Source organism: Mus caroli, chromosome 13, assembly GCF_900094665.2.
Source record: "Mus caroli chromosome 13, CAROLI_EIJ_v1.1, whole genome shotgun sequence".
Classification (NCBI taxonomy): Eukaryota; Metazoa; Chordata; class Mammalia; order Rodentia; family Muridae; genus Mus; species Mus caroli.
The window spans coordinates 34,289,821-34,361,909 of record NC_034582.1 but is presented as its reverse complement, the minus strand read 5'-3'; the positions used below and the strand labels follow the sequence as shown (position 1 = coordinate 34,361,909).

The 72,089-nt window shown below is 42.2% G+C and overlaps 1 protein-coding gene and 1 long non-coding RNA gene across 2 annotated transcripts; one reads left to right on the top strand and one right to left on the bottom strand.

The window, feature by feature from the left end:
- Window positions 1-36,327: 36,327 nt before the first annotated feature.
- On the bottom strand, window positions 36,328-42,036 carry LOC110308404. Its single transcript, XR_002379558.1, has 3 exons — window positions 41,432-42,036; window positions 37,994-38,196; window positions 36,328-36,901 (listed from the first exon to the last, which is right to left on the bottom strand). It is a non-coding gene; the product is annotated as an uncharacterized LOC110308404 (long non-coding RNA).
- On the top strand, window positions 41,776-71,107 carry Slc35b3 (solute carrier family 35 member B3). Its single transcript, XM_021180884.2, has 10 exons — window positions 41,776-42,042; window positions 46,660-46,947; window positions 48,350-48,471; window positions 58,124-58,278; window positions 59,618-59,725; window positions 62,825-62,922; window positions 64,943-65,035; window positions 65,427-65,538; window positions 68,046-68,115; window positions 70,496-71,107. The coding sequence occupies exons 1-10, from the start codon at window positions 41,998-42,000 to the stop codon at window positions 70,644-70,646; spliced, it is 1,242 nt and encodes a 413-aa protein (XP_021036543.1). The 5' UTR covers window positions 41,776-41,997; the 3' UTR covers window positions 70,647-71,107.
- Window positions 71,108-72,089: the final 982 nt, after the last annotated feature.

The following is a 72,089-nucleotide window of genomic DNA, read 5'->3' as shown; positions in this document are numbered from 1 at the left end:
CACTCTTACCATTTGTCCTTGCTTTCTCTCTTCCTCTCATAAACTGCACTACCTGAGCATGAAAGTAATTGTCTTTGAGGAGGACCCTCTGATAAGAACGGTGCTCTAGACATAAGGAATTGTCCACAAAGGCAGAGTCATGGCTGGCTGTGACCTGGGCGATTGTAAGCATCTGATCTCACTTTTCAATTACTGCTGAGGGGACACCACTGATGGCTTTCTAAGTCCTGACACCGTCCCTGGTGGAGCAGCGTCTTGAGTCCTGACAATATTTAGACAACAGCTAAACCAGAAACACTGGTTCCTAATCCCAGACAGTCACTGCTTCTTTGACTTCTATCCTTAATGCTTGCCATCCCCCTTTAAGCATCTAGAGCAAGCTGTTCATAGTCAATTTCATGATTCCTTCAGTCTTGTTAGAGGAAGGACTTGTGAGCTCAGCAAGGAAAAGGAAAGGAAAGGAGAGGGGAGGGGAGGGAAATGGAAATTTGAAAGGAAGTTAGGAAGTAAAAGGAAGGAGGAAAGGAGAAAGGAAGGAGGAAATAAGACTTTGTGTGACATTACTTTTCCTCCAATGGATAAGTCGACTTTTTAATTACAGACATGTTCATGTGTGTACGTGTGTGTGACCTATATTTGTATGTGTGTGATATGAGCCTAGTGTGTGTGTGCATGCACACTTATGCAGAGGACAAAAGAGGATGTCCAGGCTCTTCCTCCTTGAGGCTTATCTCATTCTTTTGAGACTCATTCTCTCATTGAACTGAAGCTCCCCATTTCAGCTAGGCTGAACAGCCAGCTCCCAGGATGCACCTCTCTCCATTTCCCAGCTCCCAGGATGCAACTCTCTCCATTTCTCAACACTGGTGTTACAGGGACAGCCATGCCCAGCTTTTACATGGATGTTGGAGACTTGAACTCAGTGGTTTCTGATTTCACAGAAACTCTCTTGTCCACTGAGCCCTCTCCCTGAACCAATGATAGAATTGTCAGAAGGTGAGTTTTGCAGGCCTAGGTAATTTCCTTTACTACACAGACACAAAAACTTTACCCCAGTCACACAATTTATAGCAAAACTGAGGGTGCTTTCCCCACTGGCTCTGTATCTGTCTGTATTCTCAAGCACAAACCACCTGAGTTATGTCTACTCAAAATTTATGACACATAATTTTCAACAACTTAAGCCATATAAGATATATAAGCATGATTCTTAGAAAAGTATTTATTAAAATTGACTGAGTTTTAATTACAAAATAATCTAAAAAAAGAAATACTTCAAGATTGATCATCAGATGTGTGTGTGTGTGTGTGTGTGTGAGAGAGAGAGAGAGAGAGAGAGAGAGAGAGAGATCTCCAAAGAATACACTAATGAATTGACCAGGAGTTGATTGTCAAAAATGTACATGGGTTAGTCCCCGTTGACATTTGGGATCCATAAATTCTAAAATTCTAAGAGTCTACAATGCAGTAGGAAATTTTTTTTAAAAAATCAACATTGCTGAAAGAGTCAGATGCAGATATTTGAATCCAACCAATGGACAGAAGCAGCTGACCCCTGCTGTTGAATTGGGGAAGGCTGAAAGAAGCTGAGGAGAAGAGGACCTTGTAGGAGGGCCAGCAGTCTCAATTAATCTGGACCCCTGAGATCTCTCAATCACTGGACCACCAACCAGTCAGCATACACCAGCTGATATGAGGCCCCCAACACACATACAGTAGAGGACTGCGGATCTGTGCTCATTCAGAGATGATGCACCTAACCCTCAAGAGACTGGAGCCCCAGGGAATTTAGAGGTCAGGTAGGGTGGGGGGTGGGAACATCCATGTGGAGACGGGGGAGGGGGAAGGAAAGGGATGTGGAACAGTCGGACAGGGAAAGGGGGAATAAAATATGGAGTGTAAAAAAATAAATAAATAGTTTTTAAAAAAGAAGAAAAAGGAAAAAAAAGAATGTCCATTATATAAAATTTTTCACATTTCTGTTTGATTTATTTTACTTTTTATGAAACTATTTCTAGAAGTACAGAGAAGAGAAAGATCTTCACAGGATGCCAAACCTTAGAATGTAGGGGACATAAAGGGGTGTGGCCTTGCTTGCTGCTTACTTTGTAATTAAGTAAGGTAAACCCCAAACAGCAGCTTCAGAGCAACACACACGCAGGAGCGTACACACACACACCTGACATTCACTCTGCATCCCTCAGTCATCACTCACTTAAAGCTTGGCCTCAGGGCAGGTCGAATGAGCTCCACAGTTACTCATCTGGATGTCAGTAAGACGCCTTGACAGGTGCATACTCTTCAGTGCGCAAAACAGCTCCGCAAGTACAAACCAGTTCAAAGACGCCCTTTACCGAAAGTCAGTTCGCTCTCTTGACACACACATTACTTAAGCACAGGATTAACGTCTGCATTCCAGGATGATGTCACAGTGAAAGGCTTGTCCTTTCCTCTTCCAGGACTTCTTGGGGTTCTGAATTTGGATTAAATTGATTGTATGTAAAACAAAATAGTCGCCATGATTTTGGAGTATTATTATTCGAGCTTCATAGAACGGCAAACAGGGCAATAACGAAAAAAGTTAAGTCTGTCCCATCGCAATAAAAGGAAAGAGGCGCGTGGCTGTTCCTTGAGCCATGAACATCACAGACAGAGTTATGGTGTCTGTGTCAGCAATTTATAATAAAAGATATAAGTGGCTCCAACTGAAGCCATATGAAGACACAAAGGTCTTGCCCTTCCTGGTCGGGAGTTCTGCCCTGTTGAACGTTGAGAACAAAAGATGTTTAAGTACACGGAACCTGGCTTGAATACATTTTTTCCTGTTTATTAGGTTTTTATATTGTTTGAAATGCAGCTTTCTTTCTGAGCCATTTTCTGGCTTCCTGGGTTTAACGAAAAATTACTTTCTTCAAACACTGGATGACTTCACTATCAAAGATATCCATTTCCCATAGACTTTTTAAAATAGATACATGACATTTGTTTTCTCATGTCAGCCTGATGAGAGACTGATGTTAGCTCTAGTTGTCCCTTTGTGCTTCACATTCTCTGTTTTCACACCCTGTTTATCTGGTAGCCGAACCTGTTTTCAGTTCCTGCTAATTTACCTGTGGTATTTATATATATATATATATATATATATATATATATATATATATATATATATGTGTGTGTGTGTGTGTGTGTGTGTGTGTGTGTGTGTGTGTGTGTGTGTGTGTGTGTGTGTGTGTGTGCGTGTGTGTGTGCATCATGGGGTGGGGGTGGGGCTAAGAAGTTGATTTCCTAGAATGATCATTATACATGTTAAGTAGTCGGTTCTTTTGTAATGTTATCCTAGTACACAGATTTTAATGACATAAAAACATCAGCATATTCATTGACTGATGTGATTTGAGAGTTCTTGATACTTAAATTTTGTTGAGAAAAGACATTCTATTTGGCAGCGTGTAATAGGTGAGACAAAAAGGGACTTTTCTGAAACAACTGCATTTAGAAATGGTTTCAAAAGAACGGTAAGGCCGTATTGCTGGAGGTTTCGCTTATTTCTCTATTCTCTGTTTAATTGCTGTGGAGAAAACCTTTTGTAAATTACAATCAAGTATCAATGATGACTAAAAATAAGTCCTTATACACTCTTCATTAAAACCAGTATCTTCCTTCTTTTCTCAAATTTACTTGCTCAGAACCAAAACTAACAGCCTGTCTGCCTCTCTCTCTCTCTCTCTCTCTCTCTCTCTCTCTCTCTCTCTCTCTCTCTCTCTCTCTCTTTCTCCAGTTACTTTCCAGTAGAAACTGATGCCAGCCTTTTTCATGCCCATGGTGTCCTTTCTAATGCATAAAAGCTGAGCAGAAGTTCCGGAGGATTGGGAAGGTGGGAAGTGCTGATCAACAGCTTCACAATCGGACAGGAGGGATGAGTTCTGGCATCTCCTGTACAGTAGAAACACATAGTTAACAACGATGGACGTCCCGAGGTAACTGGAGTGTTCTGAATGCACTCAGCATGACAGCCTCCAAGGTGATAGGTATGCGGATTACATGCTTTCTTTATTATATTACATTGTACCAAATAAATATGTGTTGGTATTATATCCATAGGAAAATAAAAGCAATAAGGGGAAATGATCTCCAGCTTCTACTGAGCCAGCTGACTCTGTCATATCAGAACACGGCACAGCCCGGAGTCTCCTCCTACAGCAGAGCTCCCCTGAATCCCATGAGGAGGTGGTTGCTCTTCAACCAGATTAGTGCCTGACACGCAGGAGTCCATAAATGATTGCCTTTGAAATGTGTGCAAATCATTCTGAAGCTGATACTTTTGATAACAGTGATCAGTAATCTTCTATTTATATTTAAGTAATATTTTATTAATTCTTTAATAGTTTCATCCAATGTATCTTGATCATATTCATTTCTTCTTCCTAACTTCTTTAAACTCTATCCCACTTTCCTAGCCATCTAACTTATGTCCTATTTTTATTTAAACCCAATGTGTGCTTGCCATATACTCCTAGGTGTGAAATCACCTCTTGGAGCAATGGTTGACCTACCAGGTACACACCCTTTAAAATACTGAAACTCCTCCTGGCAGCTATTAATGGCTATATGTACTCTGCCCATGTTCTCTTGGGAATGGGAACACACCCAATGGTTGACCTACCAAGTGCTCACCCTTAAAGAATACTGACTCTCCTCCCAGCAGTTATCAACTGCCAGCTTTCCAGCTAGAAATGGGACTTCATGTCCACCTCCCCCACCTATGCTGGGATTTTTGTCTACCATGAACTTGCACTTGGTCTTGTGCAGTCATCCCATCACAACCACTATGAATTCTTGTGTGCAGCTGCCCTGTTGCTTACAGAAAAGTTTCTTGTAGTCATCCATCTCTGGCTCTTACAACCTTTCTCCCCACCCCCTCCACGGTGATCCCTGAGCCTTCCAGGCATAAAATGTGACATAGATGACCCTTAGGGCTAAGTACTCTGAGGTCTTTCATCTCTGTATGTTGACTGATTATGGGTCTGTGTGTTATTCTTCACAAAATGAAAAAAAAAGGGCTTCTCTGATTTAGTGAGGTGTGAGTGATGTCTCACTAAACACACATATTAGTGATGCAAACCTCCTCCCACCGTGTGTGTGTGTGTGTGTGTGTGTGTGTGTGTGTGTAGCAGCTTAGTCTGAACTTCTAGGCTTTGATGATCCTTTGGCCTGAGCTTCCCAAGTAATTGCAACTCCAGACACACACCATCATGCCGAACTTCAATTCTAAATGTCAGATACTACACCTTACATTTATTGGGCCTTATTTCTTTTTAACACAGTAGCTCTTGGTGTGCATCAGTGTTACCTGACAATTTGTTAGAAATGTAAATTCCTATTATATATTTCATAATCTACAGGATTGAACCTATGCAGTTTTTATTTTGAAGACTCTTGTTCATTTTTTTTATATGGGCACACCCCTGATTGGTGGATGTATGTCTACCAAAGGGATGCAGTGCCCCCTCAGGCCAGAAGAGGGCATCAGATCCCTGGAACTTGAGGTATAGATGGTAGTGAGCCACCTGATGTGGGTGCTGGGAACTGACCCCAGGTCTCCTGAAAGTGATCGTATCTACTGAGCCATCTCTTCAGTTCTGCAATCTGAATTTGGATAGGCCTTCAGGCGATTCTGAAGCCTGTTAAAGTCATAGAAAACATCCTTGTGCTCTCAAAGAGTTATTTTATAAGTATGTCCATGTGAATGTGAGAATGTGCCTTCTAAAAAAACCAGATTCCTGGGTCTTCTAGCTCAGTCTGAAGGCCCTTTCAGTGAACAACAGAAAAATACTGTTCAGCTCTCGACACACTTCCCTTTACCTGTTCTCTGCCAATTCAAGTCATTGAGAACAAGCTCTGAACACTATTATACAAAAAATAAGGAGGTTTTGTTGTTGTTCATTAGTGTTCCTAAAATGCCTTCCAAGCCTTTTGTCCACATAAAGTGTTGCTGATCTCACACATAAATGATGGCATGACACAATCTCATGCTTGGTATAGGGTACAAATTCTAAACATACTGGTTCTGTTCAATGGCAATAAAGCAATTAACACTGCAAGTCTGAAGTGTGCAAGACAAGGCTTAAAACTCATCAACGCCGTCTCCCTTCCCTAACACTGGTTTTTCATTTTCCTCCTGGGCTGGCAGAGGCATGTGAAGACCCATCAGATTAATGTCACATGTCTTAAAGCAGCATCTTTGAAATAAAATTGTGTTTTTGTTGAATAATTATATTCAGTGTGTAATGTTGTATATCAAACTCTCCCAAAATTTTAAGGCTAGAATCAAAAGTACATTATTTATATAAAAAAACTCCTTTGAGATTGAAATATTTGATCCTGCAAGAAGCTCCATAGGCCGGAAGATAAACAATTCAAGTTAGCTTCAGGAAGTCCCTGAAACTGAACAGATTCACTAGACCCCCTCCCTGCCAAAGCAAGCAATAAAAGTTAAGAGTTCCCCTCAGAAAAGGAAACTGAGCAGCCAAGAAGATTCAGTCAGGCTGAGTTGCAAAGAAGACTCTGAGACCAGACCAGCGACCTGGAAGAGATTTAGACCAACTCAGCCACCTGAAAAGGACACTCTCCAATCTGTTGCGGTACCTGCAGGCTGTGCAGCCTGCTCCAGGTTCCCAGCTTTGTAGGCTGATGCCCATGCTGGGGTAGTCTTTGGGGTAATTTCTGTTCCTCTAAATAACCCCTCACCCAAAATCCTGTAAGTAACCCCAATATCTTTGATGGTATCTGCTCTTTCATCTGTCATAAGTTCCCTAACTGGTATGAGTAGTCACGTGCATTGCATCTCCCCAGAAAAAGCTTTATCACACACCACCAATATCTGGCTCATTTCAGCAATTTGAGCAAGGATTAACAAGGGCAACCTATCTCTAGTGGTCCCAGAAGATGAAAGGAGCTGGCCTGAGAAAGTAAAAACACTTCTGAAAAGGATTGCTCCCATGACAGTCATGTAGGAAATCATCGAAATTGCTGCTCGGTTAGGACCTTTCATTTCTCCATCTGGTCCTCCCCACACTTCACATGGAGCTCGCTCACGGCGTGGCAGCTCCAGTCCAGTAGTCAATGCTCCAGGAGGCAACAAGCAAGAGTTTTCAAAACCTGAACGCCATAAATAGAAAGCCAATCCAGTACCACTTTTAACATATAGTATGTGTCAAGGACACCTAAGAACCCACATAAATTCCAGGAAAGAGAATACATGTCCCTTTTTTTTTTTTTTTTTGGAGAGTAATCTCGAAGAACTCATGACCATCTTTAATTGGCCAAAGACTATTTATTCACTTGGATATAGATTTTGAGCTAATGATATTGTTAGCTTTCTTTGGCCACATGTTATATGTTTCATGTAAGAATTTAGTGAAATGAAGACAAAACTTTTAAAAGCTGAATATATTTAAGGATTAAAGATTATAGTTGAAAACCAGGATTTACATTGCTCTGTTAAAACGAGATCTGTAACTAGAATCAAGAACAACTCACAACCCTGCTTCTATAAAGGCTGGGTGACCACAGAGCATCTTTTGGACCCTGGAAGGACTATCATACATTACTGGTTGGCTTCGACTCAACTTGACACAAGCCAGAGTCATCAGAGAGGAAAGAGCCTCAGTTGAGGAAATGCCTCCATAAGATCCAGCTGTAAGGCATTTTCTCAGGTAGTGATCACTGAGGGAGGGCCCAGCCCATTGGCATGGTGCTATCCCTGGGCTGATGATCCTGGGTTCTATAAGAAAGCAGGCTGAGCAAATCAGAGAAAGGAAGCCAGTTAGCAGCACCCCTCCATGACCTCTGCATCAGCTCCTGTCTCCAGGTCCCAGCCCTGCTTGAGCTCCTGTCGTGACCTTCTTTAGTGGTAAATGACAATGTGGGCAAGTAAGCCAAAGAAACCCTTTACTCCCCAGCATGCCTTTTGGCTGTGGTGTTTCATCATAGGACAGAAACATCATAAGACGGTCACAATAGTTAAATAGATCTAGCAGCACCCAAAATAAAAATGGCACATTATCAATCTAATGATACACCAACCTTTATGCTTAATAGCAGACACTGGTGTTTTTTTTTTTTTTTCTCCCCTCTTTCAATAGAATTTCCCAGGGAAAAAGTCTCCAGTGTTCAACTTCACTTGGCCTTTGAAGCACAAATTTGTTGAGGGAAAATCATTTTTTTGCAAACCTTAAGTATTGCTAAATCCATTAGAACAAATAATAAGAGAGCTATAGAGAGAGTCACTACATTCTGAGTGAGGTAAAGCAATTTAGCACATACTTTTAGTTTAAGTACACATTGAGGTCAAAATAGAGCAGTGGTTGTTGCTATGGGCTCGGATGTAGCCACCAATTAATTAAAAACCATTTCCTTATGTCAAAGCAAACATAACCAGCCAGAACAACATGGCTGGCTATGTGGTTGCTTTCTTGTTGATCTCCAGATCCACCAATAAAGCACCAATTCAAGGCAGAGGCCATCAGCATTGAGTTTCACACAGTCAGAGCCCGAGAGAAACCACATCATTTCAAAGGGTAAATGAACAACATGCCACATATCTAACTGCCACACGTATAGTCTTACAAAGTGACGTGGGATTGCTGTGTAGTGCTTCAACCCTTAACTTGGTGAATCCTAATTAATCTGAGGTGCCAAGTTTTTGCTAGAAACCCTGCACCAAGCCTCAGATACAGTCGGCTGCTTCCCCCTTCTGGCCAAAGGTGGAGAGCATTTTGAGCTTACTAGTTTGAGCAGGACTGTCTGCCCAGGCAGCCTTTGAAGTCAGGTCTGAAACAATGAAAATTTACTATACATTCTCTCAGCAAAATACAGACGGCATGGGTCTAAGATACAGGAATCTTCTCCTAGGGCAATTCTCACTGGAAAGAGCCTCCAAAACATAGAAATGAGATTTCCCTTCTGTTTGCCAAATGGCCTTCAGATGAGAAAAGGTGGACTTCGTTGCTCTGGGGTCACTTGGGGGCTAATGTATTTTGATTGTCAACTAAGATTATTCATACAGAGTCGACTAGGCATTGGTGGCTCTACAGAGAAGAGTAAGAAATTATACAGATAAAAGCTATACATATATTTTATTTCAAGGTCTAAATGGAGTCAATTCCTCCTCGTGGTCCTGCAAGAACGGTGAAGGAGTCATTATGTGCAGAGGCTCAAAACATTTCACTTAATTGGGATAATTTAAAGAATTTCAATCTCCTCATTGTCTGTCTATATTTGTCCACAGGGCTCAAAAACTAAGAATTCAAAATTATATTCTCACAATATCAAGAGAAAAGAGACATTCATAAAAAAAGAAAATAAAACTCTCATCCAACAATCTTTGCCTAATTTATATTATCATAAGTCTGCAGGCACAACAAGCATCTTTATAGGTAAAAAGTACTCTACCTCATTCAAAGGAATGAAGTTTAAGATAATAAATGCTGCTAAACCTATGTTTCTAGATGTGTGTATTTGTTTTGAAATACTGATAAGAATTATGAAAAATTTGTTGACTGGGGAATATCTGAAAGTAAAGAACAACTAGACTGAATCCTTCTGTTCCCTATTAATTTTTAGACATTGAATAGAAGGTTCCCAAGGAGTCAGAGAAAGTGAGTGATTCAAATCAATAGAATGGATAAGCGCCAGGGTCAACTATACACAAAAAAGAAATCAAATACATACAGGGCAGTGTGGCCTCTTCTAAATTTGTTTACGTTCTCCAAATAACATGAGCCTGCTTGTTTTTCTAAAGACTTTCAGGCAAATTAAGCCAAAATAAGCTGCCATTAGATGAGAGGGGACCATGTAAAATGGAGGGACATCACCATCTCTGTCTCGACCCACTGTGCTCAGAAGTGGAAGGCACACCCAGGGTTGTACAATGCTGGGCTCACTCAATCATTCCTAGCTCAGCCTCAACCACTTTCATTCTGTAAAACACAACAGTACATTGCTTGCTAATTGGAGCTTGGACATGTGGATAATAAATGTCTAAAGCATCCAAGAAGTGAGGTCTGCTGGGACCTGAGGGGTTCCCTTGGAGAGAGTCATGTGTCCCCACCCTGAGATGAAATATGAAACGTATTTGCTCTTTACTTTCCATGAGCAAAGGATATATTAGAACCATTTGTGAGGTTGGGGTACCAGGGTGGGCAATGTTTTCCTGTCTGACTTAAGCATTGGAATCAATATCAGAGTATTTGTCCTGATAGGAGACAGGGAAATGCCCTTCATAGAGAATAATCTGGCCTCTGTGGTCTGGCCCATGTGAGGTTCCCTTGAACCATGAAGGCACAAGATGAAATCCACCAAAGAAGGAACAAGTGGTGGTGTGCATGCCTTTCATCTAACATAGGTTGACCACTTTGCAGTGAGAGCCTACAGGAGAAATAAAATGGAGATTAATGCTGTGAACATGGACTCTCATGGACTCTTGGAGACACCCTGACCAGAGTAGCGACTCGATCAGAGGGACACCATGCAGAAGGTGACTATGTAGGGACATTGTATGAGCACACTGAAGAAAAGACACACTAGTGGTTTCCAATGAAGCAGGGTGAAGTACAATCACCCCCGTAAGTCAATAAGTTATAAGGAAATCAGTTTAAACCCCGCAGGCCTTTAGAAGGCAAAACCTACGTGAAGTAAGACATTGTATTGACCACTGAGAGGTTTGAAAACCACATTGAGATGTTTTGTAAAGCTCAGTTTGTGTTAGGAAGAAGTTCAGTTTTCAGTGAACTGGGGATGCTTAGATGGCTCACTGGGTAAAGCACTTGCCCTGTGATTTGAATGGCATGAGTTCAGTCCCAAGCTCCCTAGCATCCCTGGTGGAAGCAGAGAATAGTTTCCTGTAAGCTGTCTTCTGATGTCTGTATGCATACCATCACATGAGACACACACAGACACACAGACACAGACATACACACACACACAGATAGTCACATGCAAAGACACACAGATAGACAGATACACAGATACACAGACACACAGAGATAGACACACACACACACACACACACACTGTACACACACACACTCACACATACCCCACATTGAATTTTTTAAAAACTCCTTAGCAGACTCAAAGTGGTCCAATACCCAGCACCATTATCATCACATAGAACTGTTTATAGACTACTTTAGACTTCCTAATTCATGATCTCTATGATAACATGACCTATGTACACATTAAAGTTGAAGAATTGTCAACTTTAAAACGCCAGTTGAACAACCACCATAATGGTCTTTTGGCTTCTACTTCTTCCATCTTAACTTTCTCCCTCCTTCTCCCTCCTTGTATTTTTTCCTCTTCCCCTTGCTTTCAGGTATAAAACACACCTTACCCTCTAAGAGATGACACTAGCATACATGTACACCAAGGGGATAGCTCATCACTTACCTCTCCTTTGCCTGGAATGAAATTACCACATCCAGAGCCGCAGCAACTATCCTGTAACGATGATGTAGAGCGAATAAGGATGAGACCAAAGGAGATGGCAGGGGAAGAGACCAAAGGAACTCATCTTGTTAACTCACCTCCAACAAGAACTGGGCGCCATCTTTTTTGACCTGGTAGCTACACTGGCTCTCTCCACTAAATAATCCATTCACTCACACTGCTTTAATCAGGTGTTCTATCACTTTAGCTGCCATATTGTGGTGGGGTTCCAAAACAGCTGAATCCATAAACTCAGCTAGAATATGCTGGGTGAAGAGAGGGGAGTTTTACATTCTACTTCCTACAGGCTTTTATGTGGCATGGAGGGAGGGGTGTCAGCAGGTACAAGACTGAGGAATGATGACTTTGGAGAGGGAAAAGGGCTGAAGATCAAAACATCCTGGATGATAAGAATCAATGAAGGAAGGGCAAGAAATGAAATTTTAAATCATTGCAGAAAAGAAAAAACAAAAAATTTAAAAGCCCCACATTTGCACAGGAATAGAAAACAGCTGGAATATGATCTTAGTCATAGAATGCATTCCAAAAATGGATGCACTCCATCTTCCCATGATGCCCCAGTCGGTCGCTGGGCTGCAGCAACAGACCACTGGCCATCACGACTGTCCATGTGGAGAGGAGCAGCTGAAGCACTGCTGGGCAGAGTATAGCCTTCCCTGAACTACAAGACTATGAGCCAATGTACAAGCCAGCTGGAGGATGGGAGAGCAGAGTGTAGGGACCAGAAACTTGAGGCTTGACCATAAAGAGGGACTGACCTTGTGAAGTGTTGTCGCTCCTCAGATTAGAGGCAGACACTGCTGTGGTTTGAATGTGAAGGGGAGAAAGATCTGGAAGTTGTAGAGTCTGCCCTCACTTCCTGTTCATGCTCTGCTTCCTGACTGAGGATGTAATGTGACCAGTTAGCCATTAAGGAGAGAGGGTTAGCTCACAATTCAGAGGCCCGTGCCCTCTCTCACAAGTCCCTGCTGCTTTAGACCTGTGCAACACAGTGCACAGGGGACAAATGCTGGTTGAAAGTGGCTGCTCACCTTGCAGTGGCTAGGGAGTTTGGTTGTCTGTTTGCTTGCTTTGGCCTGATCAAGTTGAATTTCTATATCTTAAAAGGGGTTCATATTTGTGATCAACATTCACTGATTTTCCTCTTTGGACCCCTCCTCTGCTTGCTTGCTTTTGTGCATCTCTGCTATGTGTTTGCTATTGAGTTTTCTTACGAGGGCAGCATTTGCTCTTTTGTGTCTGTTTTTGCTTCAGAAAGTTCTTTTCTTATTTCACACCTACTGGGGATTGGCCTCCTCGTGTTTCCCACACACCCTAAGCTACGAATATCCAACAGTAACTGTGACAAGTAAAACCTCAAGCCAGTCGGTCTTATTTGGAAATATCCCCTCTCCCCCGTTCAATCCTTATGAAGCTGTGTCAGAGACCAGGTTCATATTGTCCTTACAACAATATCATTGTTGGTATTAGCACTGTTTCTGAAACATGTTTGCACAGGCACACACAATATTCTGTTTATATTATACATACACACACACATATACATAAATATGCATATAAATTCTTAAATAATATATATATACATACACACACATACACACACATACACACACACATACACACACACACAATGAATGAGTCTTCATACCACGACCAAGACTTCTTAGATGTTATCACCTCTGTGTGCCAAAAATAGAGTTGAAAAAAAAATTACTTGACACCTGAAATATTTGCAAAACATGTTGGCTTTCATTGATACTAAAAGGGTTGTGGCTGAGACATTTGAATTGGACCAGTTGTTTTTTTAAAATATTTATTGTTTTCTGGTTTGGTTTTTTGGTGTTTGTTTTCTTGTTTGTTTGTTTTGTTTGTTTCTCTGGCTGCCCTGAAAATTATTCTGTATACCAGATTGGCCTCAAACTCAGAGATGTACCTGCCCCTTCCTCCAGAGTGCTAGGATTAAAGGCATGTGCTACCACTTTCAACTTAAATATTTATTTTTAAGATGTAATTTATATACCACAGAAATTACCAACTGAAGTGCGTAATTAGCTGATCTTTATCTATTCTGGCTTTTATGAGACAAGAAGACTTTGCATTGACCTTGAGACTGTGACACTCACTTTGTGTCCAAGGATGACCTTGACCTCTCTCAAATACTGAGACTCTGGTGTGCACTGCCCCAGCCAGCTTCAGGGCTCATTATCACTCACAAGATATGCAACCATCCTCACCATCTAATCCCCAAGCCCACATGTCACCCCGCAGAGAAAACCTGCATCTATTACTGCTCACGCATCACTTGCTCTTCTCCCTTCCCTGGAAATCACTAACACCGTGCCTTCTGTCACTACGGACATGTTTTTGCTGACTATTTCATACAGGGGAATCACATAGCACAAGCTCCCACAGAGGTGTCTGGTGTGTTCTGTTAAGCAAACACCTCTGTCATAGGGTTTCTATTGATGTGAAAGCATCGTGGCTGTCTTAGGTTACTATCGCTGTGATCAAACATCACGGCCAAAAGCAAGTTGGAGGAGGAAATGGTTTAGTTCAGTCACAATTCCATCTACCAGTTCATTATCAAAAACAGTAAGGGTAGTAACTTGAGCAGGCAGGAACCTGGAGGCAGGAGCTGACTCAGAGGCCATGGAGGAGTGCTGCTGACTGGCTTGCTCCTCATTGCTTGCTTAGCATGCTTTTTTATGTCAGCACTAAGGACCAACAGCCCAGGGATGGTACCATCCACAATGGGCTAAACCCTCTTTCATTAATCACTAATTTAAAAAAAAAATGCCCTGCAGGCTTGCCTATGGCCTGGTCTTATGGAGACATTTTCTCAGTTGAGGTTCCCTCTTCTCAGATGACTCTACCTTGTGTCAAGTTGATATAAAACTAGCCAGCCCAGTGGTCAAAAGCAAGAAAGTTTACCCCAGCTGATAACTCTCAGGTCACACATAGGGAATTAAGAACAGGAACTCAGGGCAGGAACCTGATGCAGAGCTGTGGTAATAATGCTGCTTACTGGCTTGCTCCCCATGACTTGCTCAATCTGCTTTCTTCCAGCATCCAGGACCACTGGCTGCCCAGAGATGGCACCAGCCAATCGAGTAACCCTCTCACATCAATCATTAATGAAAATATTCAACTCCTTGCCTACAGGCAAATCTTAGAGAGTTCCTTGAAGAATTCCCCTTGCCAACTATCTTTAACTTTTGTCAAGTTGGCAATAAACTAGACAGGACAGACTCTAAGGCTCATAAGTCATCACTTAGAGCATGTTATCAGTTCTTCATTTCTTTTCATTGATAGGTAATATTCCCTTATATCATTATATTGATATACTATATTTGATTTATCCATAGGCCAATGAATCACCACCACATGTATGCTGGGAACCAAACTTTTATCCCATGTGAGAGCAGTAAGTGTTCTTAACCACTGAGCCATCTCTCCAGCCTTCAGCTCATTCTCAATTTGTCTTTAAAGTCCTGCCTTCTGATCCCTGCTCAGCAAAAAAAATGTTTTATTTGTAACATATTTTTGCCTGTTTAGTTTCATGTGGATTTTATGGAACTGACATACAGTCCTTCTCACTTTACAAACAGACAGCATGTCACACGTTAGCAGTAAGGCGAGTTGCTATGAGGCAAAGCTAAGTCTTCTTCATGTTTAAATCATCCTTTCCTTTCTGAGTGAACTTTCCACCTTTTGAATTCATCACAAGTTCCTCTTAGAGTCACAACACTGTGACATTAGAGTAACTGGACTGTTTGGCCATCCTGAAATACTTCATTGAGGATATGGTGAACAAAAACACTAACCTGTTCAAAGGCAATAAATACGTAAAGAGTGCCTTAAAATGTCAATATTTAATCACCATGTAGAAAATAGGAATTACAATTTAACTCCAAATAAAATGAAAACAGATAGATCATGGTGGAAAGAGAGACATCTTGGGAAACAGATATTTGAAATCTCTCAGGTTATGACAATCACAACCCAGGGAGTATTCATGACACAAGGTCAGTGAAGAGTAGAAAAGGACACGAGGGACCAATGGTAACTCATATTCTGCAGGCTGAAACACATCCTTAACCAGCTGACATTTTATCATTAGTTTCAGTTTTAAGTACCAATGTGCTCTGTCTCCTAATCTACACACCAAGCTATGCATGAACTCTTTTCCATAGCCAAAAGTTAATGCTATTGAGACTTATGTTTTTGGCTTTTAATCATAGAGTTATACATCTTCCAAACATTTTATTTTCTACTAAATCAATAACAACATGTAGTCCCACAAAACTTTATGCTCAACAGCTCATTCTGGACACCTCTCCAAAGGAACACATAGGCAGATATATTAAGTCTCAACAGAGCAGACAAGTCTTGCTAAAAATAGGAAAACCACACAGAAGAGGGTCTGAAATGGCTCAGAAAGAGGTAGTCTCTTTTTACCTGGATTAAGGAATAAAAGAAGTAACAGAATCATAACAAAGGGGACAGAAATTGGGAGGAAGAAGAGGCAGCCTGAGATGAAGGATAGAAATAACCACCATGCTATAATTTAAAGTTCCCTTGGGCCTGTGATTCCACTGAAGTTGGAGGAAGCAAAGTAGAGCCAAGATGGAAGCAGAGATGAAGGTGGGACTTGACATGGGGAGTGGTATGTGGGAAAATTGTCTCTCTCTTTCCCTTCCTGGCTACCATGAGGTGAGCATCTTTGCTCCATACCCATATTCCAGTAGGTCGTGTGCCGCAGATCTTTGAGGCAGAACGTTTCCCTTCCTCTTTATAGTTGGTTTGCTTAGATATCTTGTGCATTTCTTCTAATGAAAATCATAGTCTCCAAAGGTTTGGGTTTTTTTGTTGTTGTTGTTGTTGTTGTTGTTGTTGTTTTTTAAGTCAATCCCCATGCTAACAAGCAGCATCCATCAAAGCCTGCAAAGCCAGGCCTGGTGGCACCTGCCTGTTCCCCAGCATTACAGAAGTGGAGGTAGGAAGACAGAGAGTTCAATGACAGCGTTCCAGATGAAGTAGCAATAGATTCTGCAGGTTTCTTTAGAACATTGACTTGGGATTCCAGAGCATTATTATGCAGTAGTAGTAGAGCTCTGTTCCCTGTGATGTTTACACAGTGTATGGGGTATGTGTGCTAAGTGTCCAGTCATTTATAATTTATAATCATTACCTTTCTCTTAAGATGCCATTAGGATTTATGATTTGAAAATATAGAAGTGAAATAATTCAATATGAAAAAGTATGATTCAATGTATTAATATCAGTTCAGCTCAATTCAGTGAGTTCTCTGTTTTTCATAGATGGAACACTGATCTGTCCTTTGAAATTTTCTTAATATTTAAAAAAAATTAAATTATGTTCAAACATTGTACTCAAGGGGCTTAAATTATCATGCATTCTTTGAAAGACCTTATCTTTCAACCTTGCCATCCTTGCGTCTTTTCTTCAGCCTGAGTGCTACGCTCTCTGGTCGAGTCAACTGGACAAGCCAAAAGGCTTAAAAGTCACTCATGAGGCAAAAGAGCTTCAAGGAAGCTCTCCTCCTGGAGTCTAGCATTCCCTACCCATACAGTAATTTTTCATTCCCGCATTCCATTCCCGTGTTAGTCTAATGTATGGATCCACGTGCTCTCTTTCAATATTTTCCTATCATAAGTGTCTTTTAAGATTGAATTCTGACATAGCTAAAGCCGTCCACCAGTGTTCCAACAGTCCTAGTTCGTCCTTAGCAAGACCTTGGGTTTGGAATTCAGTACTGCCCCTGGTATTACACTATCTCTTTGAGTAAAAGTTAGGTCACTGCCCTTCACAGGAATCTACCATCACCTAGGAAGAAAGAAGTTTCTGACCATAGGGGAAACCAGAATAGATGCTTAGAATTATACCTGAGTTACACCTATTTACAGGAATTTACTATGGTTTAGGAAGCAGATCGGGCTGTGGTTTTAGAGTATTGCATTATTCATGAGATAGTTAGCTAGAACGGAACTCCCTAGTTAGAACCATGACTTGGGTGTGAAAGCCCTTGACCTAGGAGTGAAAAGTTCTCACACCTGGCTTCTAAGACTATAGCTGACCTTAGATAGGGCTGACTTTGTCTCAGTTATTTTATTGCCCAGTTCCTTCTTTTTCATTCCTCTGTTCTGTGTAAGAATCATTAAGCATCCGGTTACCTCATTTGTACCTTGCGGGTATGTCACCCAACTTCTTTATTGTCTTCTGTATAAAAAGTCTGAAGCTCGAATTGTAAAATTACATTCAGGTTCTACACACGAACTCTCCTGTGTGTGTCTGTTTGCCCACCCACGTCGAGAGACCCTGTTCCACGCAGACACAGGGACCCAGAGGGTCTGCGGCACCTGAGGGTGGCCTTCAGCATTTGCCTGCCATCTTTGGATCCTCTCTCTTCAGACCTGAGTGATTCTGACGGTTGTTCCTTATCCTGGATGGACCTTAATTTATACTGTGACTGGCAAACCCTTCACGAAGTATTTGTACTATGAAAGGGCTTCTTTCTGTAGTTTCGGTTTTCACAAATTAGATTAGCTGATTTTCTTTATGTTTATCTTTCTGGGGTTTTTCATTTTCTTAAACATGTATAGATAGTTCAGTAAGTTTGGTCATTTTCTCACCATAATTTCTGCCAACATTTTATCTGAGCCATTCGGCTTCTGTTTTACCAGGAAACTCAATCACATAGAATATAGACATTCATACATTGTCTCTGCAGTAAACGTTCCAGCGTGTGTGTGTGTGTGTGTGTGTGTGTGTGTGTGTGTGTGTGTGTGTGTGTGTGGTGTACGTGTGGGATGTATGTATATGGTGTGTGTGGTGTGTTGGTATGTGTGGTGTGGTATGCGTGTATAAGCATGTGTGGTGTGTGTTTAACATGGGTATAGATACCTGTAAAGTCAGAAGAGGACATCAGATCCCTTGGAGCTGAAGGTACAGGTGGTTGTCAACTGACATGGACGGGTTCTAGGTACTGAATTTGGGTCCTCTGCAAGAGCAGTAGGAGCTCCTACTGCTAAGCCATCTCTCTGCAGCCCCCTGGTTAGTTGGTGGTAGATTTTTAGATTTCCTGTTCCCACTACTCTTTGTGCCTCGCATATGGACAAACTGGTAGGAAAACCTTTACTGTCCTTCTCTGTGTCCCAGGAGGAAACTCAGATTATTACCCCCTCTTTGCTCTTCAGGCCACACTGAGAACACCTATTTACTCTAAATAGACCCCTTTGTGAGTAATAAGTCTTTCATGCCTTCTTGGTGCTAAATACACCATAGAGACAGAGACTGCTTCAAAACTGGGAGAAATCTCCATTCACTAGAAAGCTGTAGAAAATCTGCCTCTGAATGAAGCCAAATAGCACATAGTCTAAGCATATCAAGTTAAAATGTTGTAAGCTGTACCCATCACGGGAGGTTTTAACACGACTTGCACAACTAAACATCAGTGAGTGTGTAGATGAAATTACAAGAGCCTGCAGACGACGCCATGACTGAGAAACACATCTCAGGCCGCGATTGCCCACCAAAACCTGTTAGAATGTTTAAACCACATTGAAAATGTTTTTATACAAATGGAATTACCTCAACACATAGGGTAAAGCTAACTAAGGAAACAATACACATTGGTGAAGCTTAAAATCCTCTAAGAAACCAAAGGGATGATTCAAAAGAAAATTATATTGTTTTAAATCTCCTGGTGGGGGGAGCTATACATGAATACAGTTGCTTGTGGGGAGGGTGGGGGTAGACATGAATACAGTCGCTTGTGGAATCCAGAAGACTTCACACCCCCTGCAGCTGGAGTTGCAAGAAGTTGTGAGTCACCTGATGTGGGTGGTAGGGTTTGAAATCCAGTCCTCCATAAGCGATGTCCGTGCTGTTAAATCTCTGATATCCAGCCCATGAAGATAAGATTTAGAACCAACCCATATATTACAAATACAAAAAATATGCAGTATCGTTATTAAAACAATAACATGTATGAAGCAGTTCTGGTATGAAACACTACAGCATGAAAACGAGCACAGTATGCAATGTCGGACTGTAGAAGGGAGACCAGCTATGATGCAAAGAACAAGCGTGGTTCATACAGAGCAGATGAACAAGAAAAGAGAGTTCTTGGCAAAAAAAAAAAAAAAGCTGGTTATCAAGCCATTGGCAAGAGTCATGACGATAAAGGACAGGTTTTTAGATAAAGCACTAAACCCTGAATAAAACTTGGAGCTAAGGCGATTGCTTAGTAGCTACGATCAATCCTCAATGATTTCCCTGAAGAGCCAGGTTAGTTCCCAGCACCCCAAACCACATGGCTAACGATTGCTTGTAACTCCAAGGTGTCAGACACCCTTCCTGGCTTTCACAGGCACCCTCCTGGCTTTCACAGGCACCCTCCTTTCCCCTTACATACAGACAGACACAGAGACACATAAATCCTTTTGTTAGTGGGCATAATTTGGGAAACTCAAGGACTGGATATATAGTAAAATTATGAACAATTTGATGCCACCCTATAATTTATTTTACTGTCTAATACAGCATTGACGACGTTAGATACACACTAAAAATCATGAAAATATCAGGCAAGCTTACTTGTGAACATCAATGCCAAATTCATACTGTGTTATTCAATTCAATTTAGTGATAAGACATAACTGTATTGTCATCTAGTGGATGATACAAGATAGCATCACAGCCATGGGGCTGAACACAACAGGAGGTTGTTTGGTTGTTTGGTTGTTTGGTTGGTTGGTTGGTTGTTTTTTTCTCTTAGAATTGTGGAGGTCAGAATCTGTGTTCCAAGTACTGAATCCGTAAAGGGAAGATCTAGCCTTCTCTCAAGTCACAAGTGATGTCATGATTCATTTGAAAAATGTCCTTCCCACCCCCCATAGTAGGCACCATCTTGCTAAGAGTCTTGAGTTCACAGGCTCATCTTACAAAACAATAAGTCTAAATATTGAAATTCTCATAAGTAGACTCATATCCCAGTAGTGGATGCCTTTAATCCCAGAACTTAGGAGGCAGAGACAGGCAGATTTCTGAGTTCGAGGCCAGCCTGGTCTACAGAGTGAGTTCCGGACAGCCAGAGCTATAGAGAGAAACCCTGTCTCGAAAAAAAATAATAATAATAAGTAGACTCAGGAAACAAAATACCCAGAGGAGGGGTAAGTGGGAAGTGGGATATCATGGAAAGGGGGGTGGGGGGTGGGGGGGGTGTTGGTGGAGAGGGTAACTGGGAAGTGGGATATCATTTGAGATGTAAACAAATGGAATGATTAATTAAAATAAAAACAGAATAGAAAGAGCAGAATAGGAAATAGTTTACAATGACATGCCGTGAGTCTGGAACTGTGAGTCGAATAAATATGTATTGTATCAGCAGTGATAAAACTAACTGGAATATCTAATGACACATGGGTTTACTCTCTGACTCCTGGTTTCAGTCTAAGTGTACAGTTGAAGAACTCCTGCAGAGGGCGTGAGAGTATATACCTGGGCATGCTGTTTAAAAAAAAAAAAAAAAGTTCCCAAATGCCTGGTTTTACCAATGAAAATTCAGGAGCCAGACATTGTGGTAAAAGCCTGCTAGCTCAACAAGGCATAGAAAGCACTCAGCTGACCTTCCTGCTCCGCCAGTGTCCCAGAGGAAAAACCCTTTCCTCCTCCAGGCTGTCTTAAATACCCTTCAGCCCAATGTCCCCCTTTCTACTTCCTTATGTTCACCCACTGCCAACTGGTTGCTTGCTCTGTTTCTTGACCTATCATTGACTTTATTTAATCCTGTTTACAGAAAGCTCTGAGTGTCTGTGTGTGTGTGTGTGCGTGTGTGTGTGCATGTGTGTGTGTGTTAAGGATGAGCCTCACAACAACCTGTTTACACTAAACGAAAAGCTCTTGGATTGAACGTGTGTGCTGGGGCTGAGACACACCACAACAAGAAATAGATTTTTCCACTTCACAGTCTTGGAGTTTGCAATGTGATGATCAAATACCCTGCAACAGCAGCATTGCCCCAAATTGAAAATTCTGAAATGAATGCAACATCATTGTACTACAATGGAAAAAATAATGAGCTATGTTGCTCCTAATAGAACATATTACAAAGCAGTGAAAATAAACTATATCTTCTTACATAAATGAATTCCCAAAATGTAACATTGAACAAAATAAGTTATAGGAAAAAAATGCAACAGGTAAAGCTAGTTCATATGTCACTTGCGTAATTAAGAAAATCAAGAGAAAGCGGTCATCAAGCCGTAAGCCCATTATCACCGAGAAGAAGAGAGCGTTAGGGGGAATTACTAACCCCAAGACTGTTTTAGCAGGAATTAGTCCAATGCAATACTTTATGTTAGCCCAGGTAGTAGGTTTATGGAGGCTTTTTAAAGTTATTACTTTCTACATGGATCGTGAATTTTCATGAGTTCTTTTACATACAAAATTAATTCTACAGCTAAAAAAAATAAGCAAAGATGGGGCCAAGAACAGAAAAGGCAATCTGAATATGAAAGCCAGAGTGTGTTTGCATGAAAACCCTGGTTTTTACACAACCATCCTGAGTCATTATGCTTATATAATAATGCTATCTTCCTTCAAGGTACCAAGAGCCACAGACTTGGATTCCTGACAGGTAATAGCTCAGTCGTGCTGTGGCTCTTGGTAGCTGAAGGGTTTCCTGGAAACGGGAATCCCTGGGTATATTGTGGGAATAATGTTGTTCATCTCAGGTATTAATAGAAACCCTACCCAAGGGATGGATTCTCAATAAGTGGCTAGCCTTCCAAACATCCCGGGTTCCAGTTTCCCAGATTAAGGGCTCAGTGGGATATAGCTGAAAAATCGTTAAAAATCATTTGTTTGTGATTTTACATTTATTTACTGTGTGTGAGAGAGAGCTGTGTGCACATGCATGTATGTGCATGTGTGAGTGTGTATGAATATCAGAGAACAATTTTCAGGACTGGGGTCCTTCTTTCCACCATATGAGTTCCAGGGATTGAACTCTGCTCCTCGGGCTTCTTTGCAAGCTCCTTTTCCTGCTGAGCCATCTTGCCAGCCCATTGTTTATTATATTTATGTCTAAAGTAGCGGGCTTTGATGTTTGAACGGCTTTGAGAGATGAACACATACCCTCGACTTCATATATCCAGTACCTAGTCTAAAACTTTGCAGATAATGACTTCTTAGGAAGTAAATACTGTTGCTCTGATGTAAATCAAAGGAAGAGAAAGCCACATTACTATACAGAGGGAAAGAGGCGACACAGGTGTTGGAAAATGCCACAGCTTTTCACTGCTGTGTGGGGAAAAAAAAAACAAAGCAATGTTTTAAAGGCCAAATGTAATGGATTCTCAAGGTTGTGCCACTGTGAAATTATGCTACTGTGGAAGAGGAATTCAAATCAGACCTTCCAAAATGTAAAATACCACGGAAGAGAAAGTAATAAAACGTAGTATACTTTAAGTGAATAGTCCAATTAGCCAAACACCAGGGAGAACTTGAGAAGGAACATAACTTTATGTGGGCAGAGAAAGGAGCAGCCCTTAATGTTCACCGCAATGACAGCCAGCATGGGCTCGTTCGACATCTCAGCAAACCCTCATCGCTGAGCAGGATGGCTCTCCGCTGTGGCCCCATAATTCCCTGTGTCCACAGCTAAAATCATGCAAATCCAGAAAAATCAAACGAAGCTTAAACTGTGCTTTGTCCATCTTTGAAGAATAAGATATGTGCCTAAAGAACTCGTGTTACAGCAGAGGAACGTTCAGAGTCACCTCATTGGGTTTTGTCTTTTTAGACACTGACTTGAACATTTGTCAAAATGAAGTGTCATTGAAGAAGCACACGAGCTCATTGCTGCAATTCACTGCTGAATCATTGAAGAAAATATTTCTTTTGAAATCCATATCATAAACACTTTCAGGGTACCTAAAATTACATTTTCCCATTAGTCCTGTTGGCTTTTTAATTAATTGTTTTTTTACAAAATTGTCAAGTTAGTTTGTCTTTTTTAAGAAAAAAATTGTGGTCAAACTATTTAACTGTCAGAATTATAATATCATTATACTCTAACAAAGGTGTGGTTTTGGGGGGTTTTGGGGTTTTTTTGTTTTGTTTTGTTTTTTTGTTTTTCTAATTTCTCGTCTTGGAATCTCAGAAGCTTTTTCCTCCTGCATTTTCGTTATCATTCTGGAGCGATCAGCTGTCGTATATCAAAGCAAGGTCTCCCAAGCTATTACATCTCCCTGTCTGGTTAACCTTATCAGGAAAGCACAGGAAAACCAACCCCACACATTAGAATTCATCTGTTCCGTGAGTTATCCTGGCCATAAAGTGCCGCACCAAACTGAGATAAATTATGATGGAGACCAGAAATGGGTTACATTAACTCTGGCTGATTGAATTGGACTGGAGAGCTGAGCGTGTGTCAAGCCAGGAAGTGCCGGGGTGGGGACAGTGGCACATAGATAAAGCAGTGCAGACTCAGACATGCCTGCCATTCAGCTTTCTCTGACCCAGCCCTGAAGAAGCATGCTGAAAATACCCAGCTACAAACACATCTAGACTTTGAGGTCTTTACCAATAAGAGTGTAGGACAGGCTGGAGCGTCTCAGAGCTCTGTGAATCTTTATACAGCCACACTCCGCTCCAATATTTTGAATCAACACAGACCTGATGCAGATACTAGTAGGATCCTAGAAAAGTGCTGAAACTAACACCCTCGTGAGAAATAAGAACTCACGAAAATGTGTGAGTAAATTTCCATTAGGACCCATGGCCCTAGGACCACTCCAAAGCATGGTCTTAGAAAACACGCGTCTCAGCCTAAAGAGTATTCTGAGTGATCCCAGCGGGGATCACCAGTGCTCACAGAAGACACACAGATATCCTCTTCTCTGCTGGCACTAAGTTCAGGTCGGCTTTGCTCGTAAAATGATAGCACAAAAAAAAAAAATTGTGAGTGCTCTACAATGTTATGGAGCTAAAGAGTTTCTAACTTTTAACAGCGGTGAATGTGCCTGCCAGAAGACACAGCTTGTGGTTGCCTCCTCATTTCTTGCCACACAGTGAGAAATCTGTTTCACGTGCTGAGAAACCCATCCCAACCCTTCCTGCTCCGTTCCTGCATTCCCACAGAAAGTGCAGAACTTCCCAAAAAATGCATTACCATGCAAATGTCTGGGGTGCTTTTTACCGCACATTTATATTGCAAGGTAATCAATAAATTATTATTTCAATATTTATTGGAATCTCAGAATAAGAAAGGAGATGGATTACACAAATTCGTCTTCTGTGATTAATGGATGTTCCAGCAGAAGGCAGCGCTGATGGAGGAGGTCAGTATGCAGACTATATTACTGAATATTTCAGCCCAGGCTGTAAATACAGTGTCTGTTTCTCTTAGGGACTGTCACACTGAGTGCAGTATAAAAGGTAATAAATTTCAACAGATTAATTAACTCTTTGGTTACTGGGGCCGTGGATCACCTACCCTGGCACCTAATAAAAATTCCTTAATGCCAGGACATAAAGAAGGGCCTCTTTGGAAATGAGTTATTAACAGCGTTTCGTGAATAGATGGAGAAATTGTAGCCGAGCCATTTAAGTGTCATAAAGAGCGGCAAAGGCTGCTGGAGGCCTCTGAGGGACGCCAGGCAATACCATAACAATCAAATCTGAGATGGAAGAGGGATTGAGCTGTCCACTCAGAATTTTTATATTGTCAAAGAGCGGCGAGGAAATAATGTGATCAAGAAGTGAATTAACCTTGTGTGTGAAAGAAAGGGGATGATCTGGAAATGGCAGTAAAGGAAAAATCGCTCCATAATGCCGACCTTGCCAGAGCACCACACACACCGAGCAAAGGGGCACCCCCGATGTCTGGGCGCTGTCAACGAATGGATCCCACCCTCTACCTGTCATAACCCCATTACCTGCTTTCATCTGTTACAGGGATGCACGTCAGGATGGGATGTGACTTTTTCTAGCTCCATGTTGTATGCTCACTGAGCACTAACTCCTGCAGACACCATTTCCGTAGGCTCCCGCAGAGCCAGTCCTTGTCAGGGGCGAACACTCAGGAGATGTGGACCAGACTCATCGGCCCTCCACCTCACTCTGCATTACTCTGTTTAGCAGCTAGGCTATACCCCCTACACATCCTTCACATCCTTGATGGTTGTTTGGCCACCATATTTTAATATGTTTTTATTTCAGAGCAAGAGTTTCTAGCAAGCAGAAAGCAGTCAATTTCAAATGCTTATTCTACTAAGGTTCAGGTCTTTCGTATTCTCACTTGAGGTTAGACCTCAATATGGCACTTGTTAAAAAGTCTTATTCACTGCATTCCAAAGAGAATGTAAAAAATCGGAATAAAGATTAAGTCAATGATATTTTTCTGAAGGCAGCACCTGTAGCCTAAGTTATTTAAGAAAACCAAACCCAGCCATCTACTAGGAGCCAGGTGCTTGGCATACAAATCATCTACCACACAGCAGCCCCTGATGTGACCAAGTCCTGCAGATGAAGGCGGTTGCCTTAGATGAAGATCCTATAAAGGCTGTGCTACTTATTAACTAGGGAGCTGCAGCACAGCTCATTCCTCAAGCCACACAGCTAATGTGAATCCCACCCTACAGTATTTCTGTAGGAGCGTGGGCACTTAGGCATTTTGTAGTGTTTCCTCATCAAGCAATAGTTAATTAATGCAGGACCTGAGAGCTGCTCTTTGGGTAATGTGTTTGCTACAGGAGGGTGAGGACCTGGGTTTGGATCCCTGGATTTTTTTTCTCATGTGCTGCAGGAGGAACCTTCTTGGATGATAGCTGAGCAAGGCACTCATCTGTGAGTTTAGCATAACGTCATTAAGAGTCATGTTTTGTTTTGTTTTGAGAATTGTAGCATTTGGATTTGCCTTCATTCCCGTGGCCTATCATCTATCTAGTCTCAGGTTTTTGGTCACCCAAGCAGTGTTGGGTCTGGGTTCCATCTCATGGTGTGGGCCTTAAATCAAATGAATTATTGGTTACTCCCACAGGCCACCATTGTGCCTAGCATCTCTTGAAGGCAGGACACCTGCAGTGGTTTGAATAGGAATGGCTCCAAAAGACTCATGTGTTTGAAGGCTTAGCTATAGGGAGTGTCATTAAAAGCTGTGGCTTTGTTGGATTAGGTGTGGCCTTGTTGGAGAAAGTATGTCACTGTAGAGGTGGGCTTTGAGGTCATATGTGTCCAAGCTATGGGGCACAGTATCTCTTTCTCCTGACTGCGGATCAAGATGTAGAATTCTTACCTCCTTCTCCAGCACCATGTTTTCCTGCACACTGCCATGCTTCTTGTCATGATGACAATGGACTAAAACTCTGACACTGTAAGCCAGCCCCAGTTAAATGTTTTCCTTTATAAATGTTGCCTTGGTCATGGTGTCTCCTCACAGCAATAAAACCCTAAGAAGACAATACCACTGTAGATAAAGGATTTGTGGATGGCTTGGTGTTTGCATTTCTCTTTCGATAGTGTGCAGAGTACCTTCCTATACCAGCGACCCTGGGTATGGGTGAAGGCTCTATGTAGGCACCAGTACAACATCTCCATCGTCAATGAGTTGTGTAGGTGTCATCTTCAGCAATAGAAGCCTCGCTGTCAGTTTGCGGAGAGCAACCTACAGTCTTGGCAACAGCTGGGTTGCTTAGGAATTTCCATGGAATCTCTTCACCCAACAACTCGACTAGTTGCAACCAAACCCTGGGAACGGAAGCTCTGTTTAGTGACAAGAGATGTCCAGTTGGGACTCTGCCATCCCCATTATTTCGTGATTTTGTTTTGACTGCCTTCCTATATGTATATTTTAGGAAGTTCCTACTGCATTAACCTTACAACTAACCCGAAAATGCCTTTCAGTTTTAGCTGTTGCTCACCCTATCCTCCCACAAGCCTTCCTCTACCCCTTCCTCACATGACTATCCTATTCCAGTTCTCCATCCATCCATCCATCCATCCATCCAACTATCCTTTCCATTTCCCTTTCCTAATAAGATCCATCTGTCCCTCTAGTCCCTTTGTCTATACCCATCTACAGTCAGACATTATGCAGAACACTCAGCCCTAAATGAAATATCTCCAACAACTCCCTCGAGCTCAGGAAACCCTATTAAAAGAGGCAGAATGAGTGTCAGAGCCAGTCAGGATGGAGGACACCAAGAAAACAAGCCTCTCTCAATCAACTTAGACAACACTCACATGAACACACAGAGACTGAAGCAACAAGCACAGGCCCTGCACGGGTCTGCACCAGGTCTTCTTCATCTGTATTATGGCTTCAAGTTTAGTGTTTTTATGGGATTCCTGGGTGCATGAAAGGTGAGCCTCTGATTCGTGTGCCTTCTCTTGAGCAATTCTTCTTCTGTTGGTTCGTATTGTCCAGCCTGATATGGTAGCTTTTGTTTTATCTTGTTGTGTATTATTTTGTTATGCTTTAAAAAAAATGAATGAATGAATGAATGAATGCCTAGCCACCAGGGTAAAGATTAGCAACTGAACTGTCATTTGTACCTGCTGGGAGAGGGAAGAATCAGTTTTCTCCAATAGAGTGACACTGGGGATATCAACCACTACAGGGCAGGCCTCGTGTTCAGGAGCAGTTTATCAATATCGAATTAACTCCATAGGTTTCGCTTTTTGTTTTTGTTTTGTGTTTTACTTCTGATTTTCATGTGTGTGTGTGTGTGTGTGTGTGTGTGTGTGTGTGTGTGTGTGGCATGTGTGAATACTTTTATTTGGTTATACTTTGGTGCTTTTATTTTTTGTTCTTTTGGGATATGATATTATTTTATTTTCTTGGTTTGGGATTTTTTGTTGTTGTGTTGGTTTTTTGCTTTTTGGGAAAGTATTTAAAGTTCAGTGGGTAGGGAGGAGGAAGGGTTTGGAAGGACTTGGGGGAAAGGAAGAATATGATCAAAAGATATTTAAATTTAAAATGTTTTAAATAATGAAAATACAACTAAAAGTGGAAAAAAAAACCCAGAAAGGTAAAGATGGAGGTGGGTGTGGTATTGTAGGGCAGTCTTCCTGGAGCACAAGAAGATGGAAGGCCAAGGCTGGAGGCTCACAGGGAGCTCCAGGCCAGTGAGCCTGGTGTAAGCCCATGGTGAACTAGAGACCCTGTCTCATAAGAGGGGAGGGATAAGGACTGGCACCTGAGGTTGCCCTGTGACTGCAACAGGAGAGCTGTGACATGCATACACCTGTACTCACATACATGCACGTTGGAGCACACACACACACACACACACACTGTTAATGAACAGAAACATTCAATACCAACTTGAATAACCTCCTCATCAATATGTTTCTATACTAAGCACTCATCTTAAAATTACACATAAAATGATGCTGTGCATTTGGGGGGGGCAGATTTTATCTCTTTCAGCTGTCCCTTACTTGTCTACAAGATCAGTCATTCTTTCTGTGTGGGAGTATTGCCATTAGCCCACCTATCTTCTGGGCACTCATACCTTACCTGCCTTCTCCCCGACCGTCCCTCTCCATTCAGCCCTGCTCTCTCCTTCAGGCAACTGTTCTGAGTTGTTCTCACTAGCTGGCTCCACTTCTTCCCCCAATACCCCCACTCGAGAGGAACCGGTTCTTTCTACCCCCAGAAACATCTGCGCTAAATCCAAAGGTCACTTTTATGTCTTCATTTTGTTTAACTTTTGGCAGACAGGACACAATTACCCACCCACCTGCTGCTTCCTAGACAATCGATCCCTGGCTAGCTGCTTCCTCCTACCCTCCACCCTGCCTGGTTTTCCTTCCTGTTCCTTGCCCTCCCCTCCCCAGCTGCCAATTACTGAAGCTGTTTAAACCCTGCTGTCGGCTTCCCTCTGTTGTTATTATCCACTCCCATGGTCAAGTTATCAATTAAATAGATTCAAAACCCATCTTTTGCTGAACCTACATACTAACACAACAAGAAACTAAAAGAGAACTTCATATACACCAGGCTGGCTGCAAGCTCTTTGTATAGCTGAAGTTCTGTGAGTTCTGGGATAAAGGCATACAACCAATGCATATAAGATGGAACCCTGAGCTTTACACATGCAAGGCAAGCATTCTATAAGGTGAGCTGCATCCCAGTCCATGATTACTTACATTCTTATCTCTTCTCGGTCCATACAGGAATGTCAGCCTGCCACCTATGATATGCCAATTTAGAAGTCATTCAGACCTCTCAGATTGAACAAATACAAATTGGAACTCATGACTTCCACACATGACTCCTGGTCTTCCCCTCTCTAAACATGTGTATATATACACACACACACACACACACACAGAGAGAGAGAGAGAGAGAGAGAGAGAGAGAGAGAGTTTGTGAATGAACAAGAGAATGAGTGGAGAAAGCTGTAAGGTATGCATTCACAAAATGTTTTTAAAGAGCTACAAAGTAAAGCCACTCAGAGGAAAATGTCGAAGATGATAAGGTAGTTAATAAGCTTAATGTGCAAAGTGACATTACAGTTCTCTTTAAAATATTTAAGGGGCTACTGTGAGGGAAAAGATTAAGTTTATACTTTATAATTCATGTGACTGAATTAGAGCAGATGAGTAAAAATTATGGGAAAACAGAGCTTAGTTGAATAAAAGATGGAGACTTGTAATGACTAGAGCGATCTGAAAAAGAAGCCAGTTCACTTCCCAGAGCAATCATCTTGTCATTCAAAATGTTTAAAGATAAGTAAGCTATAACTAACCTGCCTGCAACACAAGAAAAAAATCTCAGATCCAGAGAATGGCTGACCAGTGGTTAGACCAGTGGTTCTCAACCTGTGGGTTACAACCCAATGTCCTCTTCAAAGGTGTCACACACCAGATATCCCACATATCCGATGTTTAATTACAATTCATAACATCATAACAAAGCAGAATTACAGTTATGAAGGAGCAACAAAAATGATTTCATGGTTTGGGGGTCATCACAACACGAGGAACTGTATTAAAAGGTGGCAGCATTAGGAAGGTTGTGAAACACTGATCTGACACTCTAGGCAACTTTTCCTGGGGAGACATAACACAACACACACACACAATCTACACACACACACAATCTACTCACCCAGATAGGGAGCCCACAATAGACAAAAGTATAGATGTCACTAATGTCCAATTTGGAGAGCCAGGGAGTTTTATTCAGGTTACTTACAGGAATGTAGGTGAGGGGTGACTCAGGGACCAGAAATGACTCAAAGGCAGCTGCGTCACCAAAGTCCACCCCAGCATGGGTGACAGCTCACAAAAGCTGGGAACCTGGAGCTCACTGCACGACTTGTAAGCAGCTCAACAAGTTGAAAAGTACCCATCTCAGCAGGCTGGAGATTGGCCTTTCTAGTCAACTCAGATGGCCTGGCCTCTTCCAGGAAGCACAGCTGGTCTTTCCTTCTTCTAGACAATTCTCCTGGTCTCTGTCTTTTCCGGCCTACCTGGCTCATATCAGAGTGGCTTGCACCCATCTTTTCTGCTTATGTACTCTTGAGGAGAGGAGCCTTAGTGAATCTGGTCTGTTTCAAGGACTTCCAAAAGCTATTTTGAGTTGTTCACTTCCAGTCTTAAAACTCCCCTGAGGGATGGAGGGAACACCTCCCCCTAGAACACTGTTCTTTTCACATCCTTGTAAACTACCTGTCATAAAACACCCTGGTGTTTCACTTTCCTTTCCATGGCCATGTCTTTAAGAAGCTTCCATCCAAGATGGAAAGTTTCATCCTAGGAGGAAACCCCTACAAAAGAGACAGCTTAACAAAATGTGTGTTTAAAACAGCTAATGTTTGAGTGAGGTAGAATAGAAAGAAAATTAAAAGCCAAAAGAAAAGATGTATTTCTACTTGTGGCTTAAGAGAATTTGTTTATGCGGAAAATTTTAGAAAAAATGTTTATTTCTGTGATTATAAAAACTATATTTATTTTAAGATCTAAATGCCTCAGGTTCCTTCAATATAGGTACCAGACTTGGGGCTCAAGAAGCTTCGAATAAATCCCTCACTATGAAGCACATCTTACAATCTTTCTGGAAGTAAACCAACTAACATTTACTTTTTATTCATGCATTGAATCAACCTTCTAGAGTTAAGTAAGAGGAAATTATTCCTTAAAATCTAGTAGTAGCATTCTTCATGGGTGAATAGACAAACTAGGATACAAATATGCACTAGAATATTATACAATTGTAAAAACAAATAAGGCACAGGCCTGGCAGCATAGAATTGCAACCCCAGCTGCTCAGGGGATGAGTATTAATCACAAGTTTAAGTCCAGCCTCATATACAGTAGTTCAAGGTCAGCCTGGGCAACTTTAGTGAAGCCTTCTCTTGAATCAAAAATAAAGGCGAGGGCTGAGAGATGCTCAGTGGTAGAGTGGTAAGCATGTGTGAGCTTTTATGCTTACTCCAAAGTACAAGGCATAAAGGACTGGGAAGTTTAGATGAGCATTTCTAAGAAGACGGAAAAAAAACCCAAATAATCAAACTAAGCTCTAGATTGCATGATTTTAATGACATGATCACCTAAGGGGGGAAAAAAAGTAAAACTGTCTATAGTTAGTTAAAAGTTCAGTTACTGCCTTGAGCTCACAGGCAAAGAAAGTTAGAGAAGGAGAAGACAGAGGGAACGTAGGGCAAGGAGGTTGTTCAGCACATACTCTCCTGGTGGGTTCACATCACTGTATATTTCTCCAGACCCATAATACAGAGCATCAAGTGCATTCCCCTAATGTAAACTATAGGTTTGAACCAATAACAATTCATCACACTGCCTCATCAATTGTAGCATCTGCAGCACGCTGTCGTAAGGTGTAAAAGCGCAGGAAACTGACAAGAACGGGGCAGGTCAGGGCTTTATTGTCTGCTCACCTTTGGCGAGCCACACAGATTTTATGCACTACATATAATAAAAAGCCCAGAAACTTAGAATACTCAAGATACAATTTGCAAAACACAAGAAAATCAAGAAGAACGAAGACCAAAGTGTGGATACTTCATTCCTCCTTAGAATAGGAAAGAAAACACCCATGGAAGGAGTTACAGAGACAAAATTTGGAGCTAAGACAAAAGGATGGACCATCCAGAGACTGCCATACCCGGGGATCCATCCCATAATCAGCCACCAAACCCAGACACTATTACATATGCCAGCAAGATTTTGCTGAAAGGACCCTGATATAGCTGTCTCAAGTGAGGCTATGCCAGTGCCTGGCAAATACAGAAGTGGATGCTCACAGTCATCTATAGGATGGAACACAAGGCCCCCAGTGGAGGAGCTAGAGAAAGTACCCAAGGAGCTGAAGGGGTCTGCAACCCTACAGGTGGAACAACAATACGAACTAACCAGAACCCCAGAGCTCGTGTCTCTAGCTGCATATGTAGCAGAAGATTGCCTAGTGGGCCATCATTGGGAAGAGAGGCCCCTTGGTCTTGCAAACTTTATATGCCCCAGTACAGGGGAATGCCAGGGCCAAGAAGTGGGAGTGAGTGGGTAGGGGAGCAGGGCAGGAGGAAGGTATAAGGAACTTTTGGGATAGCATTTGAAATGTAAATAACTAATAAAAAATGTAAAAATAGATACTTAAGTGTAAGCTGTTTGAATCGAGTATTTATACACTTGTATTAAAACTAGAAAGAAGGGCTAGTGAGATGGCTCAGTGGGTAAGAGCACCCGACTGCTCTTCCAAAGGTCCAGAGTTCAAATCCCAGCAACCACATGGTGGCTCACAACCATCCGTAACGAGATCTGGCGCCCTCTTCTGGAGTGTCTGAAGACAGCTACAGTGTACTTACATATAATAAATAAATAAATCTTTAAAAAAAAAAACTAGAAAGAAGCCATGATAAAGTATAAGAGACTAGAATTCCAAATTTGCAGGATTGCAGAACTTGGAGAGAAACTGAAGATCATAACTGAAGAAAATGAATGAAAACTTGAGAGAATAAATGTTATTGATGACGTCCTTCCTACTACCAATGATAAATATAATGATCACGTAGAACAATGCACTAGCTTTTCTATTGCTGTAACAAAACACCTGTGTGGAAATGCCACATAAAATATCTATTACCACTCACATTGGCCCCAGTGGAAGCTGCTGTGGGCCCGTGAAAGTATTCTTGTCTATTGGGAAAGGAGTACCAGAGAGACTCATAGCTATCAGGTGCCTTTAACAGCTTGGCATGGCTATATAAAGAGCAGTGGTCTGAACAAGAGCATCTTAAGGCCAGGAGCTCTGAGGGGATCTCCAATTGCGATCCAAAGTCCAGGCCCCACGTACAGTAGCATCCTAGAGGATTTTCACTCTTACCTGGCTATGACCTCATGACACAGCCCATTTCACTTGGGAAAGCTACCGTCCACCCAGAAGAACAATTTCATAACTCAGTTTAGGTGTAGCTCTACCTTTATAGTCACATAAACATATTTTCTTAATTATTAGAGGACAATACAGTACAGTGGCTGGACACATGTGTCCTTTGGTTCTTTCTCCAACACCTGTTTCCAAGGAACAGTTGATAAAACTGAATGTCACAATTAAATGCATAATGGCCATTTAGACCAAAATATATATGAAACTATAAATGTAAGAACAGCTCTAAATAGTATTCAAATGTGTGTGTGTGTGTGAATGTGTGTGTGTGTGTGTGTGTGTGTGTGTGTGTGTGTGTGTGTGTTGAACTTATTTGCCGGCCACCACACAACATGACAAGGAAAGACAATGACATTCAGAGAGCCATCTACCACTATGCCATTCTGAGCAGGCAGGGAAAGATGCCCAGAGGCCCACCTGCCAATGAGACAGACTGACTTCATGACAAGCTTTAAATTGGCAGTCCTAAATCTATGCTTTCAAGAACAAGAACTTGTCCAGGCAAATCAGGTACAGAAAAAAACCCAGGCCTAGGGAGCCAGTCAGAAACTTCTCTGCAGTCAGAAGCTGCCTTGCCACTTGGCTTGAGGCAAGGGGTCAGCAACAGTTTCTAGACTTCCCCAGCAACAGTTTCTAGCCTGCCACACCTCAGTAATGGTTCTAGAATGTCCCTAGAGATAGAGCCAATGGATTAAGAAAGAAGTCAAAATCTCTCCCTATAATTTCCCTAATGTGTTTTAAATTGGGCCCGTGAACTTACTGGGGCTCCTCCATCTTGGTAGATGGTAGACCCCAGCATGCTGGACTTCTACAGAATAAAATGCAATTTGTTTCTGCATACAATTTGAGTCTGCGGTATCATTCTTCAGCGAATCATGGAACCTTACACCGCCATATACATGGGCAGCCTGTAGATACCTAGAGGCAAAGGCAGAGCAGGTTACCCAGAGACCTGACAGCTATGAGGCCCACCCACAGTGGGAACCACTGCAATATGCAAGTATGTGGTGAATAGATAAGAGAGAAAGAGAAACAGAACAGTTTGAGCATTATGAAGAGAGAGGGAACAGAAGACTCAAGGCTGGAGAGGAATAGCCTATTATGTGTAGCCAGCCCTGCCAACTGAGACCATGGTGAAGCCCTAGCCTGTGCTGCTGAGGGCCATGCCTGGGTCCATGGTCATGCAGGGCAAGGGGTCAGAGTCAATGTCTGTGGCTCATATTACCAACAGAGATCATGTACACATCCCTGGTCTGGGAAGCTTCCTGGGACCATGTAGATGTCCAAGGACCTGGCCCCACACCTCACTGGCTACAGCACTCTGGAGAACTAGCTGCCCCTGTACCTCCTCAACTTGGCAGCACAGTAGAGTTGGCCCTAGTTTACAGGGGTGGAAGTGGGGAGGTGAGCTGGCTCAGAGGGCATGACCCTGAGAGCTGGCCTAGCTCCTCACTGACTGCAGCACTTGGGGAAGTGGCCCTTGTGCCTCAACTGGGCATCACAATGGAGCAGGCTCTGGTGGCATGTGAGTGCAGGTGAGCCTCTGGAGAGCTGACACTGCCCCCTACTGGTGACAGCATTGGGTGAGCTAGCCGGGCAGTGGGGAAAGTCCACCCTGTTGGTGGGGATACCAGAGAGCCACCAGGCTGAGCTACCATGCAGACTCAGATCTAGGGCTTTGAGTTGGCCTACCCCCAAATCTATATCATCTATGAACTGCTGGAGCATGTGAAAGGACCAGACCTGCTCATCCAAAGCTGCAGGATCGCCATGACACAGAGCAGAGTCCCAGCGAGGGTCCAATAGTGATGGTGTAGCAGAAGCTAGAGGTCTCAAATCAGACCAAGGACTCATTGCAATGAACATTTGCAAGTAAAAATGTGTGGGCAAAGGGGCATACTGTGGAATACACTATAGCTTCCAAGATGAGATGTTTTCTATGCTTTGTTTTGTCTTCTTCATTTTGTTTTTTGTTTGTTTGTTTGTTATCCTTTAGGGGGAGGTTGCAAAGGCAGAGAGCAGATATAAAGGGCCAGGGAGATGAGTGGGACTGGGGTGCACGATGTGAAACTCACAAAGAGTCAATAAAACGGTTTTCTTTTTCAAAGAAAGAACTTATTGCATGCTGTACAATCTAAACAGATTTTTCACCTATAACATAAAAACAATCTCAAAAATGTAACTTTAGATAAAGATGCAGAAGGTCATATACTGTATGACCACCTCAAGTTTTTAAAAAGTGGAAACCTTGGTGGCTGTTTCTCGTTCCTGGGCTATTGCGGGAAGAACCGGAAACTCCAAGTTCCATCAGCTGCCACGAGGTTAGGAAAATTCAAAGAGTTAAGTGTGTGATTAAATTTTTACCACTTATGCTTTGAATTATGTGAATGTATTTTATAATGTAATTTTACAACTATAAATATCAAGGTAAACAAAGAAGGTAGTAAACTATAAACTGAACTTAAATTCTCATCAGTAGATAGAGCATGGCTGTGGCACCCTCTTGGCCTTCAGTGTAATTTACAGCTTCTTCGTTGACCACAAGGAGATGTGGTCTCAACGAAATGATGTCGTGTAATTCAGTCCTTAAATTGTTCTCTTCCATAAGAGACAAACCAAGGCACCTAACTATACATGTACAGATCCTGTTTGTTTATATTTAATATCATTGTCTTTACATTTTCATTCCTTTGAAAATTTCATCCAGAATAACACCATATGTTATGTTCTGACTAGAGATTTCATGAAAATGTAAATCATTGGTCATTTTGGCAGTGATGGCGGACTTGCTCTGATAATCGCCCCATTAACTGTTGCACAAAAGTCTGAGCATGACAAGCATGAATCAGAAGAAGACCATCGCCTTTGTTACAGCGGGGTGAGGGGAGCACACCCGATGCTGCCATTCCTGTTTACTCCAAGCTATGTTGGTCCTAACAGCCTTTCTTTTCCCTAGAGGAATCCAACAGACTGATGTTATAAGAAGGCACATGAAGTAATATTTTCATGCAGTATCACAGAACCTAAGTGCCTAATGAGTACACACCATCCATAGCATTTCTAACATACACACTGGCTTGTGTTGTCACTAAGACCTAAAGCATATGAAAGTAATCACAACGTGGAGAGACAAATATACACATATACATACATATACATAAACTCATATATAGTTATACATACACATGCATACATGCACATAAACACACATATATATACACACACATAGATATACATAAACACATATACATACATATGCATAAACAAACATTCACACATATGCACATATACATAAACATATGTATACATATGCATATACATACACATAAACACACATATACATGCATACACATGTACATACACAAGTGTGTCTATATGCTTTCAGTGAGTGAGCTTTTGTTAAGGCGCTTAGCATTTCCCTTGCACTGAAGGTCTTGGCTTGACTAAGCATGGCTGGAGAGCCTTGTGTTGATTTGTGGATGGAGCAGCTGTAGCTGATCTTCTGGATTACTTGGGAGACAGGGCCTATGAACTCATAAGCCACAATCACTGCAGTGAGTGCACTGGTGCTGTGCATCTTCTAACCTCAAGGACTGAGGCTCATTAAGTGTTGGAGAAGCATTTGTAGAGGCCGGGATCATGTTTCCTCTAACGATGAGCCAGGGGGGTTGAAGAGTGTGGTGCAATGTGTGTCAAGTATGGGTGGGTTTTGTCTCTTCACTTGCTCAGTGGGGAGTGCACACAGTGGTAGGGATGTGCACTGGAGGAAAAAGAGGTGTTTCCCTAACTGGGGTGTAGGAAATGGTGGTTGGTGCTGGATACCCTGAAACCTCCAACATGCTTGTCCAGAATTAGTATATTGAGAAGCAGAAATGCATAGTAGAGAGGAGGGTTGGGAAACTTCAACCTATCCAGTCAGGACAAGTGCTGAGTGCCAAAAGTTTGCACAGGAGGAGGACGGACCACGGTCTTTTAACCTGTGTGTTGGGGGATGGGGGGTGGAGGGCACTGCACTTGTGCAGGAGAAGAATGAAGAACTCTAACCTGGCCAGCAGAGGTGAGCAGGGTTCAGCAGAACATGCAGCAGGGACTTGTCCAGGCAGGATGCTCATAGGGTGGAATATATGCTTGAGAGCTGGAGGGTCTGGAGACCTCTAACCTATCCAGGCGAGGGGCTTTGTGGGCAGCCTGATATGTTTCTGTTTCTCTGGTAGAACTGTTCTTCTCCAGAGTCCAGAACTTCCAATCTAGAGAAAGAGGCAACACAAATTCTGTTATTGTTGAGTTGCTGGAACTCACAATGCATGAGAAGGGCCATTCCTTTTCTAAGTTTTGAATCTCAGGCTGTGACTATTCTAGCTACTAGAGAGTACATGCTTCTGGCTCTCCAGGTATCTCAGACAACAGCATCTCCATCATGCTGAGATCTTTGTTCATGGTGAAGGGAGCATTGCTGGTGCTCTAAGAGGATGCTCATGAAGACCAATAACCTTCAGGTGTTACTGTATGGCAGAGCCAGTGCATCCCTCAGTCATATATGCCCCATTGTGTCATCTTCTTACCATGAATGTTTTCTGTGGTCAGTGGCGATCTGTCAGATAAGTGTGTAAGTCTATCAGATTGGAGCACAAGCAGAGGAACTGTGAACAGAGCAACTTCATTTCGAGAGTGCTAACAATTTCCTTTAAGGCAAACTACTGATCTTTATGGGAAATCCATTTGAGATTTCAGCCCTGATAAAATTGCACCCACTTCAAAGGGCAACAGCCTCTGTAATGAGATCTGGAATATCTTTCTTCCTATTGGTCTCGCCCTTATCTACCTTCTGTTAGCCTGCACACTTCTGTTTCAAGTCATTGGTTGAGATAAACCAAAGTAAGAATATGTCACAAGCACTCTCCACATCAGATGTCCACAATACTGGCAGACTCCAAACTCCAAGGTGGGTTTTCTTGCCCACCCTACTTCACATATACATCACATATACCTAGGCACATAGGTCTTGCCTCTTCTCTAGATCTAATTAGCATGTTGAGACTACAGAGAAACAAGGTGAGCTGCAACCCTTTATGTCAGGCAGGATTCCTGCAGGACTGGATCATACTCCAGTTATTTTCATGAAGGAGCCAACTGGTCTTGTTCTACCTCACCAATGGGGCATCTGCCAGACCAATAATCACATAAAAACATGCATTTTCATAAAAACTCACGTATTTGACAGTAGCTACCGTTGGAGTTACCTGGATAGGTTGACTAGAGCCCAGCAACTGCACATCGCGGTATGCCTGACTACTGCAGAGGACCAAACAACTCATGGCAACATCCCCTATATTTTTCAAGTCTTTGGTAGTAATGCTACCTCTGAAATTCTGAAGTGCAATTAGCATCTGATCTCAGAGTCTTATTTTGGGGACTTGGTAAAAGATTGACCAAAGGCGAACAATGCCTTCGGGAACTGTGAAAGAAGTTCCAGGGGAAAAAAGGCAGAAAGCCTTTTACAGCAGGTGAACTTTGACCCCTGGATTGTTACTGAACACAGTTTGGTGCCTCCTGTGACAAACATTTACATTCGATTTTTAAGACATGTTTATTCTTGTTGGATGTCAGATCATAGCTATAGAACCCAAGCTGGTCAGTGTACCCTGAATCTGGATATGGCTTCTGCCTTGCTTTCATGCTTTCCCAGATATAATCTATAATACATGCCAGGGAATTGTGTCTCAATTGCTCTCTGTCCTGAGAAAGGGCTGCTCTGTTAATATTTAGTATGTGCTTACTGGCATTGATTTACATGTTTTTCTGAACTGAAACAAACCTTACTTGGATTATTGCTTTCTTTGGTTACACTCATGTGCTTTTGTGCACTGAAACTGGTATATAAGATTGTCTGCAGCATTACACCATAGTCTGCCCCATCCTTTCAGGACCTCGGATCCCAGGTCCATCAGTCAAAATCTGCGCAGGTTGGTCAAAAAGTTGACAGGAGAAGAGAACACCTTCTGAACATTTTTCAAGTCTGTCTAGTAATGAAATCTCAGTTTCCTTGTATGTGCAATTAGTCTCTAATTTCCCACGTTGGACCCTAAAAGGTAGATTTTTTTTTTCAAGAGCTTCCATCAGCCCCTTCCTAGCATCAACAGCACAGATCAGAGAAGACCTTGTCTGTTGTTAAATACTCATTCTCTGAAGGACTTTACAGACTTCGGGGATGTCCTTGTGAGATAGATTATGGCCAGCATGCCTTTCACCACTAGGCCTCCATTTTGAGTCTTCAACATCAGTATCCACTCAGCATTTATGCGCAATGGCCCTTGGTGACTTGGTAATTTACTTTCCACGGAGTAAGTCCTTGTGCAAATGGCTTCAAGTGCTTTGGGAGATGGCCACTTAACTGAAACACAATGTTCTTCATCAAGAGTCAAGGGATCTGTTTCCCTCTCAAGGAAGGAGTTTGGGCATGAGGTTATCTTTTGTGGGAATAGTTCCTTGGTTCTTCTGTTTGTTCTGTGGTTAGTCAAAGCGATCAACATGCTGAGACTGCACTTGCGTCTTCACATTAAGAATATGCATTTCTCATGAGTCCACAGGCAATGGTAACCCTGTTTCTGCTCTAGCTTTGTGGCTGGCCATAACTGCAGTCTCCCTTGCTCCTATTGGCAAACAGGGCTGCTCTTACCTGCAACTCTCTCACTCACCTCATCCCTAATTCCATGGTAACAGTTGGTAAATGCTTCGTTTTCATTCCCAGTGGACATATCTGAGGGCAATGTGCCACACCAAAAGAATAGGAAAAGCAAAGCAAAGTGAGGCATGTCGTGCCTGATGGGGGTTAGATGAACTCTAAAATGCTGTCTGGATATGACCCATCAAGAACAAGTTGCAAACCACGGAGAGGGTTTTAGGTTTCAGTGAGATGGTAAAAGCCATTAAAGCATTATGAGCAAAACAGCATCAGATCCTGCTCTTGGGCAGAATTAGGCTGCAAGGAAGTAAAAGATAATAGAAGCTAGCTAGGCTACTGCGATTGCCTAGGCAAGAGTGGGTGGACCTTAACCCCTCTTGTATTCCAGATTTATATTACCATTTACCTTCTCACCTATGTCCTATAACTCCTTAAGGGCTGGAAGTCCATATAAGCTACTTATAAATTATGCATATGACCCTACACATATGCACATTCAACAGGTGTTTGATAAATAATGTTCCTTCTTGGCTAACAGTTGTTTTACTGCTACTATTTGCTATTGTTTAGCCATAGAATGACATCTCTAAAAGTCTAAATGGGCTTTGTTATTCTCTTTAGGATTTTTTTTCTTTCCTCCCCCCTTTTTTTAGGTTTCAACTTTCATACAAAACTGGCTTAGCAAGGCTGGTATTTTTAAAATGTCTAGCTGAACCTTTTCCCTCACCACTTCAAAGCTTCACTCCTAAGGCATAAATGCTTCCCTTTCTGCATAATTCTTGTGAAATTTTAAAACTTACACACAACTGATCGTATTGTAACGTTTCTGTTGACACTATTCACCCCTTTTCAAAGCAGACACTTGAATACTATTTCGGTTATGGTAATCGTAATAATCCTTATCGCCAAGCCCATCTTGGCATTTTCTTCATTGTATCTCAGTAACTGTAAGTGTAGTTCTCAATGTGGAATAGTTTATGATATTTGGTGATCAAATATCAGAGATTTTATAACATTTGTCAGACTCCAAGCCAGGGATTTACGTTTCAAGTAGTGAGTTGGCATGTCAACACAATCCTGGTTCATTTCTGGCCAATTACAAACCATCATCACTGTAAGGGCATGTGACGCAGGCTTCCTGTTTCTTCAGTCCACCTTGGCCAGAAGGGCAGGAGTGAGTCCGGAGAACTGGGACAGGAAAGTAGTTGAGAAGCAACTTCATCCCTTTGAATCAAAAGGCGGAGGCTGGGGAAAGGGAACCTCAGGCTGCTGAGATCCGGCTCAAGCATTCTAAACCTTGGCCTCCTTCACACGCCCCGGCTCACGATCGCAGATGTGAAGTCAACTGGGTCGTAGAAGCCACGAGATGGACAGGACCCATGCTCAGAGCACGCAGGAGCAGGGTAGAGAGGTAGAAACAGCCGAGGGGGTGGGGAAGGCGAAGGGGCGGGGCCGCGCGCCGGCGCACGCGCACAAAGACGCCTAGGCGGAAGTGGCGCGCAGGGTCCAGCGTGTGAAGACCTTCCGGGGAGGTGGCGGCCGAGGCGGCCGTCGCGGGAGCAGACCCGGAGGCGGAGACGGAGGAGGTGACAGCGGCGGAGCTGGGAGGTGGGGGGTCTTGCTGCGCGGCCAGGCGTTGTCAGGCAGGACTCAGGTGGGCGCCCACACCGTGTCGACAGAGAAGGTGGACGCAGCCGCCGTCGGGGTGGTCGGGGCGCGCGCTTCCGGGAAGAGCATCCTTCCCTGCTGGCCTGAGAACCTCCAGCCGGACCCCTCCTATACCCTGCTCTCTGTGCTCAGAGACTTGGTCTCTCGGATTCCCTTGGCTTGTTTTTGCAGTTCAGAGTCATTTCCGGGTCTGTGTCCGCTCTCTCCGTTACCCGGTGCCTGTTTGCCTTGCAGCGAGTTGGCTGTTCTTGCTGGGCTGCTAAGTTTATGTCAGCTGAAATCCCTGTACGTTCTTTCGGGCTTTACAGCTGAATTCTCTTCTCCTTTCTTTCTTCCTACCTTGTCTGCCTATCTTTTCGTGTCTTCCTTCTTTCCTCCTTCCTTTTCTCTTCTTTGGGAAAAACACTGAAAGATTTTGTTAGTTTCTATCACGAGTTGTTTGTTTTGAGTTTTTTTGTTTGGTTGTTTTTTTTGTGTTTGAATGAATTACATCTGAGTTACTTCTACAGTAGATTATCAGAATCCCGAATTTTAGTTAAACGTTTCTCTTACAAGTGAGTTGAGATAGTTTGAGACTTGGAGGGGAAAGACACTGACAACGTTTGAAAAATATTTTAGATAGCATTACTTCTGCTTAAAGTCTACTTTAAATTCTAATGTTAGCCCTTGAGGGGAATAGAGTTTCCGAAATCACCAGTCTCTCACCCTTTTGTGTGATAAGGTATGGGAGAAATCACAATCTTGTTTTTCTGCTCTTTAATCTTATCCCACACCTCGAACCCAGTTGTGAAGACATGGTTGTTACTAGAGCATTGCAAATTTCTGGCGAAGCTGGGACTTTTCCATGCTGTGCACATGATAAGTTTTCTTCGCATTCCAGCTTTGTAATAGAAAGCTTTCCTCCTTCACATTAAAAAAAGACTAGGTTAAGAGATAAGGTGAGGCCAGCAAGCTGGCGAGACAGGTAAGAGCACCTGAGGCCAAGCCTGTGGCCAAGCTCAGAACCAATAAGGTGAAATGACAGAGAACCAGTTCCCAGGAGTTGTCTTCTGACCCTCGATTGCCATCTGTGGCATAGACACACAGACTTGTATAAAGAAATAAGCTTTTATTTCAGTGTGTCATTGAAGGCAACATCACCTGTTTCTGATTGTGTGTGTGCACACACAGTGTGTGTTTACTCTAAGCACTTCTTTGACCTCCATTTTAGCGGTTATGTCTCCCTGCAATGTGCCAAGTGTCTGTTGAGCTTTAAGAAGAAACCCAAGGCAGCAGTCCACTTCCACAACTTCTTTCTGTTCTAGTTTCAGAGGGTATTGTGAATTTCTAAAGCAAAGCAAGATGTTGGCTATTTGATTTGAAAACTTTTAATCCTGTTCTTGAGCATTTGTTTGTTTGTTTGGAGACAAGATCTCTGTAGCCCAGCCTTGTGTTAAATTCTCTATGTAGTTCAGGCTTTCCCTCCCTGTACCATAAGGACTTTGTCCCTGTTTGTTTGTTCGTTTGTATAAGATTTATTTGCATTATTTGTGTGTGTGTGTGTGTGTACATGAATGTACTTGTGGATATATGCATGAGAGGGTTCTGATGGGAATCTGAGGGTAGAGTTATAGTCAATTGCAAACCTTCTAACACCAGTGCTGGGAACTAAACTTCGGTCTTCTGCAAGAGGAATAAACATTCTTAACCACCACGCCATCTCTGCAGTCCTGGCTCTGATTCTTTAGATAACAATATCAATTATTAACAATAGAAACAGAAGTGAGACTGCAAGCATCGGAGATCAGAGTTTGAGAGTAGCAGAGGCCTTCCTCAACCTTGCTTTCTGACCAGCGATACTCTGATCAGGAGTGTAGTGTAAAGCTGCACACTGAATGCCAGACTTTTACAGGGCAGGTTTGGTGGTAATGAGATGTCATGTTAGCAGTGACAGTGGCTCCATTTCCTTGTTAGCACAAGTGCTCTTGGGAGAGAACTCAGGAGAGCTGAGTGTTCTGTTGAGCTTTAAGCCAAGAGGGCTTTAAAGAGGGTAGTGCTGAAGGTCTTTACCTACACATGCAGCCTAGAGCTGCGTCTCATAAGGCTTCCAGGAAGTGTGTAGGAGAGTTAAAGTGGAGGAGAGTGGAGTGGAGTAATGTTGGTCACATGTTTAACAGAGCACAAGAGAATCTCTTTTTCTAATAGTGGATGACGGAAGGGACATTTGTAGTGAAGGCTAGGTGGGAAATCCAGATCCCGGTGTCCTACTCCATGTCAGGAGGATGAGTCAGCTAAAGCACACCAGTCCTCTTCAGCAGTGTTTCTGAAAAGCTGGATAATAAAAACTACCACACTTGGGATGCCATACTGTGTGCTGTGCTCTTTTGTCTCACAGATTCCGCAAAGATTCTTTAATCCTTACATTTTACTTTGCCCAGTAGAGATACAGAACCCGAGACTCGGAGAGATTACTTTGCCCAAGCTTCCTCAGGTGGTTCCATAGCTCAGACCTCAAAGTTCCAAGTCATGGGGTGCTTTCTTCCACTGTTGGCTGTAGTTAAGTTGGCATTTTATTTAACTCTAAACATCTCAGAAGAGAGCAACGTTAGGAAAGAGTTGCCTTCTGGATCAATACTCCGATGCCAGTAAAAGTGGGGAAGGGATTTTATGAGGCTCGCTCTGTGTGTGCGTTTGCCTACCTGGAGCATCAGTATCTCATTCTCCTCCCTGTTCGTATCTACTGTGCATTCTCATTCTTGCTAAACAAGTTTGCCAACATCATGGTCCTTTCAAAACCGTGTCCGAGCGACTGGTGCTGTGAGCTGGACTTTGAGAGTGGCTGTCATAGGTGTGCCAGTTTATTTGTTCTCTGGTATGGATAAAAAATATATGTCAGATACCAAGGAGCAGCAACTAGTAAGGTTTGCTCTTGGCTGTGTCTTCTTCTAACCAGAGGCATTAATGCTTGATGTCACAGCAGAGAGGGGGTGTCGACACTGAACTTAAATCTGACCCAAAGAAAGAAGACATCAAACAGAAGGGATAGCATGAGCAGGGGGCTTTTGGAAATCTGCTGTACTCAGGAGCAGATGAGTAATGTAGGCCTTTCATTGAAAGAACTCAGGGAAGAGCAGCTCAGAACCTGTGCTCTGTCGAGGTGGACGTAGAAAGCAGCCCAGAGCATTTCCCCCCCTCAGTATTGAAACACAGGACAATGGGAGGTGGGCAATTTAAAACATAGCTTATCATGAAAATTCTACTTCAGGGATGTCCTACAATATGACATATAAAAACAGTTACAGAAATACAAATGATTGAGACACAGCAAGGGAAGGCAGAATAAAGAATAAAAAGACATAGGAAATAAAAGTATTTATAAAGTTCAGACATAGGGCATGTGTCCCACAGATAAATGTTTTGGTGTTTATATATTACTAGTTTGATTGTACACAGAACCTTGCCCCCATTGGTATGACTAATGAGTTCTCCTTAATGTCAGCAGCTCAGCTAACTAGAAGCAACCACCAAGAGGTGGCTCTAGTTCTTGTCACTTCAAACTATCACATGACAGTTTCTTTTATATTTTTTAAGTGAAGCCTCCTGCCAAAATTGTTCTCTCCTCCCCTCAGATTTGTGCTCCTGAAATGCCAGCAGTGAGTCCTTCCTTCCAGTGTGTGCTCTATGATTCCGCACTTCCCTTAGTGTTTACATAGAAGTCATTATTTTTCCACTTATATAAATGCAGAGAGAACTGACAGTCATCGGTGGTGCCTTCACAATTTTTTTTGTGTGTGTGACAAAAAAAGTGACACATTTTCTGTCTTTTACATTCCAAAGGTGTTATAGTAGAATAAATTCCTTCATAGGGTAAGACTTCTTAGTCATGATGATGGCTCGTGCTTTTAATCATAGTGCTCAAGACACTAAGACAGGAGGACTGTCACTCTCTCACCAGCCTGGGCTATGCACATTTTTTTTTCTTTCAGCCTAAGGAATGTTGTTGCTGAATCTCACACTTTATTTTAAAACTTCAATAGCAAATATACTGTAAGTCAGCCCTTAAACATCACTCTTTATTCTCTTACAAGGTTGGCTATAATTTAAAAGTATGTTACATTTTATTAGAATTAGATATATACTAGATGATATAGGCATGCTACCACATATGCTAGTCCCAGTTTTGGTTGCTATGGAGATGAATGTGATGCTGTCCAGTGCTGCATGAGTGTATGGAATGGGGTCTTGTATTCGTTTGTTTGGGAGCTGGGGTGTGGGTGGTAACAGTAGATACCAGAAAGTAAATTTTAAATCCGTAAATTTTAAAGTGTGCTTTGGATTATTGTTTGAATCTTCTTACCATAACTGCTATTCCCTTCTCTAGGCCCAGCCAGCAGAGGAAAGACAGGACGAAGCATTGGAAAAGAGCAGAGACCAGGTTGCAGGCCTTGAATGTGGCAGAGCAGAAACAATGGACCTCAAGTTCAACAACTCCAGGAAGTATGTCTCCATCTCTGTGCCCTCCAAAACGCAGGCCATGTCGCCGCACATCAAGTCAGTTGAGGACGTCGTGGTGCTGGGCGTGAACCTCAGCAAGTTTAGCAAGCTCACACAGTTTCTCATCTGTGTGGCTGGAGTTTTTGTATTTTACCTAATTTATGGATACTTACAGGTAAAAAGTAGTCATTTGTTAATGGAAATGTTCGCAATTTTAGCACTTAATGTGCATGTTGGTTTTGAGTACTTCACCGTGATATGGTTATTTACGAGCTACCGGGTGACCCTTGGCTTGAGATGTTTACAGAACAACAGCCTCCTAAGAGGAAAGATCAGAATCTGCAAATTAAATATCTTAAGTAGGAAAGAAATTTTATGAAGTTAAAATTAGGAAAGTAAACTTGTAAATATTTAAGGAAACATGCATAATTGTAGCTGTGTGTTCATATCTTTAAAAACGTATTCATTTACTTTATGTGTCTGAGTATTTTACTTGCGTATATGTAAGTGTACCACAGTTGTGTTTGTTGCCCTAGGAACCCAGAGGAGGGCCTTGCATGCTCTGGAATTGGGATGAAAGGAGGTTTTGAGCTGCATAGGTGATAGGAAGTGCACCTGGACAGCTGCAGGAGCAGCAGGCACTTTTAACCTCTGAGCCACCTCTCTCCGTCTCTGTGTGTGTGTGTGTGTGTGTGTGTGTGTGTGTGTATCTGTCTCTGTGTCTGTGTCTGTCTCTCTCTCTCTCTCTCTCACACACACATACGCACACACACACATTGATTTTTAAAAAGACAATGAGTTAGGCATTGGTTAATGACTGCTTATTGACTTGGTCAAATGGCCAATTAGTAACTAACATGCATGTTTTTTCACAATATGATATTGTATTTAAGAGCTGGGAATTTAGCTCTTTTCATAGAGTGTTTGCCTAGTGTTCACTAAGCCCTGAGCTCATTTCTCAACTCTTCATAAACAGAATGGTGGCGCACACTTAGAATCTTAATGCTGTGGACATAGAGGCAGGCAGATCAGAAGGTCAGGACCATTGTAGGTTAAGTAGTGAGTTTGAGGTTAGCCTGCGTACATGAGCCCCTGCCTCAAAAAAGAAAAGGAAAGGAAAGAAAGAAATGCACACACATTGTTTAGGGAAATTAAACATCTCCTATGCAAGGAAGATTTTTATAAAATCTGATACATAATTTTGAAAATGCTAAAGTGTGAGCCGTGTTCCTATAGAAAAGCAGCGCGTAGATCCCTGGCTTTAGGGAAATGAGCTTTCCTGTGGGTTCTTGAATTGGCCCAGTTTTGTTTGAGGGAACTTTAATTTTGTTTTATTTATTTTTTTTTATTTATTTTAAACATTTATTTTTATTTAAAAACACTTTTTAATGTAGAGGCATGAGGAAATGTTACGTTGTAGTTACTTCTCTGTTGTTTTTTATGCACGTGCTATCTTATGAAGCCTTGTGATTTGGTGGGAGTTGGGAGTATGGCTTAGTTTCTTTTAAATTGAGCTTCTAATAATTGATTGGAAGTCCTCTCGGCCTCAGACCTAACAAACGCATTGTCTTCAACAGGAGCTGATCTTTTCAGTGGAAGGCTTTAAGCCTTATGGCTGGTACCTTACCTTAGTGCAGTTTGCCTTTTACTCCGTATTTGGCCTAATCGAGCTGCAGCTCACTCAGGACAGAAGGAGAAGGTATGCGGTGGGCTTGGCACTCTGGGGAGTGAGCAGTACTCTCATCAGTTGAATCTGGAAAAACTAAGTCAGCTTGCTAAACGTGCATGAACTCTGTTTTCTGCTAACATCTAATCCAGAGTCTTTATCACTATCAACTACTACTGACTTAAAATCATAAATCTGTTTATTTTGTGCACTGGATAAAAAGTTTGAAGTGCAGTGTCACATTAGCGCTCAGGTCAATTCATGGTTGAGCACACTCCCTCAGACACAGTGCTCAGATCCAGATTGTCATAACTTGACCAAAGAAGGTGTATGCTTAGTGAAAGGTTTAAAATGTCCTAGCATCACAGTGGTTAATGAAAGCCAGGACTGAGTTTTCCAGTAGTTTTTGAAGTGTGAAGGTAATGTTTTATGGGCTGTGTCCTGCTGACATTGTGGTGAAGTGCCTAGTCATTGAAATCTGTGTTCTTCTTTTCATTTTTTAATTAGCTAATAGTAAGGGTTTCATTCTGGCTTTCTCATGTACATGTGTCCTCATGTGTTGTTCTCGTCCATCCCATCCCCCACTGCGTCCCACATCTTCCTGTCCCGCTCTTGCCCCTCCCTCCCTTCCTCTCCTTCCTTTCTGTCACGGGTGTTTGATGACCCTGTCAGTGTCCTCCTCGCCCCACCTAAGATCTCTTCCTCCATCCTCATTGTCCCTGTCTACTCTCAGGTGCCCCCTTCCCCTGTACATCAACTCAGGTACCTGTGTGGGGGAGAGCATATGGCTGTGTCCTCGTGAGTCCCCTACATGAATTCTAGCTCCATCCATTCTAGCAGATGTCACTCTGTAGACACACCTGACTTGTTTTCTGGTCTTGTAGGGTGGTCGGTGTCTAGGCTAGCTCTCCTAGCTGGCTGTGAGGTTAGCCAGGATGACATGGGTGTGCACATGACATGGAGACCAAGGACTTGTGTAGCATGGCATCCTTTGAGTACATTAGGAGCGGCAGAGCTGGGTGGGATATTATTCTTAGGTTTTCTGTTTTTAGAAAACCCTTTACTGATTACCATCGTGGTGGCCCCAGTTCATATTCCCATCAACAGTGTATAAACATTCCTCTTTCCCCGCATCTTCTCCAGCACTTAGTGCCCTGTGTTTTCTTTCCCATTCTGACTGGGTTGAGGGTGACTCTCAGAGCAGATTGAATTTTCATTTCTTTGATGGCTAAGGATAGTGACCTGTTTTCAGATATCTCCTGGCCATTTGCATTGTCTTGAGGATCGTGTATGCAGTGTCTTAGCCCACTTCCTGACTGTGTGATTTGTCTCACGGTGCTTAGGGTTTATGGTGCTTAACTGAGGGGGAGGAAAGAGTAATGTGTTCTCAGTATTAATCCCCTATCTGGTACATAGTTAACACAGATTCCCCCCCCCCCCCCCACCCCTCTCCTCTCTTTCTCTGTAGGCTGTCTCTTTACTCTGGTGGCTGTTGTCTTTGCTGGGCAAAAAGGTTTTTAATTTTATGTGATACAGTTTATCTGCTCGTGAGAGTCTGTCCTGCATGGCTAATGTCACTGCCCACACTTGTATCTTGAAGTGCTTTCCCTTAACAGTTCTTATATTAATATAAGCACCAGGTCTTAGGTCTTCGATCTACTTTTAATTCATTTGTATGCACTGTGAGTGTATGGTTAAGGGGTCCAAGTCTGCCCCGGCTCAGCTGCTCAGGGAGGCAAGACTTGAGAGTTTTGAGCACGCTTACCCCACGCTGTCGCTGGGCGGGTGTCTGGCTGTAGGGCAGCCCCTGGACAACGCTCGGGGGTGGGGAAGCGCAATCTGAGGTGCAGGACCACTGGAGCTGGCTCTGGGGTCCCAGGGCTGCAAGGAGGCTGGGGCTGTCTGGTTCTCAGACTCTCAGACACCCCGGCTAGATGCCGCAGAAGAGCTGAGAATGGAGTGAGGGCCCATAGGCTGGATGTGACCCCGGGCATGGGGGCACGGGGGAGCTCCAGCTAGTCCCATAGGGAGAATCTTTGGCTTGTCTGCAGTAGGCTTGAGCTTGGCTTGGTGGCTGCCATGGCTGGAAGCACAGAGAGGCCTTCTACAGGATTGTGACTCTGTAGGTGAAGGCCTTCTCTGTGACTCCCCACCGCGGATCCTGATGAAAAGAGGCAGTCCATGCTTTTAAGACATTTATTGCCATGGCAGAAAGTGGATGTGAGTAAAACCATACCCCACTTCTCAGGGCGGGCCTGAGGGTAAATACCTTTTACAGGGAATAGTGTCTGAGAAGGAAAGCTAAAATATTGGCTAAGCCCTCCAGGCCTTTAAGTACCTCATTAAAATGGAGATCTGCTTTGAGCCTAGTGACCACAGGACATGTCCTCTACTTCTGGAGGGGTTTAGGGTGTTCCCCTTACATAACTGATGTCCACAAATCTATGGAGAGTTGCAGCTAGTAACGGGCCTGGTGCCCGGGAATCAGGCAAAGTGCCTACTATCACTTTCAGGGTCACCGAGGCCTTAGCTTATCCAGTTTCCTAGCACCATTTGTTGCAAGGGGTTGTCTTTTTCCCATTGTGTGTTTGACACCTTTGTCAAAAATGAGTTGGTGTAGTTGTGTGTTTCTTTTCATCTCTCCTGTTCTGTGTTCTATATCTGGTTGGGGATCTACTGTCATCCCTTTTTATCAATAAGGCCTTATAATACAACTTACTGTGATGCCTTCTGCATTGTATTTTCTGTTAGAAGGAGTGCTTTGAGGTCTGTTACACCGATGAATGATTTTTAGGATTATCTTAACTAATTGTGTAAAAAAATGCATTTGAATTATAATAGGACCATGTTGAATCTGTAGATCAGTTTTAATAATGCACTTATTTTCTCATTAATTTTGCCAATCCAGTGTCACCTTCAGTGTCTTTCTTTGGTGTCTACAAGTATCGTTGGAGCAGTCTTTCAGGAACTCCTTGGGTTATTACATTTATTCCTAGGCTAGTTGTTTCTTTTTGTTGTTTTCGTTTGTTTTTTCTAAACAGTTGTTAAGTAGGATTTTCTTCATTTCTTCCTTAGCATAGTTGGTTTGGGTTTATAAAATTCATATGAAGAATCATCTGGTGGAGTCTTTAAGTTCTTTAAATCTAGGATCATGTTTTATACAAATGAGGATGGTTTGACTTCTCTTCTTTGTGTTGTCAGCCCTTGCAGCAGGTGACTTTATCCACTCAGCCATCTTGCTGGCCCTCTAGCTAAGATTTTGAGAACTTTGAGTATAACATTGGCCATACGTTTGTCATATAGAGCCTTGGTTTTGTTGATGGGTCTTCTGTTCTTATCATCTTAAAGGGTTTTAATCAGGAAGGACTATTGAATTTTGTCCATGATCTTTTCTATTTTCTACATCTTTTGAAATAATCTTGTGATTTCTGTTCTTAAGGTTATTTATATGGTATATTACATTAATTTGTGTCTACTGAGCCGGCTTCATCTCTGAAATAAAGCTAATATATCTGCTAAATCCATTTGAGCAGTGGTATAGCTTAAAGTTTCCTTGTAGATTTTTAATTTGAATGACTTGTGTAGAGATGAAAACTGACAATAGAATCTCCCACTATGTTGCACTTACACCCATGTGACTTGTAAATGCCTGTTCATGTCTGTATGAAGTCATGAGCCACAGTGTTTGCTGCATGTTTATTCACAGTAGTTGCAGCTGCTCTTCAGTTGTTCCCTTTATTACAATATGCTGACCTTCTTTTTGTTTGTTCTAATTTAATTTCAGGTTATCAGCTATCAAAATACTATGCCTTGTATTTGGTTTCCATTTGTTTGGCATGCTGACTTCCATCTTTTGACTCTCAGTGTGGGTATCCTCTAGAGAGATGCTTCTTGGATACATTAGTTTGAGGTCATCTGTTCCTAGAAACTGTGTACTAACCACTATAATTCTGTTGCTTAGACTCTTGTTCTTTTCCCTCCTGCCAGGGGTTTTCTGGTGTATTGCATCAGACATGATGGATTCCTTCTGAGCTCACCTTTGTTTGCTACTCTGTGAAAGTCTTACTCCCTTATTCTCTCATGATTGAGAGTGTTTTTGCATCTTCCTCTGTGTATAATATTCCTTTAACTATCTTCTGTAATGCTAAGTTGGTGGTCATGAACTGCCTTAATTTGTGCTTATCTTCAAATATTCGTATTTCTTTATCAGTTTTGAAAGATAATACTGCTGAGTATAGCAACTGGGTCAGCACACTTGAGCTCTCTCGTTCCATGATTTCCCAACTGAAGTGACGGATGAGAGGCTGATGTTCCTCTGATGGTTATGTCTCTGTAGGTAAGCTGATGGGTTCCTCTCATGGCTTTTAACCTTGTTTCTTTGTATTCCTGTTGTCCTGGCTGTTATGTGCCATGGACACATTGTTATCTGCTCATGTCTGTTTGGCATTCTGTGCCATGGACACATTGTTATCCACTCTTGTCTGCTTGGCATTCTGTGCCATGGAGACATTGTTATCCGCTCATGTCTGTCTGGCATTCTGCATGAGCTTTTGTGTTTTGATGTCCATTTCATTCTCTAGATCTGTGAAATTTTCTGCTAAGGTTTTATGGGCTGCATGCCTGCCATTCTTACCTAAGTTTCTACCCACGGTTCTTAGGTTGGATTGCAGAGTTCTTGGGCTTTAAGGTAAAAACCCTTTATTGTTTTCTTTATGGGTATTGGAATGCAGGGTTTGTCTTTTGTGCTCTCCAGCCCTGAAACTCTTTCTTCCTCTTGGTCAGATTTCTTGGCAATTGGATTGCCAAAAAGTGGATTGCTTTCCACTGTTTCTTTATTTGATTCGTTGAGTTTATTTCTAAGTTTCTTTTTTTCAAAACCTCAATTTCCTTATTGATTTTCCCCCTTACCCATATTTTTCATCCATATTACTGAGAGTCAGTCTCTCTCTCTCACACACACACACATGCACACTTTTTTCAATTTTTTTTTACATTTCTGACTTCATTCCAAGTCCTGCTTTTTAATCCTACAGCTTGTTTGCATATTCTTTAAGGTCACTTATTATTTTGACTAATACACTCTTGAAGTCTCATCTGACACTTTACCATTTCAGTAATATCATTGAATTCAATAATTGAGTTGGGGTCTTTTGAAATCACACTGTGTGCTCACTCTTTCTCTCCCTCTGTCTCTGTCTCTGTCTCTGTGCGTGTGTGTGTGTGTGTTTTCTTTGAAGCAGTTTAACACGTCTCTTGGTTTGACTATTCCTTCACTCCTATCATCTTATTGAGCAGCCTTTTCTTGAAGGCTCCGTCCCTACCTAGTTCCACTCAGAAAGGGGAACAAGCAAACCGCATCACAGAGGATAGAACACACTTAAAATCAGTACAGCTCACACTTCACCAAGGACATAAAACAGAAAATGGCAAAACCCAGTGGCGGATTGCTGTCGTGTTAGGAAGGATTGTGCTAAATGTGGAAATAGTGAATGAATGAGATGAAAAGGAAGGACAATAGAAAGAAGCAAGGGTAAATAGAGGAAAGGCAAGAGGAGGAGAGGGTTACAGAACAAAAGAGAAAAAGGCAAAAGATTTCAAAACCAATAAACAAAAGATTTTCCAATAATGAGAAACTTCAAAAGCAAAATTAGATAAATGTTAGGAAAGAGACTTTTTAAAAAGGATAGGTTTATTTGTTTCCTAAAATAAGGGTAAAGTGTTGCTAAAAGGATTGGAAGAAAAACATAGGAAGTATAAAGAGAAAAAGAAAATAGAAATGCTTGCTTAGTAATGAAAAATGGCTAAATAGAATTAGATGAGTGTAAGAAAGAAAAACATGTAACTATTTTAAATACAGTAAAATAAAAATACTACTAAGTGTTCCCAAGAAAGAAAAGCTTGGGGGTCAGAAGGATGCAGCCATAGCCACCTCTCTGTAGGTCCTGCGGTTTCTTGTCGGCAAAGGCAGGTGGCCTTGTGGCCTTTTGTCTTTGCTGTGGTTTGTGTGGTGGTGAACAAGTGCCTATGTTCAGTTTAGATCTTGTCTTTGTAGCAGAATCCCTGTAGTTTGTGGAGTAGTCAGACCCTCACCCCCTGTGACTCCTTACCTAGAGCCTCTTGGTGTCACTGAAATTCTGCTTGGAAGGAGTCATCTCTTGTGTGTGCTGGGAGTGCGGCACACACAGAGCTTTGAGATCTGTGCAGACAAAGCAATCTGTTTATCCTTTGCAGCCCTCTTGAGTGTTGATCTCCCTCTTGGAGGAATACAGCTGTGAATGTCAAGCAGCAGGGTTCTCGGCTCCCACAGCAGGCTCTCTTACTTGTTCCCTGTTTTAAGGCCACCCCATATAGATAAGGTTTGAATAGTGGGCTTCCTCAGGGCAGTGCCAAGCCCCTGCCCTCTGGGTGGGATTCCTCTCCAACACTGACCTGTCTGCCTGAAACACCAATCTCATCAAAACCCACCACTGAATCAGAGTTTTTTTCCTGGCCTGTCTCCAGGATAGAGCTGCCTGCATCTTCACCAGGACTGACTTCCTTTTGGATGAGGCTCCTCTACCACCCCAACTCCCAACAGTAGTCAGAGCTGTTTGGCTTGGCCTCATGCTTGGTATACCCACTATGTTGAAATAGAAACTTTTTTATACTGCTGTTTCTTCACCAAGTCAGGAAGAGCTGGCAGCTAGGACTGAAAGTCCAAGATTTCTATCCTTTTCACTGCTGTTTGTCCTTTGGCACGTGTGTGTGTGTGTGTGTGTGTGTGTGTGTCCCTCCCTCTTTTCCCTCCCATCCCTATGAGCATCCCTTCTCCCTACAAGCCCATTTCCCACATTCTTGTCTTGGTTTAGAGACCTGTATTCCTAAATACTAAAGAGACACATTTCTTTTTGTTAAATCCAGAACTCTTATTTGAAAATATTTTCAATCAGTAATCATATAGATTTGAAAAACTACTTTGGTTTATCTTTAATGGCATATAAAACAAAGAACAGTAATCCTGTGACCATAAACAGAAGGTGGTTAGGAATGTGGGCATGCAATCTGGGAGGTAATGAAGCGTGTTCATCCTTTCATCGAGTCTAGGATGCGTATATTCATGTGTCTGTGGGACAGTTAAAAGATAATAAAGACAGTACTGACATCCCATCTTTTCTATAAATGTTTAGTGCCTTAAAAACATCGTAGCTTTTTTAATTTCCTACATGTAATTGTTTTGAAGTATATACTTAGGTAACTATTTAATTTTAGCATTTATTCAAGATTCTTACTGGAAGAATCTAACAAATTTCTTTATAGATTTTATTTCCCAAATTGTATTGCTGGTAAATTGTTACAGCAGCTGTAGTTAGGTCCTCAAGTGCGAGAATATCTGTACTGCTTTCATGCTCTAAAACTCCAAGATAACACTCGGTGATAGACTAGAAAGGAAATAAATAGAATTCCCAGAACTACTAGTGAGGGGCTGATGATGCATTAGCTCTTGGAAAGACGGCTCCTGCCTGCTGAGGGTGAGAAGGAAGTGCCTCCCTATAAAGCCAGCCAGATGAGATATGGTGAGGGCTAGATTTACCTCAGCTTTCTAGCCATGTGACCATAAAGTATCTGAAAATAGAATAACTTGCATTTGACTTGAACATAGACAGACTTTGTGGGATACATTTCTAGACTTGAAGCCAATACGGTTGTGAACTGAGGCTGTTTCTTCAGAGGCCTGTTGTCTTGTCTTGTCTCTTGTAAAGCAGAGGTGCTTTACAGCCTCTCTCTCAGCCTCAGGGCTCCTTGTCTTTGGTGTCCTTGTTTCTGCACTTCCTTGCCTGTTGCTCTTTAGCCTTTGACCCACACTCTGCTTGCTTGTTTCCTCTTCCTAGGTCTGTAAGGTCATGAATGAGACATTAGCAGAGAACAGGATCTAAAATGTAAGGATCGTGGGTTTGCCCACTGCCTCTCCTCAGCTCTGTCAAGGCCTGTGGAGTCTCTGAGCTCTGCGCCTGCCTGAGTGTTTTAGGAGGAGCATCACAGCTCCCCGTGTTTGAGACATGGTGCTGCCATTGCTTACCAAATAACTTTTTAGCCATTGCCTTTCCTCATCACCTGGAGCAGGGCTGACAGTTTTATAAGGTCATGTAGCAAGTTCATCTGGGGCTTAGAGCTTCTGCCTGAGCCCCTGAGCCTTAGGCAACCCCTTTCTACCTGTAGTCTACTTTTGTAACCTTTCCTCATAAGATTGCTGACTGGAATTTTTGCTTTCTGACCACCATTGTTCACAGTTTATCTTGGAGGAAATGTATGGGTTTTTTTTGTTTTGTTTTGTTTTGTTTTGTTTTCTGGTTTTTATCCTTAGCTGGGAGAGTGATGTTTCCTCCTTTGCTGATAAGGACAGCAATTGGCCAGACTCCAGGGTCTGAGGAAATACAGTTGTAGAAACCGAAGGTTACCCTATGGGTGGGCCAATTCTTTGCACTGGATTTTTAATGTTTACTCCTGCAGGAGTACTTAAATGTGAAAAAGTCAAAGTTCAAAGGGTAAATAATATGTTTCACTTGAATTTTTCTAATACACTATTTTAGTGTGTGTGTACCCATATAAAGATGAGTAGCGTTTGGGTCTGGCTCACTGGGTGCAGTTTTTGCTTGCCATGCTTAAAGCTCTGGGTTCAGTCACTGGCACCATAAAAGCCAGGCTGCGGGGCATACACCTGGTATCCCGGAGCACAGGCAGTCCATCAGAAGAAGCGAAGGTTCTCCTCTTACATAAGGAATTTGAGGCCAACCTGGGTTAGAGAACCTGTCTCAAAAAAGGAGGAAGAGAAAAAATGGAGGAAGTATGACTTTGTGTTTGATTTAAATGCCAGTGTAAATGCCTAAATATAGGTTACCTCACAGCATAAGCAAATTACGTGAATAATTCTTTTTTATGTTCACCACACCAGTATGCCAGATTATTATTTTAAACTATTAATAAGTATTCAGAGTGAGCATATGCCCATACCAATGACTTAAAGTTCTAAAGATGGCAAATTCAGATTCTCCTTCAGGAAACCCTGGTAGAGCCAACGCTAAAAAAAGTAGAGGTTACAAAAACAGCATCAGAAACTTTATCTGAAGCTGATTACTGTAATGCGGAAAATAGAAGAGTGATTTGTAAGACACTGGAGCAGCCTCGTGCATGGAGCTGTCAGGCCAGGACCTTGTCCTTGAGAAGGCCTCTGACTTTCCTGGTGGTCAGGGTTTTCCTAATGCTGGATGGAAGAGTTAGGAAACAGCAGCAGTTTAAACGTTAGTTTACAACAGTAGTGACTGGTGACTTTCACCACTGTAGAGGCCTATATGTTTTAAATCATCTTTGTTTTTATGAATTGAATCAAGATAGTTTTTATCTATACCTAGAGCTACTATAAAAACAAAATCTTTGATCAACATTTATCCATGAGTTAGAATCTCAGGAAATATCTTACTATTACAACACATGGTTGAGATTCCTCAGTGATGATTCAATAAAAGTTTATCGTGATTTTTATCAATATCATGACAAATAAGCAGTGTTACAACTTGAAAAGAATGACATTTTAAACGTATACTTCCAGAAACATTAGCCAGAGATCAGGGAAGCGCATTGTAAGCCATCATCTTTAAAGTACTATGAAACTGGGTCCCACAATGAAGGTTTTAAAAATTGTCTCTTCCAGAATACCAGGAAAAACCTACATGATAATAGCTTTTCTAACTGTGGGTACTATGGGCTTATCAAACACTTCCTTGGGCTACCTGAATTATCCAACCCAAGTCATCTTCAAGTGCTGCAAACTGATTCCTGTTATGCTAGGAGGAGTTTTTATTCAAGGTACAGTAATAATGCATTTTATACTGTTTGAAGCACACAACAATGTTGTGGCATCTGGCATTAGGAAAAACAATTAAATGTCCACAGCTGAGTTCTTGAGCATTCTAGATATTGTAATAGTACAATATCTGGTAAAAATATGGTGTCATAAAAACATTGATATTTCTCTGAATATTGATTTGAGGTTCATAATTTGGATGTAAGAGAGAATAGCCAGCATTTTGTTTTTTTTTTTTATCTTGGAATTTAGTGCATCCACACAGTGCTATATTTGCATAGTGAGGCATGTCTGAATGGACCCACTTCTTCCCTGACTGACTGTACCAGCTCTCTGATGACTTAGAACCCATCTGGGTCAAGCTGGATAGAAAGAGGAGGCAGTTAGAGCAGCAAGCGTTGGGCCAAGTTGTTGCCTGGTCCCTGTCTTGAAGCTGTTCCCATCACTGAAGGGCTTAGGCAGCCTGCTCTCAGTTTGTGCATCAAGATGCCTTCCCAGAGACCACCTTTTACAGTGGAAATGTACCAGCCACCTCCCTGGACATTAAAGATAGTGGTTTGTTCATATGGAACAAATACCTCAGTCTCTACTAAAACTTCTGACTAGGCACATACATTTCCTTAGAATCTTTACCAAAGGTTAGAATACGTGTCATTTTGTAAAGAGAGGCAAAGGAAAATGAGTAAATTCTCCCCTGTCTAATGGTCTTCACATTGGTATTTATAAGCTGAAACAGTGTTTAAAATAGCCAGACCCATTACTTTCTTCCCTCAGTAGACTTAAGCTTACAAACTGCAAGAACATACACAGCCTTTTAATAAATAAAAGATATACTCATTTCTATCAATAGTTAAAATTGAGGGGTATCCTTTATTTTTTCCAGTCTTCCCAAATTGCAGTCATGCACTGTATAAGGAAACCTGTTCACCAGTAGACTGGGATTATGAAAGTACTCCCCTGAGATAAATTTGCCCAATGACATCACGTCCATCTCAGTCTGTGTGAGTGCCCTGACGATGTCACAACAAAATCCCCTCAGGTGCATTCTCAGGCCATATACTCTGAATAAGCGGTCGGTGCATGTGAGTGGTTTTGATTCTTGTTTTCCTGTCATAATAACTAAAATAGGATCCCATTTCTGTCTTACAAGAACACGCAGTGCCTGGTTGAAACTAAAACCTCCTAGGATTGTTGTACGCTCTATCTGAGTGTTCCTTATGCTTTGGGCATTAGGCATGAACAGCACAACGATCCATATTCTGCTTGGTGAGGCACTGTGAGTGGACGGCAGGCCAGGCAACTATTTGCATAATGAGCCCATCTTCCTCTTGTCTCACATAGGAAAGCGGTACAACCTTGCAGATGTGTCTGCCGCAGTGTGCATGAGCCTTGGCCTGATCTGGTTTACCCTCGCTGACAGCACAATTGTACCAAACTTTAATCTGACAGGTGAGGAATGGATTTGTATCCCTAAGTTGAATTTTATTTTGAATAAGAATTTGTAAGATTTCTTGAGGACTCTAAATGATGTTATAATGTCCGTGCGTCCCACACTTAACAAGGCTCTCACTCGGACTTTCCAATGATAGTAAAAGTATCACAGCTCTAGCGCTGTGACGTGGAGGTGCGTGACTAGCGGTTCCAGGTACATCAATAGCTGCCAGACATGAGAGTCGGCATGTGTGTGCTGACCTGTACCTGCATACAGAAGTTGTGGGGAAATCACGATGATATAAATTAGAATTATTTGTGTGTGATTTAAGTTTCCTCCAAGGTGTGCTATACTAACTTTTGTCAATTAAAATTTATATTTTTCAAAAGCCAAATAAGTCTTTCAATATGTCCAGGGATAAAAATAAATACTAGAATCTTGTCTTTATTTTAATAATCATTCAGATAAGTTGTTTGTGGGTATGTGGGACATTTATTGCATGTACAGAATACTTACTAAGTTTTACTAAGAACACAGTGTCATACCATCATTTATCTTGACTAAAATTACACTTAAAGTTTCCACATCAGAAAAACAAAAACAAAAAAACACAAGAGACCAAGCAGAAAGGCAGTATTGGAATACCAGCAAGCTCACTGTGTAAGCTAATTATCTCCATAATGAAAATACCGGTTACATTAGAGCCACACTTGTTTTCACCAATCAGACCAGTTATCAGTCAGTCTTCCTAGCCTTAGTTACCAGCCTGTGCTCCAAGTTTAAATAGAATGAGTTGGGCCTGGGGGCAGCCCTCTAGCAGCCACAGTCCTGGGGGCTTGGGGTCTCATCTTTCATCGGAACCTCCCTGCATATACAGAGAGTTCTCACAGTCACACCTCTCGCCATCAAGAGTCAAGAATTTTCAAGAAATCTTTATTTTTACATCACAGACTTTCATTTCAAGAGGTTGCCTGAAACAGACACCATCGGCTCTTCTAGTTGAAAAACAAAGTTAGAAAAGGCACGAATTTGCAGTGAGTGAAATTAAATTTAGTAAAAATATAACCAAGAATTTCTGGGTGGCTTGCAGTCCCTTTATTAATCTCCTTCTGTAGCATGGAGAGAACACTGCCTCCTACGGAGCTGGTGGGCGGAGAGGAGGAGATGGCAGAAGGTGTGGAAACCATTTTTCATGCTGTTTGAAGCTTGTAAATAACACACTCTCCTAACCTGTGACCAGGCTAACGGTGTGCTTGAGGTGACTGATAACTGCGTACTCGTTCTGTGTATAAACTGTATCCTAGTCCTGTTTAAATTTAACCTTTACGAAAAACAGTGAAATCAACCTCTCTATGTTTTGGACTCTGCTGTACAGTATTCACTACTTCTTGGTGACCCATTTATGCTCCTGACTCTACAGTGTGTGTGTGTGTGTGTGTGTGTGCATAAGGTTGAGTGTGACTAGATGGAAAATGATTCTCTGGAAACTAGGAAGTGTTTAAAGCAACACTTGGCTATAGAATGATAACATCTGGGTGTGGCAGGGTGTGCTGTTCCAAGTCAATAGAGTCAGAAAAGCACTCTCCAAAAGATTAAGACAAACCTTACCCACTCTGTGTACTCACTCCCTTTCAATAGTCCATTTGCTGTGCTCTTTAGTAATTAAGAACGATGGTCTTGGTTTGAAAGAAGAGATTGTATCAACAGATATCAGAACTCTCCAGAACAAATCAGGCCCACTCTTCGGGCAAAGAGCACCAAGGGTCAGTCGATTTTGTCTTGACTTTATGTGGCATCACCTCAGGGCTGAGAAAACACAAACACACACACAGCAGTGAGAGGGCAGCAGAGGGGCGGACGGGACAGCCAAGGAAGGTGTACTTCAGGCACAGAGAGCTTCTGGGTCCTGAGTTCCATGGCTACATTTGGGAGAAATACAACCCAGCACACTTCATGAAAGAAAGTGGTGGGCACTGGTGCCCTCTGTTTTTAGAGCAGCGGTTCACAGCTGACCTTTTGGGGATTGAATGGCCCTTCCACAGGAGTCACGTCGCAGATACCTTGCATGTCAGAGATTTGCATTGCCATTCATAACATCAAAATTACACTTAGGAAGTAGAAATGAAAATAATTGTATGCTTGGGGGTCACTACGAATGAGAACTTGTATTAAAGGGTCACAGCTTTAGGAAGGTGAGAGCCACTGGCTTACACATTCAGCCTGTGAGGCCCATGAAACCCACAGAGAGAACTGTGACTCCCTTTCCTTCCTATGCCAGGCTCAGGGATGACCAGGTTGTTCGTTCTCATGCACACCTGCGTGCTGCTTCCTAGGAGTGAGTGCTATCACCCAAACTATGCTATTCAGTGCGTGATAACTTAATACTGTTCACATTCTCCTCAGGGACATGAAAGAAAGGGACGCTTGCTTATGTGACCAGCTACTGGGACAGTTTGACTGGCAGGCTAACAAAGTCACTGTTGCATTAGATGCAGCTGAGACACCTGCGGAATCGAGGGCAGATCCTGAGCTGTAGCTGCACTTGTCAACTGCGCTCCCTGGAAAGCGTGGGTCAGGGAACATGAGAACGACTTCTAGAGGAGACAGTGTAGAGTTCCAGGCAGGAGCCATGCCCCAGAAGTGACCTTGGCAAATGCCTGTGTGTTCCTTTTAAATTGAATGTTTTAGAAAGACACTGTGTGTGTGTGTGTGTGTGTGTGTGTGTGTGTGTGTGTGTGTGTGTGTGAGAGAGAGATTTTCCTCTAAATATTTGGTGTTTCTTTTTTCCCCTTCTGATCTTTTGTGCAGCTCCCAGTCCCAGTAGATCGAAGAGTTTCTCCTATACTTGTTCTTCCATCACACCATCCTTGCTAAAAGGAGAACTGTGATGAGTGTGGTCCTGATGGCAGTATTAATCAGTTTGGTAGTGTCCGTCTTTTTTATGTTACTATCATCACTGTGTGCCTACCAAAGCAAGCTACAGATCAGAGTAGGCAGCATTCCAGCCAAATGGGAGTGACAGCATGCTTTTGATTTTTTTTAGCCCAGTTAGATTTCTGGTCGACCTTGCTTCCCGTCCGTGTGTTTAAAGAGGATCGTTCTCTTATTCCTTGAAGGTGTGATGCTCATCTCCCTGGCGCTGTGTGCAGATGCTGTCATTGGGAACGTTCAGGAGAAAGCTATGAAACTGCACAATGCTTCCAACTCGGAGATGGTGAGGACCCCAGCACTTCCGCGAGTCTGTAAGGCGCACTGCTGCTTTTATGAAATAGCTACAGTGCCAAAGACTTAATGTGCATTTTAATCTACTTGATCACTGATGTGAACATAACGCTAAGAATACTGTGGAAGGTCAGAAAAAAGCCTGTCACTGCTAGGAGCTCATTGTATAACTAATCAATATTTTTCTCATTAATTTCTGTAATCTTTTATCTGTTTACAAAAACCTCTGTGACATTGTTTTTCTTCTGTTTGTGTTCCTCTTTGGGTTATACTCAGTGTGGAAGTTTATAATTCTTATTGATGGTTTCTGGCTACATGTCAAAGCCTTTTCCAACTCAAGATTTTAAATTTTTCATCTATGTTACTTACTAGTTTTATATTTTCCAATTTTTATTACAGTTTCTGCTAAAACCCAATTCTGTATATTACACATCCCACCCTTCCCACTTGTTTTAGATGCCTTTTAAAAAAAGATCTCACATCCTCACAGAAGCGTCTGAACTGAATTCTCTAACCTTGATATCTGCCTCCACCCACAGAAACATGAGCAGCTTCATTCATTCCCCATCATTAGGATGAGTTACTAGAAGCCTCCCATAAACTAGAGATTCCACTGAGATTGTGATTGGTGGGACATTGACTTCTAAGTTAATTTAGGGACATGACATCTGTACGTAATTCAGTATAAGACCAAGGTCTTTCCTTCTATTCACATGTCTTTTAAAAATATTTTTATTTTTAACTGTATAATATTAGAGGGAGCAAGTGTGTGTGTGTGTGTGTGTGTGTGTGTGTGTGTGTGTGTGTGTGTGTGTGTGCATGCTAGTGCGTGAAGGTAGATACCAGCAGAGGTCAGCTCCCCTTAGAGTTGGAGTGTGGGCCGCCCAACGTGAACACTAACAACCTGACCTCGCAGTCCACACTCTTAATCCCTAAGCTGTTTCCCCAGGCTTCTAAACTGCGTCCTTTAGATGTCTGCTGGACTTTACAGTATTCTAAAGATAAAAACATCTTCTGCTTTTGTCTTTATATAGGAAAATGTGTTTGTGTGTGTTGGTTTGTGTGTGTGTGTCTGTGTGTGTGTGTGTGAGAGAGAGACAGAGAGAGACAGAGAGAGACGGACACACAGAGAGAGACAGACACAGAGAGAGAGAGACAGACAGCAAGAGCACACTTGCTTTGCTGTTCAGATGGAACACACTACATTAAAGCAGCTCTGTTTCCTGTTGCTGTCTGGGGCATCATAAGTGACATCTCCAGAACAGGAACCTGAGCTTTGGTAGGCATTTTCGTGATCACTGTCACTAATCCTCATGGCTGGGGTAAAGATGGCCTCACAAGTAAGACCAGGCAGGTCACCTGGAAACTCAAGGTAGCCAAGAGGTCCACAGGCTTTAAACTGAAGTCTTGGTTCCTATCCTAGGATACTTCTGGCTCTCCTTTGGGGCGGTTACAATCTGAAGCTTCAGTGTGTTCATTTGAAAGTCAAAGTTTTACTCGTGAGAAGTCCACACATGTGGGGTAGCATAGCTGACCTGTAGCAGGCATATCAGTTACACGGTGTTTGACACACCGCTCGGTGAGGAGGCTAAGAAGCTGGAGTGAGAGTGGCTGGGGAAATTACAGTGATGATTCTCATATCTTTTACACCCTCCAATGTTCAGGGTATTTTTTCATATCTTATAAGTGGCTTTAAGGATTTTGTTGTGTTTATGCTTTTAGAATGATAAAATCTGCTTCAATAAGTAAAATGTAAGAGTATATGGAAGGGTTCATATGCCATGGATTTTTCATTATGTAATGCTATATATGCATTTAGATATTGGTTCATGGGCCACTAGAATCAGCCATTATTTCTAGAAACTTAAGCCATAGGGCAGTGATAATAATGTTGCTGTAGAAATGTTTTATTCGTAGCACGGATTTTGAGTAGGTTAACTATGCTGTGTGTGCATACCCCTGCATTTCCCGTTTCAGTGTGGTAGTCATTTTCCTGCTTGTGCCTCTGCCAGGTTTTGTATTCCTACTCAATCGGGTTTGTGTACATTTTGCTGGGACTGTCATGCACTAGTGGATTGGGCCCTGCAGTGGCATTTTGTTCAAAGGTAAGCACTCCTTGCATTTTAAAAAATAAACATCTTACATTTAATAATTTTCTCTGTCCTGTTTTTTTGCCTAGTTCAAAAATGGCTACTGTTGATATAAATTGGTAACCCTTTGAATACAACATTACAGATTCTCAGAAATGATTGATATTTAATTTTTTATTCATTCTCTACCCTGTAAGTTAATTTTTAAGAAATTTGTAATGTACCAGTCAAGGATTTCTCATATCGTCAATATTTTCCCATTAAATACAAACTAAATATTGTTTGCTTGACTGCATTGTGCAGTGACTTATTGCCACTCAGGAGGCTGATTAAAATCTGTGCTTGACTGTGTGTGATACCTCAGGGTTTGCATTGTACTTTTCTAACAGGCCATCTTTCCTTGCAGAACCCTGTTCGGACTTATGGCTATGCCTTCCTGTTTTCCCTCACTGGATACTTTGGAATCTCCTTTGTTCTGGCCCTCATTAAAATCTTTGGTGCTCTTCTGGCTGTAACAGGTAGGAGACTGGCTTAGACTGTGAAGTAAATGTTTCCATTGAAGTAAAAGTTAACATTGCTTCTGATACTGTTTTGTGAATGGAAGAGCAGGATCTGGTCCCTAGAAATAGTGCTTGTCTCCAGCTTAAACTCCAGTAGCTTGTGTGGAGTTCTAAAGGAAATGGGTTTTGGTCTTGATTTCCTGTTTTGAAGACTTCATCTTTCTCCCCATTTCTGCATTACTGGGGAAAACCCTGGGCCCTCAGCATGCTGGGCACACATTCTGCCACTGAGCTGCATCCCTGGCCCTGAAGGCTTCATTTTTATGTCATGTATATACATTTTCATGAAAAACATTAAGTACACTAGAAAAAAAATTCTGTAAAACTATAATGGAATGAAACCCCTTAAGGGAAATACTACTTTCATATACTTTTAATTGATCACTGAAATTCCAGTCTTCCTTACACTTAAAGTATGGCGGATGCATTTTACATTTTTCAAGCCTTTGACGTGGATGTTTCCTGACACCACCCCCAGATCTGTGTCTTTCTTCAGCAGTGATGAGTGTGTCCATGTCCACACTGTAGAGGACTGAAGGTTGCCTTTGAGATATTTGGAGAAATGGGGGGCTGAGTGAGGGGAGCCAGTGGCCACTGCATCATTTTCCAGAGCTCTTAATGCACACCTGTCCATGATAGAGGCAGAAAGTTTTTACTGTCAAAAGGCAAAGGAAGGACTAGTAACAGCTAACATGGAGCCCTTCCTGTGTACTAGACACCATTTTGAGTGAGTCCCAACCAGCAGGCACTATAAACTCAGATAATGTGAGTGTGAGAGGTTAAGTGGCTCACGTGACAGCCTGCTAGAGTCAGGACTCCAGCAAAGCCCTGGCTCCCCAGCTGCTGCCTTCACCATGGTTGGTCCTCAGTACCCTCCCTACCATCGGCTTCTTGCAAGGCGGCTGCCTGGAGGCTGAGAATTTACAAGACGTATGGTCCTCTAGAAATAACACATCTACCCACATTTTCCTCCGCCACAGCCTGTCACACAACCACACCTAAGTTAGGGAAGACAGGAACACATGCCCAGCTAAAATAGATGCCCTAAAAACCAGCCATTGATGCTTGGGCCTTGACATGTGTTCCCAAAGCAAGGTCTTGAGTCACTCACCACTCACGCTTGAATGTCAAGTGCCAGGAACAGGACTCTGAGACAAGATCTGGGACAGAGAGCAGCAGTGTGAGGGCAGAATGCCAACAAGGAGAACTCTGTGCCCCCTTTTCTGCTTGCGCTTAGTCGGACAGTCTCGGGCCTTCAGCAGAGGCTGATGAGGAATACCCAGAGTGGGAAGCGGTGTTAATACATATGTGTAGACACGAGGACTGTCGGAACTACTGTCCCAGCCACAGAGGTCTCCAGGCCTAAGTAAGCCATTGTGCATGCAGTGCATGCCTTGAATCCAGTGGGTTGGAGGCTGGAGCAGGATGAACAAGACATGGCAGGACCTGTCTCAAAAACAAACAATGCCCAATACTGATGAACCTTACACTATGTTAGGAGGATAACTGTAGACAGAATTTTTGCAACCTATTTTTAATAAGGATCAGCCTCTCCTCTAGCCCATCACCCAGCGGAGGTAGTGGAAGAGAGAAGTTAGTAGGATGAGGGAACTGGACCTGCTCAGTAGTTCCTGGGGGTGAGCTCAGTCATCTTGGGCAGCAGTGCAGTCCTGTAAGAAACACCAAATAAGATCCAGCAGCTGCAGAGCAGTCTGTTCAGCACGCCAACACTGGTATGAACCGGCCTGTACAGTCCAGTCCTTTAAGTAAGCAGACACCAGGCAGCTATAGTTCAATTCTTAAGAAACCACCAGGCTCGCCAACCTGCCTGAGGTGGGCTGCAGCAGCGGCAAGCTGCCACAAGAACCTTATGAGCAGTTCTTGGGCGAGTTTCTCCCAATGGTAGCGTTATCACAGTTTGAGCTCAACAATGCTATGGAAGGCAAACCAATACATGTGTGTCCTTAGTGAAGAGAGGCGGGACAAAGAAAACCAAGCTCAGTGCTCATCTCCCACTGTCTGCGGGGTTATATCTGTACTCCCTCATCAAGGGTCCTTCCACCTGTGTCTGCTTCAGGAAAACAGTCTCTCACGTGTTTGCTCTAGCAAGACATCCTTTCACATGAGTGCCCCAGCAAACTATTGTTTGACCTAACTCGCTTTCCAATGAAACTAGAAGTTTCCACTTCAGATAACCCTTGCTCTACCCAATACTTTCTTACACTGAAAGCCTCTCATTATGGCTCCAGTGTGCTGTGGCAGCTGATGAACAGTTATGACAGTTGTACTTAGACATTGGATTTGATCAGTGCCATGGCTCCAGACCTTTACCTCTGTATGAAGTTGGTTGTGTTGTTTCTGGGATCTTAGTGATTCTGGCAGACACAGACCTATAAATATTTGTACAGAAATGAGTTCCAAATATTACCATGACAGTAAGATGCATCTAACTCTTTTCCCTACAGTGACAACAGGAAGGAAAGCAATGACTATTGTCCTGTCCTTCCTGTTCTTTGCTAAGCCGTTCACTTTTCAGTAAGTACTTTATGTATAAGGGTTTCAAAGTTAGATACTGGACTTCATATTTCACCTTAAACAGCAGTGTTTTTCTAACTTTTACTTTGTAAAATTTATGTTAACATGTGTTAGCCTGTTGTCCTCCACAAAGAATTCTTTTCATCCCAGTCTCTTATCTATTAAGTGCTTTTTCCTATTTTAGGAATCTGTGCATGTCATTTTATATATTTTAGTTACCCAGCTAAGCCCAGTGGAAATGTGGTCTCCTTACCATGGGACTGCATGAAAGGGGAGTGTATGACGGACACAGAGTGACTGACTGGGTGAAGGGTACACACCAGTGTAACTGACTGTTACTGGGGTGTGCGCACCAGTGTGACAGAGTGGGAGCAAGATATATGTTCCAGTCTGGCCAACTGTTTGTGGCGTGTCAGTGTGCCGATGAGAGTGGAGTATGCCATGCACAATGACTGAGTGCATATTTCTCAGGATAGCACGAGTGTAACACATGTGCTGAGTAAGCGACTGTTCTTTCCCACTTGTATATATGTAAAGGATATGTTTAAAATTCATGTGTGTCAAATTTTTTTTAGTGCAATTTTTCTTTTTCTCTTTCTTTATTTTTTCTTTTTTTTAATTGGGTATTTATTTCATTTACATTTCCAATACTACCCCAAAAGTCCCCCACACGCTCCCCCACCCACCCACTCCCACTTCTTGGCCCTGTCGTTCCCCTGTACTGGGGCATATAAAGTTTGCAAGTCCAATGAGCCTCTCTTTCCACTGATGGCCGACTAGGCCATCTTCTGATTCATATGCAGCTAGAGTCAAGAGCTCCGGGAGTTCTGGTTAGTTCATATTGTTGTTCCACCTATAGGGTTGCAGATCCCTTTAGCTCCTTGGGTACTTTCTCTAGCTCCTCCATTGGGGGCCCTGTGATCCATCCACTAGCTGACTGTGAGCATCCACTTCTGTGTTTGCTAGGCCCCGGCATAGCTTCACAAGAGACAGCTATATCAGGGTTCTTTCATCAGTTACAGAGACAAAGTGTAAAATTTTTATTTATAGCTTTCTTGCACAACAATAAGTGATAGAAAAATATTCTGTAAATTGTATCCTAATGATTTTGTTGTGGGTTTTGTGAAAGTGTTCAGCAGTCTTTTTACTATCATGTGTTTGAAAGTAATTCATGTGAATATTATAGGTCATTAATACAAACCTAGTTTACAAATAGGTAATTTTAAATAAAATTGTAAAATAAATACCCATCAATATATTACAAGTTGTATGTTGTTTATAGATAACCTTTCTTTATATGCTATCATACTTTAGTAATTAAATTACAGTGAGCCTTTGCTTCCTGCAGACTGTGTCCTTTTTTGTGATCTATGTTCCACTTTACTGGGACAACCAGTTGAGTATTGGGTTGAATATACAGTGTAGCCTTTGATAGACAGGAAGCTGGTATTTTAAATATAGTCTTAAGTCTTTTGGTAAGTGTTAGACTTTGAATATGCCAATAACCTCAAAGTTTAAATTACTCTCACTTTGTAAAACTTTTCCTGTATGTAATCAACCTAGTTTTTAAGGCTTCTTCTGTACATGTAGACAATGAATTTTGAATCAAATCCACCTCCTACTCTCTCCTCTTTAAACTGCTCCTGGCCTCCCCTCCTGACGTTTCTGTCACAACTGAATTATTGTATCTTTCATTAACTACTGAGTCTAATTGGTGCTGCTAGTCTGTGAGTGGATGTAGGGTAACACACAGCATATGTGACCAACCTGGGGCTGCATCCCTGAAGAAAATTGATACTCCCTCCCTTGGCATCCATCATCTGCTAGTACCGTCGCTAGGGGGAGGCTTCTTGGTGTTTATATTTTATGTCAACTGGACACAGTCAGGAGTCTGCTTATAAGAGGGAACCTAAATTAAGAAAGTCTCCATCAGATTTGCCTGTAGGCAAGCCTATGGGCGTTTTCTTATGACGAATATGTGAGGACTCACCTCACTGTGCACAGTGCCATCCCTGGGCAGGTGCTCCTGGGGTCTATGCGAAAGCTACCTATGCAGGCCAGAAAGATGAAACGGGTAAGCCATGTTCCTCCATGGTCTCTGCTTCTGTCCTACCTTAACCTCCCTCTGTAGAAAGGGACTTGGGATGGGTAAGCCAGACAAAGCCATTCTTCCTTGAGTTGCTTTTGGTTATGGTCGTTAGCCAAACAGTGGGAACCAAACTGGACCAGGCTTCATGAACCCCTCCCGTCTCTATCCAACATACGATTCTAATACAATTATTTAGACCTCTAATATCGAGTTTTTATGTGATTAAAGTAATTATGGGCTAACCACTCTATGCCTTAATTGCTAATATCCACTTTTTCATTTCTTTTTTAGGTATATATGGTCTGGCTTGTTAGTTGTCCTTGGCATATTTCTCAATGTTTACAGCAAAAATATGGATAAAATAAGATTGCCATCGGTGTACAACATGATAAAGAAAGCTATGGACATGAAAAAGTCAAGGACGTTGGCACAGACTGTGTAGAACTGCGTTCTCCTATTTAAAATAAAGCTCTGTGGGAACAACCATTAATCAATTCACTTTCCAAAAGCTTGTGATACAAACCAAAGGATCTGAAGGCTGCTGTCAGATGAGCAGATTGTACACCCGGTGGTTCCTTGGCATCTGCCTCTACAGAATACAGGCTTTTGATCAACTCCAAATGATCAAGAGCCCACACCTAGGACATGTTGCAATAAAGTCAGTATGAAGGAAAGTGCTTCCTAGCAATGTTCTGAACATTTCACTGGAAATGGACCGTGTTGTAAGACTGATTGGAAATCCTCCCAGCCTGCAGTGCGGTACTGTGAGTGCCACTGTGTCTCCATTCCGTTTTGCTGGTGTTATTTAAATTCTTCTCTGTTATAAGAGTGAACTGATGATTTGAAGTGTAGAGAAAATACCATTCATTTATAAATAAAATTATCCTGTGATTTTTTTTTAAATGGTGTTTTAATAGAATTTGTTATGGTGGAGAATGGAGATGGGATGAAGGGCTAATGTATACTTTAAAACTTGGGTTTTTAAAGTTTTGAGAAAATAACATTCACTTAAATAAAATTATCCTGTCATTTTTTTAAAAAAAACAATGTGCTAATAAAATTTGTTATTGAAGAAAATCAAGGTGGGAAGAAGACTTACATACACTTTAAAACTTGGGTTTTCACTCAGAATGTAAAAATATTGTGAAAGCGTCCTCATCTCTCCACAGGAGGAAGCGCTTCAAGGAAATGCGCTGGGTTTTAGAATGCCACGGTGGCCAGCTTTACCTTGGGTTTTTTAATTGGAGGACTGAAGTGAACATCTTAAGTTATATGGAATTATCCTAGCTCTTTGTATAAGGGTGAAATTTGATTTCAAGGTTCAGATGAAGTGGGATAGTTTAAGAAACACAGGTATATTTCTTAACCTAAGCAGCACTGCTTCTCAGATGCTAATGAAATCTCACAGTCTAGCTGGGCAGTGGTGGTGCACGCCTTTAATCCCAGCACTCGGGAGGCAGAGGCAGGCGGATTTCTGAGTTCGAGGCAAGCCTGGTCTACAGAGTGAGTTCCAGGACTGAGGCTACACAGAGAAACCCTATCCTGAAAGAGAGAGAGAGAGAGAGAGGGAGAGAGGGAGGGAGAGAGAGAGAGAGAGAGAGAGAGAGAGAGAGAGAGAGAGAGAGGAGAGAGAAAAAGAAAGAAAGGAAAGAAAGAAAGAAAGAAAGAAAGAAAGAAAGAAAGAAAGAAAGAAAGAAAGAAAGAAAAAGAAAGAAAGCAAGCTAGATAGCTTTCTTTCCAACAGTTCTGGATGCTAGGAACCCCACACTGAAGGTGCTAACAAACCTGCAAGGGCGGCCTCCTGCTTTCTAGATGGCTTTTCTTGCTGTGTCCACAGGTATTGAGTTCTAATCCCATTATGAGGACCGCGCCCTCCTAACTCCGT

Excerpts from the sequence above, each read along its gene's own strand:
- Slc35b3 (XM_021180884.2), top strand. The coding sequence starts at position 41,998 with ATGGACAGGACCCATGCTCAGAGCACGCAGGAGCAGGGTAGAGAG. Across the intron at positions 62,923-64,942 it reads ATGCTTCCAACTCGGAGATG|GTTTTGTATTCCTACTCAAT; the intron begins GTGAGGACCCCA and ends TGCCTCTGCCAG. Across the intron at positions 65,036-65,426 it reads CAGTGGCATTTTGTTCAAAG|AACCCTGTTCGGACTTATGG; the intron begins GTAAGCACTCCT and ends CTTTCCTTGCAG.